Source organism: Eptatretus burgeri, chromosome 7 (assembly GCF_056783735.1).
Source record: "Eptatretus burgeri isolate ZD-2024b chromosome 7, Ebu_testis_v1, whole genome shotgun sequence".
In the NCBI taxonomy this organism is placed as follows: Eukaryota; Metazoa; Chordata; class Myxini; order Myxiniformes; family Myxinidae; genus Eptatretus; species Eptatretus burgeri.
This window is the reverse complement of record NC_140967.1, coordinates 20,959,381-21,031,469: the sequence shown is the minus strand read 5'-3', so window position 1 is coordinate 21,031,469 and position 72,089 is coordinate 20,959,381. Positions and strand designations below refer to the sequence as shown.

Here is a 72,089-nt window from a genome sequence, read left to right as displayed (position 1 = left end):
GATGGGAATAAGTAATTTGGCCGGGTACTGATGCACACTGCCCTGACCTTTTTCACCAGGTATTTTGTGATCTTTAAGTATAGGTTTTCCAAGTTTTTATTTTAATTTAATTTTTATCCTCAATTTTATTTTTATTTTTTTACTTTTAGGAGCTACATAACAATTGTTGATGAGACTCAGAACCGATAGCACTTTATGTATATTGTATGAAATGTTCATTTCAATTTCCGGACCAGTGTTGCACGTCTGTGTTTGTTGGCAATACTATGAACATGATCAGTAATCTGGACTGCTCAAATAAGGAGGGGATGCAAGAACCGTCTCGTGATAAATACAAGCCAATTGATCTTCATCCTCCAAGATTGGACCTTTGTTGAACCGTATGTGATGTAATATGAGTTCCGATCCAGAAACCTATACGCTCGGAGAGAACGGTTTTCAAAACATGACACTCCAGATGAACGGCTTCATGCTGTGCAGCTACTTGTTCCTGCACTACGGCACCACAAAGCAAGCCAACACTGCATATCTCATTTTCCTTGTATAATTGCAATCAAGTAACCTTGGTTAAAATGATTTTTGAACAGAAGCAAACTTGCACACTAGAATATGATATTTACAATTGTTGGATACACTCATCAAGAACGTGTGATTTGATGTCCATCAATTTGGAGGAAAGTCTCATTCCAACTGGGCCAACTGGGCCAACTGGGCCAAATGGAGTCGATGGAGGTGTTGCAAGTAAATTTAGACGCTGCAAAAGCAGAATTGTGGAATACTTGTTAATTATGCTAACGAAGCAACGAGAGAGGTTGATAAGAAACGAAATCGGAGACAGACAGACATGCACACAGGTTTTTGTTTGTTGTTTATTTATTTATTTTTCTTTATCTGCAGGCCACAGCTGAAGCAAACAACTTGGCAGCGGTGGCAGCATCCAAGGATGGTTACTCCAACGCCATGGAGCAGGTGTGTTGTATGTTGGGTAGCTTCACGGAACGGTGTACATTTTGCTAAGCTCGCACCATATCTATAGTGTTTGAGTTCCAGAACATGCAGATTGTTTTTTCTCTACTCTGATGCTCTTACTCGCATCCATTTGGCTGATTTTGAAGCACAGACACTGAGCATCATGTATGCTGTAGGTAATCTCTGTTTTGCTCGTGGAAGTGTTGCATTTCCATAATATTCTCCCAGCATGGAGTGTATGGATGGATATATATATATATATATATATATATATATATATATATATATATATATATATATATATATATATATATATATATATTTTTTTTTTCAGCTTTTGTGTTCATCAGCCTCATTAAAATTTTGCTTTTTGAATGCAACACAGGAAATTGATTTTTCAAAGCACTGCGAGGATTTGCGAAGCTTTTGCGTGATCAGTTGTCTAACGTTTGAACGATTTAAAGTTGAGTGTATTTCCGATTTTGCAGGAAGGATCTTGAATCTGCCACCATGTTCTCTCTGAGCAGCCCATTTGCATGTTGCTAATCCTACAGATTTGAAATGGTTGCCTTGAGATGTTTCCATGCACTTGTCATTCATCTGATCACATCAACTGGAAGATGTGTACAGGGTATATTTGAGATCGAGAATGGCGGCGTGAGTGTTTCGCTTTCAATGCTTCACTGCGATGTTTCCCACGTTTCGATCAACACCCTACTAGAACCAGTCTAACAGAACTTGCCACCGACTCATGTCATCTCCCAAATGCCCTCCAGACATCCTTCTTATTCCACGCATCTTTCAAGAATCCTTGAGACGTGAAGAAATCGATTCGAATGAACTTCAGATCAGTTGCTTGTGCTTCTCCTCCATCCTGGTGCCAAATGCTTCTGCACCTTGTCGCATGTAAACATCCTTTGATTGGCCAAGAGCCTGGTGTTGTTTTCATTCACATAGAAGGGAACAATCACCCCCTGTAAGCGATCGTAACAATAGCTAATTGTTCAAGCCAATTGTTACGGTTATCATATATACTCACTGAAATTATTTCTTGCCTCCGCTACCGAAGGTGGGTGGACGTTATGGCTTCACCCCTGTCTGTCTGTTTGTTTGTGAACAAAATATCTCAAAAAGTTGTGGATGGATCCGGATTAAATTTTGTGGACAGGTTGGATGTATGACGAGGACGAATCTGGATCTGAGAATTTTTTTTACGTGATTCTTCACCATTTGGAGATAGGGCCAAAAACGATATATATCACGACATCTCAAAATGTGGTGGACGGATTCGGACGAAACTTGGTGGGTGAGTTGGTTAGGTGATGAGAACAAGTCGATTAAATTTCAGTTCAGCTCTCAATCCAGATCCGGCCTAGCAGTGGATACAAAAATGTAAACTAATCGGCCTGGCGGAGGTATGCACTCTACTGAGTGCCCTTCTCATTCTCATGTTGATTGCGATCGTTGCCTCTCTCGGTGTGACCTAGATTTAAAAGACAAGCTTCTGGTTTTGCTCATTACTCTGCAAACCTACCCTGACATTTTGATTTGTAATGTAGACGATGCAATGATATTGGTCGGTAGATGGTACCTTTGGCCGGTAGATGGTACCTTTGGCCGGTAGATGGTACCTTAGGCCAGTTAAATTTAGTTTTTATTGATTGGGTCACCATTTCCACCGTAAACACAAGAGATAGTGGGCATTTTGTGATTTCACTTCCATCGCTGATTTTCATCATTGGATCGTGGGAGTAATCGGAAATCAGCCCACACTGTTCAGCCTTTCTTGAACTAAAATCCTGATGACAACTTCTCACTTCATGAGGAGCCACATCATTGCAGTTGTCAGCCATTGTGGAGGTTGTCTGTGTACCGGCACGATGGCTGATTGCTGATTGCTGTCCACTTGGACTCCTTTTACTGGGGGAAATTGCAAAAAATAAAATAAAATTTCACAAGAGAAACATACCCGAACCCTCGTGCCCACAATAGAACCGACGGATTATGTGATAATGTTTTGCACCACATGACCACCGATGGTGAAATCGGCAGTTACTATTCCAGAATGTTGATGTCATCCCTTGCAATGAGATCAATTTGTTTCCAGTATTTTTTTTTTGTATGCAGAGTCAAGGCTTGTGGAGAGCTCGTACTTATACACTGAATGGATCAGGACAAAATTAAGAGCAGATAGAGAGAGAGGGTTGGGGGGGGGGGACACACCAACAGCAGAGTTGAAGGCCAAGCTTGAGGCAGACATGGACAAACAATGGATATCGGGGACAGGGAGGATGCATGGGATGGACAAAATGGATACAGAAGGAAACTCTTCGGAGGGAAAATGTGAAATTTGGTAGGAGGAGGGTTTGGGGTGGGGTCTGGTTTGGATTTGGGTGAGTTGGGGGTAAGGAGGGTAGAAAAGATCATGATTTTTGATGGTGCATGATCTGTGATCGTAGTGAACAGCTGTCTTGAAGGATAAGGGGGTGATCAGTAATGCTGGATTTAAGTAGCTTCACCAGAAAAGGGTTGATGGTAGTCCATGTGCCTCCTGCAGAAATTTGGAGGGAAAAGGCACAGAAAGAGCAGAGGGTGCAAGATGACAAAAGAGGCGGTAGAAGATGGAGAGACCAACGACCTGTCTGTGATGATTAAGTGATGGACCCAAAGACTCTGCTTCATCATGGGAGATTACAATAATCTTGAAGGCCATGATTTCCACGGCATCGATATGAGCAAGATGTGAGGCAGGGGAGCCAGCCCAGAGGGGAGAGCAGTACTCCATCAAGCTACGGATATGATTCGTCCGGATAGGCCTTAATAGGCCTTGGTATATGGATAGGCCTTGCGGTTCGATAGGATTTGTCCACTTATTGGGATAACCACATGGTTATTATGCATGAATGTCGAACAGAATTCCTGATGTCAGCTTTCGGGCGACGTGTGGCACGTGGAAGCTGAGCACGTGAACCGAGTGAAATGCAATCATTCTCTCGGTTGCTTTTCGGGAACCCTTTGTGTGTTTTTTCATGAGTCATCTCTCGTAAACTATGTAAATAAATATCTATGAAGATGTAGAGTAATAAAACACACACACACACACACACACACACACACACACACACACACACACACACACACACACACACACACACACACACACACACACACACACACACACACACACACACACACACACACACACACACACACACACACACACACACACACACACATTGTCAGTGGAGGAGTTTCTTATTGTTGTTTTGATGGAAAACTCGTTGTGCCAACAATCAATATTATGCTCTATTGTTCTTTCCGGAGTTGTAGGTCGGTAGGAAGCATTTGAATTGCTTTCAGCCAGTTGAGAGAAGAATAGAAGTCGTTTTGCCACCTGGAACATTGTATTCAATAGATCTGAGTCTCGTATTCTTCATTTCTTCATCCAGCAGGTCCATCTTCATCTTCCATCCACATCGTTTTTGTGGCACTATTGTCGCTTTGAGCTTCCTGTACTTTTCTGAGCAAATCATCTTTTTCAAGCTCACCTTCAGAAGCCGCACTCCAGTTTTCTTCGTTCGACCAAGTCGTTCTTTGCTCCACCTGAATTTCTTATTGGGTAGGGCATGCAGAAGTATCGCTCTCAACCACAGATCAAAGCTACCCCGTCCGAAACTGCACTCCTGAACGAAGCGGAAATCAAATTTCTTTGTTATTGGTAATGGAGCCTTGTGTTGGCTTCGTGGTTAGGGTGGTGGGCTTGGGATCTTAGGGTCCTGAGTTTAATCCCCGTCAGTCACTGAATTACAACCAGGTTGGGTTGACTCAGCATGTCATCCTTCTGAGGTCGGCAAAACGAGTACCAGTGTACTGGTAATCAGGGCATTTCATCAGTGGTGCCCCCATACTCAGTAGCAGTGGCGATGCACCGTTGATCATGGCCAGTTGAAAGCATGAAATCATGTCACCACAACCAGCGTAAGAATAAAAAAATTTAAAAAACGATTGGCAATACCCTTTGAGATGCAGAGGCACAGAGCATACTCCTCTCCCAATCCAGGCAGGTTGGTAAACTTTTGATCTTTAACAAATTCTTACCTGCCATTGCATCTTCTGCATTCTCCATGATCTGCTAACCTCCAGCCTCACTGAGTATCTGGTGTTCACCGACAACTTCTGTCAACCTCTCCTGAAGGAAGATTTCCATTAATCTGCGCTCCTTTGTCCCCTTTTTTGCGGTATCGGTGAAATCGCTTCCCTTTGCCAATGTAATTTAGTTAATTGGTCCACTTCGTAACAGATCACCACCATTTCATGTTGCCCAAGCATGTCTCGTCATCTTTTCCATTCTCGCTCTCCTCATTTGTTCATACCTCCTGTTATCTACCACGCTCGTCAGCATACCAACCTTTTCATCCTGCATCATTTCTCTCTTTCATGAGCCTTGATTTCTGTGTGCAAAAGTTTCCCATTGCTGATTGAAGAAAGTGAATGATAAACTTCCTGGATCGATGTTTGTGCGGTTGATTTCTCCAGGTATGTGGGGGAGACAAACCGTTCCTGGCTCCGGCAGATCTTGCCCGGCACCACCAGGTGCTTCGTCAAAAGGCCGTTGACCAATTCCGCAGCATCAAAAAGATGGGTGGTGAAGAGTTCAGTAAGCGCTTCCTGGAACAGCTAAAGCGGGAGCTTGAGGAGATGTTCTGCAACTTTGTGAAGCACAACGATGGCAAGAATATCTTCCATACGGCGCGGACACCGGCCACACTGTTCGTTGTAATGCTCATCTTCTATGTGCTCTCGGGAATCACAGGCTTCATTGGTTTGGAGCCTGCTGCATCTGTATGCAACCTTGTCGTGGGTCTGGCTCTGCTTGCCCTTTGCGCCTGGGCCTACGTCCGGTACTCGGGCTCCTTGCGGGAGGTCGGTGTTGGCATTGACTGCATGGCTGAGATTATCTGGAATCAGGTTGGTTGAGTATGTTTACTTTTAACTTTTTTTCTATTGTTGGTGTCCATTGTTGTTTGAGATGCTGTTTTAATTATTTTTTTTCTGAGATTTCATCATATCCTCAGCATTAGGAAGAGCTATGGCCATACATTTCATATTCCACAGTTGTCTTTCATTCCTCACTAGCATAACCCGTGCTCTGCGCGACATGTTGGGGTGGGTGTGTTTGAGAAAGGAACTGATGCAGAGTATCAGTAGTAATTTTACTTTAATGCAGTAAGTGAAATACGATTTCACTGTTTCTGAACCATTTTATTTACTTTTTTTTTTGTACCATGCACCTCATGTGGTCTTTGAGATAATGTAAGCCGAGTATCACGTTACTCGAGCGCAGAACAAAGTCGAAGATAGCGCGACACGAAACCACAAACTCGGAAATAATATATAAGATGCCGCGGCCATAGGCCAAGCACGTGAGTATTGCAAGTGTCCTGCCTAGCTACCTCCTCCACCGAAGGTGGACGAAGTTACGTTTTCACCAAGCTGTTTATCTGTCTGTCTGTGAGTTGGATATCTCGTGGACTTACGGACGGATTCGGACGAAACTTGGTGGACAGGTTGGGTGTGCGACAAGGATGAACTGATTAGATTTTGGTGAAGATTTGGAGCCGGATCTGAGAATTTTTAAAGTGATTGCTCACCATTGAAAGATCAGGCCAAAAACGATATGCAGTGGTCCCATAAGTCGATACCCCCCCCCCTTTTGCCGAGCTTTAATTTGGGTAATATTTGATGAAAACGCACGTTTCTGGGGTCCAAATTCAGCTTCTGGATCAGAATAGAGATGGTGCTGCTAACTCTGTGCATTTGGCCCTTTAAAAAAAAAAAAAAAACAATAAATAAAATAACTGAAGACGTGCTGATTTCCCAGGCAAAAGAGAAACGTGCCTTAAAGTTTGTTGACCCCGCTGGCTCCGTCTTCAATAATGGTTTTTAATTAATTATTTTTTTAAGGGGCACATGCACAGGGTTAGCAGCGCCATCTCTATTCTGATCCAGAAGATGAATTTGGACCCCAGAAACGTGCGTTTTCATCAAATGTTCCACGACCTACAGCTCTGCAAAAGTAGGTTATCGACCTTTGGGACACCACCCCGTACAGCACGATATCTCCAAGAAGTTGTGGATGAGTTGGGTAGATTACAAGAACAAGCCAATTGGATTCTGGTTCATGTTCAGACCCAGTTCCGGCCTCTCGGCGGGATACAAAACGTAAACTGTTCAGCTTGGCGAGTGTTGTTGGACTTTGTTTTGTTTTTGTCTGTTTATCAGAAGAATAACGAAACGAGGGCGGCTGGAATCGCCAAGTTTGACACTGTGCAAATGTTTCAGACGAGTTCAACGTTAAGCTCACGAGGAAAAAAATATAACATATGAATTGATACAGGAATACATTTACTCACCGTGGCCTTAGGTGAACCTGCAGTCGACTTGTTTTTATTCACATCTACGTAGTAAATGAATTGGTGTATTTTAAAAAAAATTTTACTGTGATGATTTTTCACTGCCAGTTCGTCTTGATACAGGACGTACTATTTTTTTTTTTTTTTTTTTTTCTAAACAGAAGTGAAGGTTTTTAAAAACCTACCAATAACCAACAAAGCTAAACAAATATTAATGTACAGCCGAAGGTAGGCATCGTCGGCCCATCCTCGATTACATCAAATTACAAAACGACCTTGAACAAAATAACAAAGAAGAGCATAACGACGCAAGTCAGCACCTCCCTCGGTGCATTCTCGTCGTTTCTGCCTGAAGTAATGTCGGTTTGTTTTTCACGTCATTGTTTTCATTGATAGACTGTTTGGGGTGTTTTTACTTGACTTTCAATAAAAATAAAATCAAAACCTTGCGCTTCTCCCCCCCACCGCCCTCCCAAATCTGGCACATCGAAACACTCCTTGTGCTTTAACTTTGCTGTGTGTCCGGTGGGTTTGGGAAATACTGTTATTGTAAAAGGGTGTGCGTGTGCGCGTGCGTGTGCGTGCGTGTGTAATGCTAATTTCTGCTTCTGATGATCACCTAATTGTTACTGTGGGGGAGGTGGGGTGCAGGTGTCCACCTTTTTGCGGTTGCGTGTTACAGCCCAACATTGCCATTAATTGTCCACGTGGTGCACAGGTAGGTTCGGGTTACTTTGTGAGATCGAGACTGAGAGACGGATCGCGATGCAGTTTTCGTGATTTATGTTGTGCCACAGAAAGTTACACCCAGTTGTCTTGCGAATGTTTTAAACCAATAAAAACCTCACGATGCATGTGAAATTACCACTTACCGATGTCCAGAAAGGAGAGGTTAATTATATTTTGCTGCTCTGAAATTGAGACCATTCTTTGAGCATTAAAAATCATTTTAAAATCCGAAGAGATTTCTCCATTGGAAACTTTGCATGCCCTCTTATATTTATTGAAGGTTTCATTGTAGTAGATTACTAACAGCACCTGCACTGCCATTGTACGACTGGCCATGATCTTAGGGACTGGGTAAGCCCCCTTCCTGTCTTTGTATGCCAGGGCAGGGCGGGCCAGTTGAGCATTCCCATCGAAGCAGTTAGCTCATGACGATAGAGGCTCAGATAAAAATACCACTTGTGATGTATTGTTGGTTTGTCCATCGTCGCGTGACGTCCTCATTCGGTCGGCCTGTTCTGCATTCCCATCTGAACCCCTGGCTCGTGACCTGGGGAACCCAGATGCCGTACGTGTTTGTCCGTCGTCTCCTAATGTCCCTCCGTGTAAAAGTACACCGAAGTCTGCTAATGACTATACCCGCATGTGATTAAAGTACAAGCTCTTCCTCGAGAATTTGTTCACCAAAAGAAGAGAAAAATTGCTCGCTAGGTTTTGCCAGGCATCCAATTCACCGATGATTGCTATGTTGGCAGAACCGTTCCGGTATGTTTTATTGATGAGACTTTTTTGGGCCCGAGACTCATTGTGCTGCCTCCCGATCCTCAGATTCTGAGCCCACTTTCTGCTAAACTTGCGGGCCATGTAGCCTTAGAGGCTGCTCTGCTACCTCCTGCAACAAACCCTCACCAAGCCAAGAAGACAAACTGAGAACTATGGTGTGCGAAGCAGTCCTGGGTGCTTCATTCTGGTCATGCCACGGTGTTTGTCCCGTTTCTGAGCTTTTCCAACTTGTGTTACTTAGAAAATGTTTCTGGGTTACACGAGCAGCTTTGGGGACTGTGAAACTGATCCTCATGTTGTTTTGTTTTTGCAAATTCTGAAGGAAGAGAAAATATCAACTTTTGCAATGCTCGATCTCATTGTTCACCGGCCTTTAGTTCACGTGACTACGTTTCTATTTCTCTGCACCTGTAAAGCCCCCTCTTAAGATTCCTGACCAAGTGAAGATTATTCTTCCTCCCATGCCAGACGGAGTCTGTGGGTGCGATTATATACTCTACTCTTCCCCCCCAGTTTCCATATTGGTCAAGGAAACACAATGCTAATCCTCCGAGTCCACAGGCTTCACCGATGTGTCTTCCAGGCTTCCTTTTCAATCGGGAGGGTAGTGGAGGGAGACTATTTAGCTTTTTTTTTTCTTTAAAAAAAAATTCATATCATGATTATTATTATTATTATTATTATTCCAAGAGAATTTCACAGCCATGTTTGTTGTTCATTTTGAGTGACTTGTACAATCGTGTGCTTTAGTCGAGTCCGATTTAATATCGCGTGTCAGGGAGCCAAGTCTGTGAATCATCGATTACCAACATGCTTCACTCTGTGCAAACATCTTATTTCTGAAAAGAAAATATTTGATCTTCTGCCGTCGTGCCATGTTCTTCCTAACGAACTCTTATTGTCTCCCACTTCCCCTTGTTGTTTGGTGGTTTCATCCCCCCCCCCTCATTTTTCTTTGACGATTATTGCATTGTTTTGCCTGCCTTTGCATCGCTTCTTTTTGCCTTTCCTTCCCTTTTACCCTCGCCCATCCCACCCACCCCCCTCCCTTCCAACCATTGTTTGCACTTTTTATTCAATCGTTCACGGCATTCCATCAAAATCCTTCCCGGTTAATGTAAATTGCATCGTTGCTTCTTTGTGTGCCATCTTGTTTGCACGCCACTGCTCTGGTTCCCCATCATCCTTCCCGCCTTTTGTTGTCATCGTCGTTTGTACCAGGTTTTGGAACCCACAGTTGGCCGCTTGCTCTGGGGCAGCGTCCGCCAGTCCCTTTCTATATCCCCGGCATCTTGGAAGAATCATCAGAAAAACCAGTGCGGGTTGGTGAAGCAGCTTGCCCACGTTCCTAAATTGAAGGCAGTTTAGCCCGCACACAAGCTCGTGCAAAACCCACACACTACGACAATTTTTATTTCTTTAAAAATTTTTTTTTTTTTCCTGAACCACGTCGTACCTCCGCCATCTTGGTGACTACCGTCGTACTGCAATTTGGCTGTGCTCTGCACTGTGCTGCTTGAAGTTGTTTTGCTTGCACAAAACCTGCTTTATCTGGCTTGGGAGATGAGATCGACGACACGGTGTGCTGGTTTCCAGGGAGCACTGGATTTACCTCCTGTGGGTGGTCACGTTTTATTTGCAGAAGCAACGTCGCTTCTCCCTGATGGCGTATGAAAAACACCAAGTGTATTCATTCTTTCAAATTACGTAACACAATAAACCTTAATGGTTACAATTTACCTGTAAATTGCATCATGTTGGCCTTTTCATATCATTGAACATTCCAGCGAAAGCTGTCGGTACTTTGAGAACCAATGGGCGTGAGCGAGCGCATTAGAATGTAATTCCGCATCGAACACTAATCCTTTTGCTTGGATTTGTAATTACGGTTTATATTGCACAATCAATGTGGCATTTGGTTGTACCAAAGGGATCAAAAGCAAGACCTTTGTGTAGGCTCACGTCAGGTGGTTTACTTGTGCCGAGCACAAGGAAGACGTAACCACCCGGCAGTTCTGTTCGTACCTGTCCATCAGTTCCGTTGCGGTTGAACTTCCGACTGGAAAGATTCCAAATGTTCCAAGTGCCGAATGCATTTGTGATTTATCGAGGTTCGTGAGCCCTGGGAGAACTGGCATGGCTTTCAGGGACCAGGGAGCAGTTCAGCGTGGCACCAGCGGAGACTGATAAACAGTGTTGTTGGGAATGGATAGAGTCTTACCCCCCCTTCCCTCCTTCTCTGGTCTTCAGCCACCTTCCCCCCCATTTCCAAACCCAAAACAACTACGGTTTAAAAAAAAAAAAAATTCCAATTGTTTTTGTTGATTATCTTCTTTTTTTTTGGTGACAACACAGAAATATTTCCATGTATATAAAGTACTTGTAAAATGCTTCTTTGTTTTTATTTTATTTTATTATTATTTCTAAAATACTGCAAAGCTCTGCATTTCCGTTTCCTTCGATCTGTGAGACACAACTCGTGCTTCCGATTTTATTGGCCTTATGTTCAGTTTGGTTATTTTATTTTATTTTTTTTTTTAAGTCGACAAAATGTTCAAAACGACGATCCTGACTTCGTGTTTGCATATTTTGAGTTACCTTTTCAACAGACCTGTGTACCTACTCACTTGTTTATTAAAATACACAATTACCATGCTTGTTCTGAATAAAATTATTTTCATTTTCTCTCATTTATTGTATTGGCATTTTTACCTCCGTCACCGAAGATGGACGGACGGAGGTTGTTTTCACCCGTCTGTCTGTCCGTCAACAGGATATCTCAGAAATAACGCTATGGAGGATTTGGACAAAATTTGGTGGATAAGGTTGAGTGTGACAAGAACGAAATGATTCGATTTTGGTGAAGATCTGGATCCGGCTACGATAATTTTTTTTTAAAGTGATTCTTCACCATTGAGGGATTATAGGGTCAAAAATGATATTGAGCATGATATATCCCAAGGTCATCGACTGGTTAACAAAACGAGGCGGATGAGTTGGTTGTGTGACGAGAACAAGCTGATGAGATTTTGGTTCAGGTCCAGATCCAGATCTGGCCTATTAGTTAGATACAAAATGTAAACTGTTCAGTCTGGCAGAGGTGTGCGCTCTACCGAGTGTCCTTCTGTTTATTATTATAGATATATATATATTTTTTTTTAATAATGGTCAGCAAACCCAGCCCATTGCAGGGACGATCGCCTCCCTCGACTCGCGTCGAGTAGCTCTCCGCATACTCGACATGTTCGCAGAGTGTGGGTTGGCTCAGGAGTCGAGGCTGTAACTTGGAATGTAATTTGTTCAGGGTGACGGTGATAACTCGTCTACTCTTCGTCAAAAGTCAATGGGGAATAGTTGAGGTACACCAACCGATGCAGCGTCCCGTCTGCTGGTGGACGTTTAAACATCCCACGTTGTCCTTTGCGAGCAGTGAGTGAGTTGTTGGCGGCACCTTGAGCAAATTACAAATTCTTCCTTTCACTGAAGGGAGGCACAGCGGCACCTGCAGGAAAGGGGTGCGACATACGAAAACAGAAGACCAACCAATGCTGGCATATAGGATGCCCAGCTTTTCCATCCGAGGGAGAGATGGCGCATTTTGGTGTGGCGCAGGCAAGCCGTTATGTCACACTCGAACAGTTTGTAGTTGTGCCGGGAATCGAACCACACGCGCGGCAGCTCGGAGGTGAGTGTACGTACCTGTTGTCTCGACCATCTTGCCAGTCCTAATGAAGAAATGAATTCCATTAGGCCGTAGACTCTAAAACAATTTAAATTTCACAAGAGGTAACATTCATTGTTTTGCCACTCCTGTAATATTGATTGAGTGAGTTATTCACCTGTTCAGCAAACGACAGTGACTTGGTTCCTCATCTTATCAAAACCATAACCATCTCAACAGAGGCTGTCAAGTTGTCATTGATTGACACATTGGAAACTGCCAGACGTTGCATGGAAGAATAAAGAAATAAAACTACTGAGTTGGAGCCCCTGAAAAGCAAACTCGGCTGTCCTACATCCAGAGGATCCAAAGTCTTAAGGTCAGTAGTTGATGGTAGTTTTGAAGAAAATGTTTGAGGCTCTTGTTGGGAAGTTTAATGGGATTTCCAAATGGGAATCTGATTTATGGGTCCCTCTTTATAAAAATTTGGGGGTTTTTTTGGGTAGTTTAGCCCACTTTTACTTCTCAAGGACTCAGTTTCTCTTTACCTTGGTCTATCACGTTGTGTGTAAACTACTTGGAAATTGCTCATTTTGAGTTTCCTGCTCCACACATATGTTTACATCATGTTTGCGGTGAGAACCTACTCCAAAGCTCTGAACTCATTACCTTTTCCTTCCATGACAAAGGCTCGACTATTGCCTGGATCTTTATCACATCCTGACAAAGCCATAATTGTGTTTGCAGCCTTGACCACAAGGTGTGGTCGTTCTATTAATGGAGTAAAAAAAAACAACCTTTTAAACGTCGGTTCCATATGCTCTCTGTTAAAACGAACTCGAGAACACACGTTTTGATATTGCGAGGTACGAGGTAGTAAGTACTCTCTTGTGAAACTTCCAGCGGTTTCTGAACCGTTACCTCGAAGCCTGTTTTGGATTGATGAATACAAACCTTAAATATGTACTGGAGAACCACAGCAGCACAACTAGTGATTCAGAAGCTTCATATTAGGCTTGGGGGGATTGGGGGGGGGGTAATAAATAAGTTTGGTTCCAGATTCCAATGAGGAAAACAAAAACTTCAGGAATGACCAGTTAGTGATGAACCATTCTGGAAAAAATAAAATAGGACCACTGGATCTGTCGCTCGTCTGGGCACTGGCCTAATGTTGGAACCCAAATTTGGTGGCATTCTGACTCGTGCGTCTGGAGAAGAAGATTTTCAAAGAAATTTACTAAATCGGCCATTTTTACCTACTTGAAGTCACGTGAATGGAACGAGTTTTGCAATCTTCGTTACCAGTCAGGAGCGGAACGTTTCTGCCAAATGGACGGATGGACGGTGCACGATGACGACACCTTATCTGGAATTCCAATTCCAGAGAAGCTATAAATTCAAAAATCCAAGGCTGGTATCTGGAGCTTCTGGGAGATTATTACCCCAGGCATGTGAACTGAAAAGCGGTGTTAACCAATTGGCTCACTTCTGTCTGTCTGCCTTACAAATGTCATTTCACGGTCGAGGAACAACTTGATATCGGTTGATTGTCAGACTTTAACACGAATTGGAAATCGAGCCTGCAGTTTAACAGTACTTTGGCTCTGTATTCTTCCTGATCGTTAACTTGGGATTTATCGTCCTATGTTACCTACTTTCCAGTTTACCATTACATCAACGAAGAATTTGTAAACTGGTGTGAAGTAGCCAAAACCCAAACTTGTATTAGTCCAGAAGCCATCAAAAGGAAAACCCAATCACCTTCATTGGTCAATCTATGTTTTAATAAGGTTACTAGTATTACTAACACGAGGCTTGATTCACATTATATGATATTGGATTCTTAATTTAAAAAAAAGAAAAAGTACAAAAAAAAAATTACATAAATGATTGGATGAGACAATGTCAACCTTGTATTTTCACAGTTGGTGAAAGAAGGTCTCTCTCCAAGAAAGCAATTTGATCCGAAACGTGAAATGGTTGTTTTCTTTCCCAGCAGGGCCATTCAAAAGGGGAACTAGAGCAGCTCTGTGGTGAAAGTACAGCCGATGCCTCCATCAGGAGCAAGGGAGGCTTGCGGGCCCACCGGTCCGGACACGCTGACGGAGTTCCGTGAGTACAGCCTGGCGGTATACCTCGTAGCGTCGTACAACCAACTCGAGCTCCTTCATGAAGAGCACCTTGAGCATGGCCTGGTAGGTATCCAGTGCAGTCATTTGGAAAAGGCTCCATTTCAGGATGTGGTCGTACCTGTGAGAAAAGCAAGCAGTCATATTGTTCACTTGTATTATTACAGAGGCAGTCGTTCAACCACACGGAAAGCTTAAACGGTAGAGATCAATGTACAGAATACCGCTTGAACAAGAACGTATGACGATGATAGGAATTCTATTTTTTTCTCTTTATGTAGCGTAGTCAACTGACGTTAACCTGGGTGTCTCATCCACAGGCATTGGTTGGTGGACGTCAAAGATCCCAGGGTGTCCTTTGCAAAGAGTAGGTGAGCTATCATCGCCAGCACCATGAGCAAATTACAAATTATTGCCCTGACTTCCAGATTGGCAACCCATCCAGCATTGTAGAACACAACGGTTCTTTGGATCCCTCTTTATCAAAAGTGTGAAACGAGGCTCCAAAACCCTCGATCGCAGGCAGGGCGATCCATACCTCGTATGGTACCTGTTTCGGGAGCTCCAATGCTCTGGATGGGGTATGGCATATGATGATGATGATGATGTAGTACAGGTACTTGATTCAGGTACCCGTCAGTTGCAAGTTTAGACCCTCCCGTTATTCTAACAGCTTGGTGGACAACTCTGCAGGACTCGCAGGTATTCCTCTCGAGGAAGTTGGAGACAACTTTGAAGTTCGAACACCGGTCAGCAACAGTTGCTCACAAGAGATGGGGGTTTTTTTTCCACCTGGGAAGCACATTCCACGCCGGTGCCAAAGCACACTTTGCTATGTAGGCGTACACATCTCACAGAGGGTAGAACAAACTCTGTTGTCGTGACGCTGTGGCGAGAAGCGCAAAGATTCTTTTTCACAAAAATCGATTCTTGTCTTTGAACTCTTGAAATCTTCGAAGTTTTGTTTGTGCTGACTCAGGTCATACCCGCAAGTCATATCCGCAATCATGTTTCAAGCGGAAGAAAACTCCTTTTCTATCCTCGAAAGGAATAGTTGATAAAGAATTGTGACTTTCCCCTTTATTTTTTCGCCGTCCCTCGGTAAGAGAGAAACAAGTTAGAAGTTTGGGTATTGGTTAGGGATGGGGGAAGACATCAGGTGGTGGTGGTGGTGGTGCACCGCTTGCTTAACGCCCTGGAGGGAACAGTGGGATGAAACAGACTCGGTTTCATTCATCAGAACTGCTTCTCATCAATTTCAGATCCGCAGAGAGTGAGTGATGCAGCTGTGGTTGCCTGTCAGTGAGATGGGAGTAATAACTACTAAGTGTAACCCAATGTGGAGTCGTCTTCCAAAAGTATTTTCCAGACCATTTGAGAGGTCGTTTATGTAGATGAGGAAAAGAATGGGGCCTAATACTCTGCCTTGGGCCCATCAGGAGCATTCAACACGGGTTGTAATCTTGCCCACCTTGGGGAACTCCAGCCACCACTGGGAGAGGATGGGAGGAGAGAGAGTAGAGGGTTCCCTTGAGAGCCATGCGTTGACTGCGATAATGGAGAAAAATCAAAGGCAGGAATGAAGGCGGCCTTGTACACTGCAGTGAGAGAACTTGGCAAGTCGAGCAGGATACCAGACTATTGAATGCTCGAGATATATCCAGGGAGTCGGTCCTGACCTCATTCATGTCTGAGATGGATTCCATGAGAGTGCTTATGATTTGGAAGTGAGCGTTTTGGCCTGCAGTCACGAGGATCTGTTTTTGCACCCTTCTTGCAGACATGAGTGATGTTTGCTCACTTCCAGGCAGGTGGGAGGTGGCCAAAGGAGAAAGACAGACTCGAGAGAAGCAAGCGCAGCAGAGGAAGATAGGAGAAGCAGAACAATGATTTGTAAATAGAAACACTCCAACAGCAGCAACCTTGTTACTACACATCACAAAATTGTTTGGGCTGATAAGAAGTTGCAGCCATTTGATTTTGATACACCGTACTCTTTAGCGCGTTGGTGCTGCCAAAGTAGTTTCTTGATGAGGGTTATCCTGGGTAGCTTTCCATTGCCTTCCCAACATGCATGTCCATGCTCTTTACTATTCAAATTCTGAGCATCAAGCAAGCAGCACATACCACATACCATTTTTCAAGTCTTTGGCATGACTTGGATGGGGTTTGAACCACCGACCGCCCAGACTCAGAGCAGATGCTCTAACAATTACGCCACCAAGTCTGGTGGAGTATGAAATGAGGCTCCAAACCACCTGACATTTATTATATATATATATTTATTTATTTCCCCCCAGTAAAAAATGCTTGAAGCAATCTCAATGATTGTCACTCAAAAAAAGGGCTGAATTAAGATCCTGAGTGATTTCTATTTGATTTTTAAACAAGGCTTTGGTTGTGTCGATAATGTTCAGTCTGGAGGATTCACATTCCTCAATTTAAATTTTTTGTTCTTTCCTCCACCGTCTGAATACTTTTGGTAATGTCGCATGGAATTGACTCATCAAGTGGAATTACTGCCCTGAAAAACCTCAAAATTTCAAACATTGAAACCTCCTGCTCGGGAGAGCTGGAACCATGCCCACGATTTGAAAACTTCACCCAGCCAGAACACCATAATCGTGTTTGCAGACATCAGGTCCGTTTTGTGAAGTTTGAAACGTAAAAAGGACACACATTGCTTCGATGGAATCAAGCTGTTTTTAAAGCTCCTTATGAAATGTCCGAATTTCGACCCAGTTATAAACCGTCATGCTGGTGCTTCGCGGGCAGGGCGATCCATCAATGTGTGCGCCGTCCCTCGGATGCACGTTAAGCCGGAGGACCCATCTGCCGGCACTGGTCTTTGGTGGACTTCAAACATCCTACGGTGACGTTCGTGAAGAGTCGGCAAGTTATCGCCAGAACCATGGGGGAAATGACAAATTCCTGCTCTCACCGAAAGGGGGCACTGCATCAGCGGCACAGCTGCACCTCCAGGAAATGATGCCACTCTGTCATGTGCTGCATATGAAAGAAGAAAAAGAAGACCAACTAATGCTAGCAGACGGGACGCCCCAGCTTATCATCCATCCGAGGGAGGGACAGCGAACTTTGGTGCTTCACGGGTAAACCGTTGCATCACAATCCCATAATTTATTTACATCATTTAAATTACAAATTCCTTCCTGAGTCACCCTCAGTTGAACGCCAGCCCCTGCCTGGCAAAACTGGCTCATGAAAGATGAAGCATCGGGCCAAAAACGACTCTACAAGAAGGTGGGAATGATTGGGGCTCTGAAAGAAGTTACCACTAGTCATAAAAGCCAACTAGGACTAGTCGTAGTTGGCTTTTTGAAAACAAAAACCAAGGAACTGCTTTTTGTCACCAACAGAAGAACTACAAACCTTTGAACTCATTTGTAAATCAATTTGCATTAAATACAAAACTAATTCCATGGGGAAAGGCAGAGTAAGAAAAAAAAAATAAAACTCAGGATTTCTCAAAATTTGGAATCAAGTGTTTCTATAATTTCATAAAAAGATAAAACTCTGTGTAGTTTACTTATGCGGAATTTAAAGTTTAAAAACGTTCAGAACTGCTTTTCTTTCCCCACTCTGAAGGTAAATACACAGGTTAACTAGAGGGGGAGCACTCGGTGGAGCGCATACCTCCGCCGCGCAATGCCTGATCCACGAGAACATATCGGGCCCAATACATTTTTGAGATATGATGTTATATATCGTTTTTGGCCCCATCTCTCAATGGTGAAGAATCACTTTTAGAATTCCAGTAGCCGGATCTGGATCCGAATCTTCACCGAAATCTAATCAGTTTGTCCTTGTCACACACCGAACCTGTCCACCAAATTTAATCCAGATCCGTCCACAACTTTTTGAGATATCCTGTACACAAACAAACAGACAGACAAACAAACAGACATAAAGGGATGAAAACATAACCTCCACCTTTGGTGGCAGAGGGAATAAAAAACATTTAAAAAAATATAAAACGATGTTGTTGATGGTACGCACAAAAGTACGTAAACAAGAAATGATCATGTGTGAAACCCTCCATACATCTTTCTTTGAATAACGGTTGTGCCTGCAAATGGCATCATACATCTCTCTCAAGTGTGTGTGTGTGTGTGTGTGTGTGTGTGTGTGTGTGTGTGTGTGTGTGTGTGTGTGTGTGTGTGTGCGTGCGTGCGTGAGTGCGTATACCGTTTTATATTTCACTGGTCAAATTCATAAATGGAAACAATCAACATATTGCAAATAGATGCAGGGATGCACAACGAACAACCATTAATCAAAGAAAGATGTACGGATGATTTCACATGATCATTTCTTGTGACCATCCCTACCTTGTTTGCATAGTTTTTGACAAATCATCCCTCCATCCTCTTACATTTTCACCCCGTGCACGCGAAGCGAAATGCAGGGTTAAGCAATTGGTTCATGTCCGTCTGTTTGTCTTTTCAGTCTATGATTTATCAACTTATTTAAATCGAATGTTGTAAATTTGTAAATATAGTCGAAAACGACACGTCATCCATTATTATTACAAAGGTTATTGGGCTTTAAGAAGAGAGTTGATTTGTTTGTCACTGGTGCAATGTATACTTTGTGTTAGAAAACGGAAAACTAAAATTATAACATTTCTAGATTCGCTGCACATCCATGTGCTCAAGCACACTGCACTTTCAGTATGACCACCACGGTAAAAGTCTAAAGGTCTCAAGCTTTAATGGTCTGAAAGGTCGTAAGATCAAATTGAAATGTCTAGACATAGTCACGGTGCAATAATACATAATTAAAAGATGTGCTCACAGTCCAATACAATGTAATTAATAAGTTTATAGAAGTACAGTGCAGTGCAGTACTCACGTTCAATCGGTACGTAATTAATACACACACTCACATGGGTCGACCGAGGTGTCACTGTATTTTTCAGTTTTATATACCAGAAAACCCTTCAATATCACGGGGGTTACATTCCTGGACAATGCCGCAATATTAAAAACTGCGATAGTTAAAACCAAGGGCCCATGGGAAAAAGAGGATTACGTTCCTGGGCTTTGAGAAAATACAGAGGAAGATGGGCGACACCCCAAAATAAACACGTCACAATTGGAATAAACATGTAAAATAAATATAAATCGGCTTTCCGATGAAGTCTCCCGCTGCGATAAAGCAGATTAAATGTGGCCGCTCCCATCTGTAATGTGTCTAAAGTCCCCACCATTCCGCCCCTATGATTCTTTTAAATCGTTTTCCTTTGTAATCTGTCGATGTGTTACTTTTATAAATCTTTCTGTAATTCCATAAACCAGCGAATATATATATATATACATATATATATATATATATACATATATATATATATATATATATATATATATATATATATATATATATATATATATATATATATATATATATATATATATTGTTGTGGTTACCAAATTCGCAAACCACCATTCAGGTCCCTTAGGTGAGATATCTCCGTAAGTATATGTGTAGTTAGGCCCAAACCCGTTGTCTAGTGGGAATACATGTCATTTATGCGTGCTGCGACTCTTCAGGATAGCCGTTTTTCTTTTACTATCTTTATTTTGGACCAACCGCCATTGTTACCACCACCAACCACAACATCAACCACCCACCGCGGCGCCGCTTCATGTCACACCTCGCAACCGTCGCATCGCCACCGTTCTTGCGCCGCTTGTGGGTACCGGTGTTGGACTCGTGCAGGGCGCGCGCCGAACAACGTGTACAAAACCACGGATTTTCCACTTCAAAAACGACACACGCCCACTTTTGTTCCGTCCAATCGGTGAGCGAGGGGCGATTTGGCCCCGCCTCCAGGGCGTTGGAGGGCGATCGCTATATGCAAATTTATGGATCAAAAAGCATTCACGCCCACTTTTTCTCGGGCCAATGGGGAGCGAGGTGAAAGGTCGAAGGCAGGGGGTCAAAGATGAGAGAGCGAAGCCACGGGGCTTATATAAGCGACCGCGTTCGTCAGTCAAGAATAGAGAGTTAAGACTTCGCAGTCGGTGGAGTTGGGAAAATGCAGAATAAAGAGTTAAGACTTCGCGGGCGGTGGAGTTGGGAAGAAGAAGCAAGAAGGAGTTGGTCGTCGTCGTGTGCGTTGGAGTCGGAGCGGAGGGGACGGAGCTGTGGAGAGGCGGCGAGGGCAGACGAGGGGGTGCTCACGTCGTGCAGGGAGCTGCACACCAGGGAGGCCGACGGCGCGACCTGGCCGAGGTGGAGACGCTCGTCGCGGGACTCGAGGCAGAGTAGGAATCCTCTATACCCCGAGCATCAGCAACCCCCTCCTGTTTCCCCCCGCGCTGAGATAGTGCGACCAAGGGGGCCCCTTTCCCACCCCCTACCAGACACTGCCCGCGAGGCCCGCGGAGTTGAGGCACCATCGCCGCTCCGCGTCTCATCACCAGACGGGTAGGCCCGACCCGGTCTCGGCCTCAGGCCCGCCTCATCCTTGAGGGTATTCTTTTTCTTGGTTTTGGGTATGTGTTGTCGGCGCCGTCTGTGAAGTAAAATTGTATAAGTGTTGCCGTGTGCTCGCGTAATCGGTATTAGATCTGCATTGTCGCATTTGCTTTTTGTGTAAAATTGCATTGTGTTTCTTTTCCTTTTCTATGTGCTTTTGGTGGAATTGTATATGTGTGCTTTCCGTTCATCGCGAATAAATGTGCTTTGTGTTGAACTGTTTCCCGCTTCGCTTCGTCATTTCTTTCATTGAATCCTCATCTTGCTTCACGTAAAGGGTTGGTAGTGGGCTGGATACGCCCGATAATTAATCGAACCGTCGAGGTCGACGAATAACACCGCTCGGTTATCCCGATAGTACGGAACGGGTCGCTTAAGTGGCCCGTGTCCGAAGTCGACCTGCGGCGAGGTGCGACCGCCCGGTCTACCCTCCGTGTGGGTACTTAGGTAGGTCGAATTTGGCGAGCAACCCTATCCCACGCGGGGGCTGATTGGCTCGATCGCGGTGAGACCGAAAGGTCCACCCGTGACTGGTTCCCGGCGTTAGTCCGAGAGGGTCACGACTGGATTGTCCGTCCGGTGGGCGACGTGCCGCGATTCGAGTTACGTGGCCGTCAGCACGCCGGCGGGCGCGAATCCGTAACAATATATATATATATATATATATATATATATATATATATATATATATATATATATATATATATATATATATATATATTGTTGTAGATTCAGCGGTGTCAGGATTCGGACGAGTGATGTCAATCACTGTCCATAACCAGTTTGGGTTTCCGCACCCTACTCTCGACAGCCAAATGTTGAATATTCGGCGTCACTTAACCACCGCCGTCTCTGGGGTTATAATGCCGGCTGGTTCGGCACAGGCCTCAGGTCACGCGCCTCGAATCGTGATACCAACGTACCCCTGGACCTTACCAGTTGGGGAAATAGACCCCGGTTACAGACTGGTTTTGTCAGAGACCGAGCGAATTCTGCCAGTCGGTAACCATTTTGGTTTTATATCCAAATCGAGCGGATTGTTTCTCGGCGCGGCATGAATTAATTCAAAACGGCAACTTCATACGAATACAACAGATTTATTGGGGACACGTCGGGGAACACAACACAGGCAAAGCATTCACGACAATGTTATAATTAATCTATAACCCGTTCTTAACTAGGGAGCTACGGAATAAGGGTTTCAAAGGGGACCCTAACGAGATAAAAACTTAGACAACATGCAGACAAGACATGGACAGCATGCAGACAAGACAGAGTACTTGGTGATGCTTCATGGACGAGAGAAAAAGTGTCGGAGGCACGAATGTGGCTCGTGACAAGCCGATGCCTACGGATTCGAGCGCCCAAGCTCAAACACGCCGCGTGTCAAAATGGCGTCGTCCTTTTTCTTCTCCCGGCACCGCTTGCGCACGCAGCCTCAGTGCGTTCTGACCCCGCGTAATGTTGATGGCACAAGACTGTCAGATCGATGGTGGGTTTCAGCTGGTTTCTCACAAGGTCCAGTATACAAGTCCAGACCAGGCCAAATCAAGGTGTTGCGCTCCGCAGGCTGGGTCCGTGGCAGAGGAGGCACCGCCGGCCAAAACCACTCCTCCACAAAGTCGATCGCCCCACTTGACGTGCAGGCGGCCTCTCCCACTGCCAAAATGGCAGACTCGGCACGCAGGCAGTTTCTCTTACTACCAAAATGGCAGATTCGGCGCGCTCAGGTTCACCACCGCCTTCCTGGCGCTCGTTCGCCTCTCGGCCCACTGCCGTTTTTTCCTTCAGTTTCACTTCCTTCTCTCGGCCACTCCCCCTCTCAGAGCGCCGCGCGGAGTCTATTGTCCGGAGAGAGGAAAGAAGAAGAAGAACTTATCGGTCCACCACCACTGTACGAACAATGAACAGCCTCCTACATCTCCCGACACATGTAATGTCCATTTACCGAACAACCTGGCTAAACATGCATTTAATGGGGGATATGGGCTAATCCTATATTTAATAACACACTAAGGGCCATTTCCGCAACAATATATTTAAAATCACTTTTGTCTGACGTGTTCTTTGGTGCCATTATTAATGGTGCATGAGAAACAGCAGGTCGGTGGTGCGAGAACTTTCACAACTCAGCTCAAAAACCACGATTGGTCAAAATTAAATCCCATGATAGCTAAATCAGTGCACAAAGACGTTGCCCGCGATTGGTCAAAACTGGGGATATTTAAGCAGTTATTTTATACATAATAATAGTACATCTGACTACAGCGATTATTGGACTATTTCATATTCCACCATTAACCACACCTGTTTTTAAAAGTGGCTTTCTGTTGTCGCTACTGTCAGACTGCACATAATATTACTCCATTAGCCGCACCCATTTATTTATGTGTGATCGATCCTTGGACAATTGTAACACCAGGGACACACCCCCACCAGGCTCATTGACAGGCATGGTCCCACCCACCCCTTATTTCCCTTCATATTCCGATGCGAAGTTAAACAGTTATGCCTACTTTTTGTGGAATCCTTTCAAGTTATGAAAATTTTGAGTCGTCATGGACCTTTTCACGACATGCAGTAGATTCATGTTTAAATCATGTCCTTAGCTTCAACCAATTTTGAGTTAGGCGAGTTACGAATGACAATCAGGCTCTTTTGAGTCAGTCAGTGTTGTAGTTCAGCAATGTTGTCCAAAGTTTTAATGAGTGTTATTGGATGTGAAATCCTCCACAGATGACCTGATAGGTTGATAAGTTTATATCTAGGTACCATAGCTTTTTAGAGGATTTGTCTTGTATTAAACCTATGGAATGTCTGTGCCATCCCGACATAGGAAGTCTCGTGACTTCCAAACATTTCTAACTTCAATAATCGAGGTTAGTTTTATTTACACAGCTCTTTGAATCTCCCACCAGGCAGATCCCTATCGCTAATCACACTTCCTGTTGTGTAAACACAAACTGCTTCCCTGGAAAACCTTCACTCAGGTTTAGTCTATTCTTCACAAAGAACTACATTCCACAAGTTGTACAATTTTCTTTTGCAGATGTGTTTTAAAATTTGAGCACAATTGAAGGAAAGACAAGGATTTGATATTTGACAAGTATTTCACATAAATTACAATGATATTATTTCACAATGTGTACTTTTACATAAATTAGAATGATATTATTAAACATCGGTGTACTTTCACATAAATTAGAATGATATTGTTGTGGTTACCAAATTCGCAAACCACCATTCAGGTCCCTTAGGTGAGATATCTCGGTAAGTACATGTGTAGTTAGGCCCAAACCCGTTGTCTAGTGGGAATACATGTCATTTATGCGTGCTGCGACTCTTCAGGATAGCCGTTTTTCTTTTACTATCTTTATTTTGGACCAACCGCCATTGTTACCACCACCAGTCACAACATCAACCACCAACCACAACGCCGCTTCACCACAACCGCCACGACCTTCACGTCACACCTCGCAACCGTCGCATCGCCACCGTTCTTGCGCCGCTTGTGGGTACCGGTGTTGGACTCGTGCAGGGCGCGCGCCGAACAGCGTGTACAAAATCACGGATTTTGTGCTTCAAAAACGACACACGCCCACTTTTTGCCGTCCAATCGGTGAGTGAGGGGCGAATTGGCCCCGCCCCCAGGGCGTTGGAGGGTGATCGATATATGCAAATTTATGGATCAAAAAGCATTCACGCCCACTTTTTCTCGGGCCAATGGGGAGCGAGGTGAAAGGTCGAAGGGAGGGGGTCAAAGATGAGAGGGCGAAGCCACGGGGCTGATATAAGCGACCGTGTTCGTCAGTCCAGTGAGTAGTAGAGTCGAGAGAAGAACAGAGAGTTAAGACTTCGCGGGTGGTGGAGTTGGCAAGAAGGAGCTGGTCGTCGTGTGCGTTGGAGTCGGAGCGGAGGGGACGGAGCTGTGGAGAGGCGGCGAGGGCAGACGAGGGGGTGCTCGCGTCGTGCAGGGAGCTGCACCCCAGGGAGGCCGACAGCGCGACCTGGCCGAGGTGGAGACGCTCGTCGCGGGACAATAAAAATCCTCTATACCCCGAGCATCAGCAACCCCCTCCTGTTTCCCCCCGCGCTGAGATAGTGCGACCAAGGGGGCCCCTTTCCCACCCCCTACCAGACACTGCCCGCGAGGCCCGCGGAGTTGAGGCACCATCGCCGCTCCGCGTCTCATCACCAGACGGGTAGGCCCGACCCGGTCTCGGCCTCAGGCCCGCCTCATCCTTGAGGGTATTCTTTTCCTTGGTTTTGGGTATGTGTTGTCGGCGCCGTCTGTGAAGTAAAATTGTATAAGTGTTGCCGTGTGCTCGGTAGTCGGTATTAGCTCTGCATTGTGTCCTCGCTTTTACATTTGTTTTTTGTGTAAATTGAATTGTGTTTTTTTCTTTTCTGTGTGCTTTTGGTGGAATTGAATATGTGTGCTGTCCGTTCGTCGCGAATAAATGTGCTTTGTGTTGAACTGTTTCCCGCTTCGCTTCGTCATTTCTTTCATTGAATCCTCATCTTGCTTCACGTAAAGGGTTGGTAGTGGGCTGAATACGCCCGATAATTAATCGAACCGTCGAGGCCGACGATAACACCGCTCGGTTATCCCGATAGTACGGAACGGGTCGCTTAAGTGGCCCGTGTCGGAAGTCGACCTGCGGCGAGGTGCGATCGCCCGGTCTACCCTCCGCGTGGGTACTTAGGTAGGTCGAATTTGGCGAGCAACCCTATCCCACGCGGGGGCTGATTGGCTCGATCGCGGTGAGACCGAAAGGTCCACCCGTGACTGGTTCCCGGCGTTAGTCCGAGAGGGTCACGACTGGATTGTCCGTCCGGCGGGCGACGTGCCGCGATTCGAGTTACGTGGCCGTCAGCACGCCGGCGGGCGCGAATACCGCAACAATATTATTAAACATCAGTGGACTTTTACATAAATTAGCATGATCTTAAACATCGTGAACTTTAACATAAATTACAATGATATTATTTCACAGTGTGTACTTTTACATAAATTAGAATGATATTATTAAACATCGGTGTACTTTAACATAAATTAGAATGATATTATTTCACAATGTGTACTTTTACATAAATTAGAATGATATTATTAAACATCGGTGTACTTTCACATAAATTAGAATGATATTATTATACATCAGTGGACTTTTACATAAATTACAATGATATTATTAACCATCGTGTACTTTCACATAAATTAGCATGATCTTAAACATCGTGTACTTTAACATAAATTACAATGATATTATTTCACAGTGTGTACTTTTACATAAATTACAATGATATTATTAAACATTGGTGTACTTTAACATAAATTACAATGATATTATTAAACATTGGTGTATTTTTAGATAAATTACAATGATATTATAAAACATCCGTGTACTTTAACATAAATTACAATGATATTATTAAACATTGGTGTACTTTTCGATAAATTACAATGAATTATATAACATCGGTGTACTTTAACATAAATTACAATGATATTATTTTACAGTGTGTCCTTTTACATAAATTACAATGATATTATTAAACATTGGTGTACTTTTACTTAAATTACAATGCTATTATTAAACATTGGTGTACTTTAACATAAATTACAATGATATTATTAAACATTGGTGTACTTTTAGATAAATTACAATGATATTATAAAACATCGGTGGACTTTAACATAAATTACAATGATATTATTTTACAGTGTGACCTTTTACATAAATTACAATGATATTATTAAACATTGGTGTACTTTTACATAAATTACAATGATATTATTAAACATTGGTGTACTTTTACGTAAATTACAATGATATTATTAAACATCGGTGTACTTTAACATAAATTGCAATGATATTATTTTACAGTGTGTACTTTTACATAAATTATAATATTATTAAACATCGGTGTACTTTCACATCAATTAGAATGATACTATTAAACATCGGTGTACTTTCACATAAATTAGCATGATCTTAAACATCGTGTACTTTAACATAAATTACAATGATATTATTTCACAGAGTGTGCTTTTACATAAAGTATAATGATATTAAACATCGGTGTACTTTTACATAAATTACAATGATATTAAACATCGGTGTACTTTTAAGTAAATTAGAGTAATATTAAACATCGGTGTACTTTTACATAAATTGGAATGATATCTTTAAACATCGGTGTACTTTTTACATATATTACAATGATATTAAACATCGGTGTACTTTTACATAAATTACAATGACATTATTAACCATCAGTGTATTTTACATAAATTAGAATGATATTAAACATCGGTGTACTTTTAGATAAATTAGAATGATGTTATGAAATACCGGTGCACTTTTACATAAATTGGAATGATATTAAACATCGGTGTACTTTCACATCAATTAGAATGATACTATTAAACATCGGTGTACTTTCACGTAAATTAGCATGATCTTAAACATCGTGTACTTTAACATAAATTACAATGATATTATTTCACAGAGTGTGCTTTTACATAAAGTATAATGATATTAAACATCGGTGTACTTTTACATAAATTACAATGATATTAAACATCGGTGTACTTTTACATAAATTGGAATGATATCTTTAGACATCGGTGTACTTTTTACATATATTACAATGATATTAAACATCGGTGTACTTTTACATAAATTACAATGATATTATTAACCATCAGTGTATTTTACATAAATTAGAATGATATTAAACATCGGTGTACTTTTAGATAAATTAGAATGGTGTTATGAAATACCGGTGCACTTTTACATAAATTGGAATGATATTAAACATCGGTGTACTTTCACATCAATTAAAATGATACTCTTAAACATCGGTGTACTTTCACGTAAATTAGCATGATCTTAAACATCGTGTACTTTAACATAAATTACAATGATATTATTTCACAGAGTGTGCTTTTACATAAAGTATAATGATATTAAACATCGGTGTACTTTTACATAAATTACAATGATATTAAACATCGGTGTACTTTTAAGTAAATTAGAGTAATATTAAACATCGGTGTACTTTTACATAAATTGGAATGATATCTTTAAACATCGGTGTACTTTTTACATATATTACAATGATATTAAACATCGGTGTACTTTTACATAAATTACAATGATATTATTAACCATCAGTGTATTTTACATAAATTAGAATGATATTAAACATCGGTGTACTTTTAGATAAATTAGAATGATGTTATGAAATACCGGTGCACTTTTACAGAAATTGGAATGATATTAAACATCGGTGTACTTTCACATAAATTGGAATGATATTAAACATCGGTGTACTTTAACATAAATTAGAATGATATTATTAAACACTGGTGCACTTTAACATAAATTACAATGATATTAAACATCAGTGTACTTTCACATAAATTAGAATGATCTTAAACATCGTGTACTTTAACATAAATTACAATGATATGATAAAACATCGGTGTACTTTCACATAAATTAGAATGATCTGAAACATCGTGTACTTTTACATAAATTACAAGGACATTATGAGACATCGTGTGCTTTAACATAAATTACAAAGACAGTAGTAAACATCAGGATACTTTTACATAAATTACAATGATATTATTAAACATTGTGTGCTTTTACATAAATTACAAGGACATTAGTAAACATCAGCATACTTTTACATCAATTACAATCATATTATTAAATTTCAGGGTACTTTTACATAAATTACAAGGACATTATGAGACATTGGTGTACTTTTACATAAACTGCATTTGAAATTGGATTTGAACTTGGTTTCTCTGATATCATGAGCAAGGCTGATATCATAAGCAAGGGCTTTAGATGGGAGCACAAACAAGCCAACTCGTTACCTTGACCACCGAAGGTGGAAGTATGTTATGTTTTCACCTCTGTCTGTCTGTCTGTTTGTGTGCATGATATCTCAAAAAGTTGTGGACGGATTCAGATGAAACTTTGTGGTCAGTTTGGGTGTGTGAAAGGACAAATTGATTCGATTTTGGTGAGGATCCAAATCTGGATCCGGAGATGAGAATTATTTAATTTTTTCAGTGATTCTTCACCACAGAGAACTCAGGCCAAAAACGATATATAGCATGACATTTCAAAAATGTATTGGGCTCGATATGTTCTCGTGGATCAGGCATTGCATGGTGGAGGTATGTGCTCTACCAAGTGAGGTCAGGTCAGGAATGGGAGCATGCGCCGGAGCAGCGCATCGCTGTGTCCTCTTTCCACCTCCAGGGGCTTACATCTGGCCATCCCCCAGGCAGATGCCTGGCCCATCCCCATCTCCTTGAGATGCCGATTAACCTGCTGCAACCACTCGGCACGTGGCCAGCTCAATGGCTTCCTCCACTCATGAGGGTCCCTTGCTGAGAGAATCTGGTGAGCAGGATCAGCATCAGGAAAATGAGCCACATGTCCATACAGCTACAGCTAACACTCACGGACTATGCAGGTAACAAATCTCATTTGAGCCTCTCTTAGCAACCGCTCGTTGGACACAAAGTCTGACCAGTGATAGCCAAGGACTCTCTGAAGAGATCTAATTCCAAAGGAATGTGGTCTCCATCTCAGATCCCTGGTCAGAGTCCAAGTTTCACATCCATAGAGCAAGACTGGAAGCACCAAGGACCTGAAGACTCAGACCTTCGTCCTCTTGCACAGGTACCGACTGTACCACACCTCCATGATACAGTGAATCCATGACTCCCCAGGCATGACGTAGACGTCTATTGACCTCTGGCTCACAGCCAGCAGAGACGTGAATATCACTGCCAAGGTAAGTGAATCTCTCCGTGACCTCAACATCCTCACCACAAACAGGTAAAAACAAAATAGCAGCATCCAAGATGTCATTGAAAGCCTGGATATTAGTTTTGACCCAGGAAACCCGTAATCCCAGTGGTTCCGACTCCTCGTTCAGCACCTCGAGGGGCCCCAAAAGGATATGCAGAGTCTCTGCAAAGATCACTGCATCATCTGCGAAATCAAGATCAGAGATCTTGACAATCTCAAATGATGCACCACAGCTTGATTTCTCCGACATCCTCCCCAGAATCCAGTCCATACAAGTGCTGAAAAGTGTGGGGGCCAGTACACACCACTGATGAACTCAAGTAACAACTGGAAATAAGTCGGAGATGGTATCACCACATCTCACAGAACTTTCAGTACCAGAGTATTGTTCAGACATCACATTGATCAGTTTTGGTGGCACCCTACGAAGATCAAGAATCTTCCAGAGGGCATCCCGATTCACTGAATGGAACGCTTTGCAGATATCAACATAGCAGCCCCTGCCAAAACTTTTGTCTGCATTCGGTGAGGACCCGAAGGGCAAGGATACGATCAATCGTTGACCTCTTTGGTGTAAAGCCTGACTGCTCTTGGCACTGGTGCTCAAGCAGATTGTGGCGAACCCAAACAAGAATTATCCAAGCAAAGACCTTGCCCAGCACTGAGAGCAGCATCACCCCTCGGTAGTTGTTGCAGTCCTGGTGATCACCCTTCCCTTTCGGGATAGTAACACCTCGATAGCTGGCAGCTGGTGGATAGCTCGATCAGCCAGGTAAAGCCGCTCAAAGTAACCAGCCCAGCGGATCTTCACTTTAGACTTCTCTGTCAACAGTCCACCACTGCAGCACACCGAGGGATGGGCTTGGAGGAATGCAATGCATGAATTCCCCTGTAAGCAGGATGAGAATCACTTGACTACAGGTGATGCTGTACCCCTTCGCAGATTCCTCACACAAAGGCCTCTTTCTACACCCTCAGTGCACGTATAGTTTTACGCCTCAACTCCCTGACCAGCTCAGCTCTGCCATTAAGCCTGTCCCTGAGACTCTGTACAATGGTATCCAGTGTCCCTCGAGACAAAACAATTCTTCTTCACCCAATGGTGAGTTCCAAGAAATCCACTGGCAACATCAAGGATGGTGGTCTTGAAGGCACTCCACAACTCTTCAAGATTCCCAAAAGCACCCAGACCCCTCCAAATCCCTGCTCAGCCTGTTCACAAACTCCTCAGCTACCCTCTCATCCTTGAGCTTGCCAACATCCAGCCTAGGCTGGGATGGTACCATTCTCTCAGATTTAAGCTGCAACTTCAGAGTTACTGCCTGTGGTCAGTATTGAGGAACTGAGTACTCCAGTAGACCCTGCACTTCTGGATCATCGTCCAACGACCTTCAACGAGCACATGGTCAGTCTGCTTTGCTACACCACCAGCATTGCAATACCAAGTCCAGCGATGAGCTTGTGGGCGCTGAAACCATGAAGCAGCCACCCTAAGTCCATGACTTCTTGCAAAGTCAAGGAACTTAGTGCTATTCTGGTTCACAGTTTGACCCATGGAGACCAACACATACCTCATAACCATCATTAGCACTTCCACTTCCATCCATCCATCCAGGTCAGGTCAGGTATGGGAGCATGTGCCAGAACAGCGCGTCGCAGCGTCCACTTTCCGCCGGTACTCCAGGGGCCTCCGTCTGGCCATCCCCCAGGCAGATGCCAGGCCCATCCCCATCTCCTTGAGATGATGGTCAACCTGCTGCAACCATGAGGCACGTGGTCGGCCCACTGGCCTCCTCCACTCATGAGACTCCCTCGCTGAGAGAATCTGGTGAGCAGGATCAGCGTCAGGAAAACGAGCCACATGTCCATACAGCCGCAACTGACGCTCACGGACTATGCAGGTAACAAATCTCATCCGCGTCTCTCAGCAACCGCTCGTTGGACACAAAATCCGACCAGCGATAGCCAAGGATTCTCCGAAGAGCTCTGGTACCAAAGGAATTAAGTCTCCGTCTCAGATCCTTGGTCAGAGTCCAAGTCTCACACCCATAGAGCAAGACTGGAAGTACCAAGGACCTGAAGACTCGGACTTTCGTCCTCCCGCACAGGTACCGGCAGCGCCACACCCCATGATCCAGTGAATCCATGACTCCCCAGGCCCGACCCAGACGTCTATTGACCTCTGATTCGCAGCCAGCAGAGACATGAATATCACTGCCAAGGTAAGTGAATCTCTCCACGACCTCAACATCCTCACCACAAACAGACACAGACAGGACAGCAGCATCCAAGATGTCACCGAAAGCCTGGATCTTAGTTTTGACCCAAGAAACCCATAATCCCAACGGCTCCGACTCCTCATTCAGCACCTCGAGGGCCCCCAAGAGGATGTCTAAAGTCTCCGCAAAGATGACTGCATCATCTGCAAAATCGAGGTCCGAGATCTTGACATTCCCAAACGATGCACCGCAACTTGATCTCTCCGACATCCTCCCTAAAATCCAGTCCATACAAGTGCTGAAAAGTGTGGGGGCAAGTACACATCCCTGACGAACTCCAGTAACAACTGGAAATAAGTCAGAGATGGTACCACCACACTTCACAGCACTCTCAGTACCAGAGTAGAGTTCAGACATCAGATCGATCAGTTTTGGTGGCACCCCACGAAGACCAAGAATCCTCCAGAGGACATCCCGATTCACTGAATCGAACGCTTTACAGAGATCAACATAGGCTGCAAGCAGCCCCTGCCGAAACTCTCGTCTGCGTTCGGTGAGGACACGAAGGGCAAGGATACGGTCAATCGTTGACCTCTTTGGTGTAAAGCCTGACTGCTCTGGACGCTGGTGCTCAAGCAGATGGTGGCGAACCCTATCAAGAATTATCCGAGCAAAGACCTTGCCTGGCACTGAGAGCAGCGTCACCCCTCGGTAGTTGTTGCAGTCTTGGCGATCACCCTTCCCTTTCCAGAGAGGGACAACAAGGCCCCTCTTCCAGTCAGTTGGGATGATGCCTGTGTTCCAGGCAGAGCACAAAACTGCATGCAACGACACGAGTGCAGCATTTCCACCAGCCTTGAGAAGTTCAGCATGGATGCCACAGATCCCTGGAGCTTTGCCCCGTTTCAACTGGTTCACCACAGCCCGTGTTTCCACAAGCGAAGGTGGACCACAGTTGATTCGAGGGTCAGCAACAGGGATTGTAACACCCTTGACGTCCAACTCGACAGCTGGGGGATCAGCCTGGTACAACCGCTCAAAGTAACCGGCCCAGCGGGCCTTCACTTCAGACTCCTCTGTCAAGAGCTTACCACTATCTGCTCGAACTGCAGTGCTCCGAGGGATGGGCTTGGATGAACGTAATGCGCGAATTCCCCTGTAAGCGGGACGAGAATCACCTGTCCACAGGTGATGCTCTACCCCCTCACAGATTCCTCGCACATAGGCCTCCTTGTCCACCCTCAGTGCACGTACAGTTTTACGCCTCAGCTCCCTGAACAGCTCAGCTCTGCCATTCAGCCTGGCCCTGCGACTCTGGTCAATGGTATCCAGTGTCCCTTGAGAGACAAAATTCTTCTTTGCCCTGCGGTGAGCTCCAAGGCATCCACCGGCAACATCAAGGACGGTGGTCTTGAAGGCGCTCCACAACTCTTCAGGCTCCCTGCTGACGTTCTCAAAGCTAAGTTTCCGGTTGTTATTTGTCCCGTTTTAACTGTTTAATTTTCTCACCTACATGTTACTGTGTTGCTAGTTCGGTTTTGTTTCAAAAATCGTGTTATTTTGTGAGTATTTTTGTCGACGTTCTTACTTGTGCTTGAGGCCTAGGCCTAGGCTTGAGGCCTACCGGTACCACTCTGTGTTCGATCGTTTTTTTTTTTGTTTGTTTTTTTTTTTTTTTTTTTCTCCCCATTACCTTCAATTTCTATCCTCCCCATTACCTTCAATTTTGATCCTCCCCACTTTCCAAACATCCCCCATTCTCCCAACTAATCTCTTTCTTATCTCAAAAAAAAAAATAATAATAAAAAAAAAAAATAAAATAAAAATAAAAATAAAAATAAAAATAAAAATAAAAATACCCTACAACAACAACAACACGCTCACCTTCTCCCGATTCTGCTTCTTCTTCTTCTTCTTCCTATTATCTTCCTCCTCGTCTTCTTCCTCGATTTTTTTTTTTTTTTTTTTTACACTTCCATGTAAATCTGTTGAACTCTCTCATATATTAATATTAACAAAAAAATATATATATATATATATATATATATATATATATATATATATATATATATATACCCAACAACAACACGCTCACCTTCTCCCCGATTCTGCTTCTTCTTCTTCCTCTTAACCTCCTCCTCGTCTTCTTCCTCGATTTATTTTTTTTTTTTTTTTTTTTTTACACTTCCATGACCTAATCTGTTGAACTCTCTCATACATTATTTTTAACTACAAAAACGATCTTATAATGCTTCATCTTCCTCTCTCACACATGTGGTACTCTTTACTGTTTCACAATGCACTACTCTTCTGCTATTTTAACAGACTGCTCTCATTTCGACCTCTCCTTCATTCCTTGCCTAAAAAATCCAACTATTACAGCGCTTCTTCTCTCCATGCTCTGAATTCGCCTTCATTGCATCCATCAAGAATTGTGTTAAATCGCATCTCTGACCTAAAACTTTTAAAAACCACTGTTTGCCATGGATGCTCGCTTTCCATAAACCATTCTTTTTTTCCAACTTCAGTGCCAACTCACCCCCCTCACCCCTCACTCTCACTCTCAAAGCAACCATCCCACTCTTCTCCCTCCAAGCCTCCCTCTCACCTCTCTCAAAAACCCCCCCCTCACCTTTCTCCCACCTTTCATCCCCCTCACTCTTCCTTCTCAAAGTTGCCCCCCTCTCATCCACCAACCTGCCTCCCTCCACTGCCCTCTCACCTCCATCTCTTCACTCCACCTCCTCAAATCCTCAACTGCCTTCTTCCTTGTCTCTTGTCCCCCCTCTCCCCCAGCACCACAGAGCCTTTTCTCCTCCTCATTCGGCCCCCTCCCCTCGCTGTTCTGCAATACCCCACACTCCTTCAGCAACCCTCCTTACCTGCCCCCTCGTCCCTTGTCCTACCCTCCCCTCCCCCTCCACCTCCTGCACCCAAAGCCTCCTCCCCTTCCTCTTCATTAAAAGTGTGGACCTCAAATATCCGGGGCCTTCGCTCAAACCTTTCAGATCTTTCCATACAGGTTGCCACTGACAAACCAGACATTATCTGCCCAACAGAAACTTTCCTCTCCCAAGACGTGTCTGACTCCCAAGTATCTCTCCCTGGTTACTCCCTCTTACGGTATGACAGACCTGAGCCTCGTCCTGGTGGAGGTGTTGCTCTCTTCATCAAAGACTCTATTCCTCACTCTCCATGCACTGCTCTCACTCCCCCACACCCCCAGGAATACCTCTGGCTTCGGCTTCCCCTCCACTCCCACCTCATGTTTATATGTGTACTGTACCGTCCACCGAACAGTGATGACTCCATGTACACCTCACTGTCCAAAAACATGGACCAACTTCTATCTTTTCATCCAAACTCTCTCTTCCTCATATGTGGCGACTTTAATTATCATCATGCCAGTTGGCTCGGTGTGGGTACCTCTCTCACCTGCCATGGCACCTCAGCAAAAGCTTTCTGCGACTCATTGGGACTGACTCAATCGGTCAACTTCCCGACCCGGATCTCAACCAATGGTACTCCATCTCTTCTGGATCTGATTTTGACAAATTTCCCTGACAATATCTGCTGCTCTTCCTTCGCTCCAATTGGTTCTTCTGACCACGTCCTTGTCAAAGTGGACATCTCTCTGGCTGTTATCAGAGAACCACCTCACCGCCGTCGAGTCTGGCATTTCACTCAAGCCGACTGGCAGGGTCTCCGAGCAGCCATCAAACTGACAGACTGGTCTCCTATCACTACTTTCTCAAACATCAACTCATCCTGGGAATTCTTTCAAAGAAACTTGCTCTCCCTCATGCACAGATTTATCCCCTCTCGTGTTCAGTTGTCTTACCCTTCCTCCCGCCCTTGGTTTACTGAAGCTTGTGGCGAGGCAGTTGTCCTGAAACAACTTTCCTTTGCCTCATGGAAAGCAAACCCAACTGAGGGCAATCTCAGTTCTTTCCATAAAGCTCGGAACAAGTGTGTAGCTACCCTCAGGAGAGCCAGAAAACAACATCTTTCTCATCTCAAGTCTGAACTCTCAAACCTCTCTCCCTCCTCAAAATCCTGGTGGCGTTGAATCAAATCTGTTTCTGGTGTATGTTCCCCCTCCATCCCCTCCCTTACCTCAAATGGCCGCACTGCTGATTCCACACATGATAAAGCTGAATGTCTAAACTCGGTGTTTGCAGCTAAATCTTGTGTCCTAAACCCATCACTATCTCTACCCACTTTACCCAGTCGCACCCAACTGTCCCTGGACTCTGTATCCTTTTCTCCTGACAAGGTGGAGAGCTTGCTTTCAAACCTCGAGTCAGATTCTGCAACCGGTCCAGACGGCATCAGCCCACGTGTCCTCAAAGCCTGCTCTTCTGCTCTTGCTCACTCTCTCTCTGTTCTATTCACCCTCTCATTTGCCCAAGGTCATCTGCCATCTGCTTGGAAATCTGCTAACATCACTGCCCTGCATAAAAAAGGTGCAAAAACAGATCCCTATAACTACAGACCAATCAGCCTTCTCCCAATCATCAGCAAGGTGATGGAATCCATCATCGCTTCAGACATGAAATCCTTCCTCTTCTCCAATGGCTTGATTTCCAATCATCAATTTGGTTTCAGACCAGGTCACTCTACCCTGGATATGCTGCTTCTCCTCTCCCATCAATGGATGGAGGTCCTCAATGCCAGACAGGAAATCCGAGCTGTATCCCTGGACATATCACGTGCTTTTGACACAGTCTGGCACCCTGCACCACTCACCAAACTCTCTTCCCATGGTATTTAAGGCCATCTCCACTCATGGCTCGCAGACTTCCTCTCCTGTCGCAGTCAACGTGTGGCCCTAAATGGAGTTCTTTCATCCCCTCTTCCTGTGCAGGCTGGAGTTCCTCAAGGTAGCGTTCTGGGCCCTGTTCTTTTTCTGGTTTTCATCAATGATCTCTCGGACTCTCTGGAAAATCCTCTATTTCTCTTTGCCGACGACTCCACCCTCTGCCGTACCATCTGTCATCCCTCAGACCGGCAAGCAGCAGCTTCTTCACTCACTGCAGATCTGGATAAAATCACAAACTGGTCCAACACGTGGAACATGTCTTTCAATCCGGACAAATCTCACACTCTCACTATGTCTCTTCGAAAGGACCGTTTACAAAACCCCCCCATCCACGTTCTCAACAATCCTCTGGAAGAAGTCTTTTCTTTCAAGCTTCTAGGTCTCACTATCTGCCATGACCTTTCCTGGGAAAGTCACATTTCCAACCTCGCCTCAAAAGCCAGTCGCCGACTGGGAATCCTCCATCGTGCTAAGTCCTTCCTCGGCCCTCTTGAGCTCCTGACCACTTACAAAGCTTTTGTCCGTAGCCTGATGGAGTACTGCTCTCCCCTCTAGGCTGGTGCTCCTGCCTCCCACCTTTCTCGGCTTCACGCTGTCAAAACCAGGGCATTTAAGATCATCGGCATCTCCCGCAATGAAGCTGAGTCTTTGGGCCTCTTACTCAATCATCGCAGGTTGGTCGGTGGTCTTTCTGTCTTCTACCGACTCCTCTCCAGCCTTGCCCCCCCTGCTCTCTCTGCGATTTGTCCCCACCACATTTCCACAGGGCGCTCAAGGTCCGCCAACAACCCCCTTCTGGTAAAACTACCAAATTCACGAATCACTGCTCATCTTCACTCTTTCATTCCTCTTTTTTCCCGCCTTTGAAATAAACTTCCTCACTCTATTCTTTCCCATTCTTCCCTCCAGGCTTTCAAAACAGCTGTTCACCACCACCTCTTATCTTCCCCCATCCAAATCCTCGATCTTTTCTACCCCCGATAATCCACCCAAGCCCTCTTCCTTCATTTCTCCTGCTTTCCTTCCTGAAAGTCCCTGAAATGTCCATCTTCTCTTCGCCATGTTCCCCGTCCCATCCCCATCCCTCTCCCTTCCACAGTTCACCTAATGTGTCTGTTCCCCACTGTTTTGTCCCTTCCACTCCCGCCCCTCTTGTCTCATGCCTCCTTGCTGTGAGTTGTGTGTTAGCTCTCATACGAGCCTCGACCAAGGTATACAAAAAAAAAAAAAAAAAAGGACCCCCCAAAGCACCCAGACCCCCCAAGTGTCCACTCAGCCTGTTCGCAAACTCCTCAGCTACTCTCTCATCCCTGAGCTTGCCAACATCCAGGCTGGGATGGTACCATTCTCCAGGATTTAAGGTGCAGCTTTAGAGTTGCTACAACAAGCCTGTGGTCAGTATTGAGGAACTGAGCACTCCGGTGGACCCTGCAGTTCTGGATCATCCTCCAACGACCGTCAATGAGGACATGGTCAATCTCCTTTGCCACACCGCCAGCGTTGGAATACCAAGTCCAGCGATGAGCTTATGGGCGTTGAAGCCATGTACCAGCCATGTACCTAAGTCCATGACTTCTTGCAAAGTCAAGGAACTTAGTGCTATTCTGGTTCATAGTTCCTGACCCGTGGGGACCAACACACACCTCATAACCGTCCCTATCAGTTCCAGTCGATGCATTGAAATCCCCCAAGACTAGAAGTGTATCTCGTCTGGGGCACTGATCAACCACAGACTCGAGTGTGGCGTAGAATGCATCCTTCACGGTGAGATCACTCGCCTCAGTCGGAGCATAAACAGAGACCAGGGAAATGACACCTAAGGAGTGACGAATCCTTAATCTCATAATACGCTCGTTGACCGGTGTTACCTCAATTATCATTGGGGTCAGCTTATTGGACACAGCTACAGCAACTCCTTGGGTATGGTAACCATCAGAGCGACCAGACCAATAGTAGGTGTAACCATCCACCATTATCTCGCCGCAATCCGGTCTCCGAACCTCAGAGAGAGCTGCAATCCCGATGTTCAAACGCTTGAGCTCAGATGATAACAGAGACAGGTGATCATCCTCTCTTAGGGATAGGACATTCCAGGCACCCACCCGAAGGGACCGCCTCAGGTTAACCCAAGGAGACCGCCGTCTGGTGGACGACACCTCAGCACCACTCCGACACACTCTCCCGCAATCTGACCCAGGGATGTTACCCCGTGGTTTCCCTCCTATCATCAAAGATTGGGGGTCCCGAAGGCTTTTCCCCAATCCCGTCATCCGGTGAGCTGCCCTGCGAAGGGAAGCTGCACAGGAGGTACTCCCACGGAGTGGGTTTTCAGATTTTTTTGCGTTTTTGCGTTTTGCGGAATGAAGGGTTTTACGTTGGCCGGAGTGCAAATCCTGCCACCAACCTCCTGATAAAAAGTAACCTAACTGCAGGAGGACGTCCGCAGACACAGTTGGGCACTAGATATGGATGGTCGTTGGCTCACAAGGAGCTCCTCCGCCCTTTGACAGGTTTTGTTTTTAATCCTGCTGGGTGTCCATATCCAAACACCCCTCACCAGAAAACCTGGTGGGGGAGACGGTTTAGTCACCGCCAACCCGACCATGAAACAAGTTAGTACAGGTTAACATGGTACCTGTAGGAAGTCACAGATCTAATCTGGCATACCGAGTGCCCTTCTTGTTTTTTTCCTTTTGTTATTCCAAGCTGATGATCTCTTAAAAGAAAAGAAAATTAGAACGTGATTTGGAGGAATTCCAAAGGGAGTGATAGGTCTATTATTTGCAGGGTTTGAATCCTGATGGAGTTGACTGACCAATGACCATCATCCTGGTGCACGATTCCTCTTGGGGAGCTTGCATTCATGATTATTCCGAGTTGCCTTGTAATTTATTGTGGACGTCATATCATGGTTGATAGTTATCCATCGCATTATGGCATTGGTCTTGGATTTATAAAGTTTGCAGGTTTGAATCCGACATTTGAGTTGCTAAAGAATTGATACTCCGTGATTAACAGGGACCAGTTATGCAATTTTGACGCGGTGTCGGCTCACGATGAAAGGAGTGGCGGGCTCCTCAATGTCCACATCTAAATGTGAGCAGATAAAATACGGTCATCTAATGTCCGATCTGAAACCATGACACTATATGACATCACATCCTTCCTGCAATGTTTTTCAGTTTCTTCACATTCTTTGGAATATAATGCGAAAACAAGAAAATGGGTGATAGAGGAAAAGGCCAATGAGAAGTTTGAAACACCGGAGCATGTGCAAGGCGATGAGGACAGCAACTCACTTGGTTGGAGCTCGAGCATACATGCGTAGCCACTCAGGCATGTCAGCACAGCGGTACGGGTTAGCCGGCACCAGGATGGAGCGCTTCTGTTCAACCACGTGAGAACGCTCCTCACTTTGTGCAGTACTGCAGGAAGAACACATGCGGTTATGGTCAGCAAGACCGATGGAGGCCTGCTGTTGTAAGTTTTGTTTTTCAACTGATGAACTCCTTGGTGGGCAATGAAGACTGACAAAATGCTTCACACTGGATTTCAGATAAACTGCTGGGCTTAATCGAGGCCATCGAGACAAACCACCGCATTACAGTGGCAGTGCGGTGTCTTCCCAAAATTGGCATCACGTGAAAGAGCATGTCAAATCATAGTTCACCACCTCCTACTCCAAACAGAAGCAAGTTTGGTTAAATGACTTCACATTGCTTATTTACATCAAAAGAACACCTGTTCTTTTGCTGTTTACCTTGCAACTGATCTGGTTGGTAGGATAGCCAAGCTAGAGGTATGCACACTCACCTCTGAGCTGTCTAGCCTGGATTCGAATCTCCACCCAACTACAAACTGCGATTCATCAAGGTGTGTGCCATCCCTCGGATGGACGTTAAACTGACTGTCCCACCTGCCTGAGTACATCGCTAATTCCTTAAGAACATTCATTCGATGTTTTTAGATCCTCGTGGAGGATCTCCAAGTCTTACTCACGTTGTTGTTCTTGTGGACTTTTTTTGTTTCACAGCCTATAGTTTTCATCGAAACTTCCTGAAACTTGGCGTATATATGTAAAAATACCCTGCGCAGACAGGAACCATCTCCGATTTTGAAAATTCCTCCTAGAAAAAAAGTTATGACGTCAAAATATCTCCGCGAATAGAAATCACCTAAAAAATCATCTCCAAAACTAGGCAAGCTTTTTGAATTCTGTTTGCGGGAATTGAACAGAGCATTAGCAGAGATGAATTACCGCGCATATGATACATCACTATGACGTCATATCAATTTTTATGATGTCATTCCTATTTTTTGTTTCACAACCCTGAGTTTCCATCGGATCTTCGTGAAACTTGCCAACTACATGCAGAAAGCCCACGCGCAGGCAGCAACCATCTCCGACTTTGGAAATTCTTCCTAGAAAAAAAATTGACGTCATAATATCGCCGCAAATGGAAATCGCCGATACCATTATCTCCGAAACTAGGCAAGCTGTTTGAATTTTGTTTGTGGTGAATCAAGCCGGGCATTAGCACAGATAATTTATCGCAAACCTGATACATCACAATGACGTCATATTCGTTTTTATGACGTCATCATTGAGAAGACGAGGATCTTAGCTCATTTGAGCCTGTTTGTGCAGCATGGACATGCTTTTTCCCAGGTTGGAACATCGAATTCGGACATCCCTGGCAGCACAGTGTGGCTTCCCTTCGCATAGGTTTCAGTGATAATAATTTATTGTGGTTCATGATACGTGGATCTGAGATGGTCACAGAGAAACTGCTTAGAACGCTCTGGAATTGCAGGATCTGCCAGCTAACAATGTCTACCTTCGTTAATTATGATTTTCCTTCGTACACGTGACATAGGCAGAGTCATAGCCAAATATAATTAAGCCGGACAGCCAAGCTATATCGTTCCTGGATGTACTATTAGTTCGTTTACATGAAAGGAGAAGAGTGTTTGAGACCAATGACCTGTTGATGCATTGTTTGTGGCTTGAAACGAAACAAAACGATGTAAGCTTGTATCCATTCCCCAAAAAGGAGGAAATGTTCCAAATTCGAGAGATGATTTCAAAAGAGAAAATCGACTGCAGACATGGTGATCCTTGTAAAAGTGCGCTTTACTGTCTTTGTCTTGGAATGTGCGATACGTATCCGTTTCTCCATGAGCCTTAGACCAATGTTTGAAAAGCCTTGATGAACACCGAAACATTATGTATACCTTTGTGACGACATGGACTACTTCCACCCTCTTACTCGTCCACATTTTTATCCCACATTTTTATCCCCAATTGCTCATTACCGAAGGTGGACAGAGTTTATGTTTTCACCCCTGTCTGTCTGTCTGTCTGTAAGTCTGTGAGCTGGATATCTCAAAAGGTTAAGGACAGATTTTGATGAAACTTGGTGGACAGGTTGGGTGTGTGTCAAGGACGAATTGATTCAATTTTGGTGAAGATCCGGGAATTTAAAAAAGCGATTCTTCACCATTTTGAGATAGGGCCAAAACCAATATGTGGCACAATATTTCAAACAGTTGTGAACCAGTTATGACAAAACTTGGTGGATAATTATTGAGGTATTCATATGCAGCCTGTGGCTGCTTGGCTACATCATTTAATGGGGGCACAGCTGTGCCACTGATGCCATGGCCCTGTTACCAGTAAGCTGGTACTCATTTTGCCGACCTCAGAAGGATGATAGGCTGAGTCAACCCACCTACTGTTAATTCAATGGTGAAAAAAAACAGGGGCTTGACACTCAAGACCCAAATATTTTAAGCCGGTCACCTTAACCGTTAAACCAACACCAAGCTTACGAGGTGAATGAGTTGGGTAGGTGACAAGACCAAGCCAATTAGATTTTGGTTTAGGTACAGATCCAGATCCGGCCCATCAGTGGGATACAAACCGTAAACTGTTTAGCCCTGTGGAGGTGTGCGCTCTACCGAGTACCCGTTCTTGTTTGCATTGTGTATCCATTCGTTTCTGTGTGCCCATTCCCCTTTTCCCCGTTGTCTGTAAAAATGTTGCCCTCTGTCATTTAGTTCCTCCCTGAGCCCAGACTTCAATATTAATAAAAACAAGGAATGTCGGCCTCACCCATGAGGCCGCTGCTGCTGATGTTGCAAATGACAGGTTATGTGATCCACGTGATAGGCTCCGTTGCTGGGATCCGCAGGGTGACGCCAGTTGTCAGTTGGCCGGCTGAAGTCCACCGGGTGGTTCCAGGAGCAGGTGCCATTAATTTTGTGATCTTCATCACAATGGTTTTCTGTCCTGAGTGGCCATTGCACCAACCAGCCTGAGGGCAAGGAGGCCTCACTTTCCTCGATATACTCTGTCTGCGTTTCTGACTCTGTATCAGAGAAAACGGGGTTAAGGAAGATTTCAAAAATACAATTTTAGGTCAATACATTTGTCTTGAAATCTTGTTGAAAATGTCACTTGTTGTGGGCGGTTTATTTGACAAAGACTTGACCATCTTAACGGCCTGCCTTTCAGGAATATTTACAGGATCTTTATGGGATGACAGGATAGCTCAGAGGCAATCATAGCCGTCTGAGCCGTCTTGTGTCTAGTCTGGGTTAAACATTCCTGGCCGAACTATAAACTGTCACCCTTGGTGCTTTGCAGGCAGGGCATTGCTCTCAAGGGACATTAAGCAGGCTGTCTGATCTGTCAGCTGCTCTAACCTACAGGAGGGCACTGCATCAGCAGCATAGCCAGGCCCCCAGCAAATGATGCTACCCGCAGCCTTTTAATCTTCATCACAATGGTTACAAAAGAATTATATATATATATATATATATTTAATCTAATATATAAAACTCTTTCTAACCACTGATTGATATTAAAGATCGGAACCTTCCGGGTGACGGAGGAGGCTGAAATGTTGCATGCTGATGGACATCGAAGCCGGTATGCCAACAAAAATCACAAAATCGTCGGAGATCATCCTCAAATGAAAATATAAATAAATGAAAAATCAAATGCAGGTGAGTGACCCGAGACAATGGGAAAGCACGGTTCGTATGCTTAAACAATGTATTAACACACCCTGCTAGTAAATATATATACATTCCTTGAGGAGTACTTCATTATGGCAGCTGGACACGGTTTCATGAAACATGACAGCAAAATAGTGTTTTACACGTTTTTGTGCTTTGGATGATTGGTCATTTATGATGTTTTTTTTGTTTTTTTTAAACAAATCCCTCCACAGGCCTTCTCACCACATGCTGCGACGCACTGTGATCTGTGGGAACACACAAGGGTGGGAAACACATCCGTTGAACGCAGCACGACAGGCCGCTTGCCATTCCAGTCGAGGACCATGGTAGCCAGGCAGTCGGAATTCCGCTTCGTTGCCAGAGTGCGCACAGGATGCGAAGCGGCGAGGCTGAAGTGGAAAGGTCAGGGTCCTTGAAGTCCGAGGTGGAACTCACATGGAGGGGTAACTTCTGCTAACTGAGCCACGGCTTGTCTCGGAACCTCGCACCCTCGGGCAAGTTGTCAGCTCAAATAATATTTATGGTATTCATTGCTTTTATAAGGAAAACATTCCGATGAATAGTGCACACCCCTAAGGCGAGCATTGACTTGGAGGGGAGCTCAAGGTTGAAGTGATCTTTTGATTCTGAGAAGGAAATCAAAAAGTAAATGTGGAGTTGATGAAACTTCATCCATTTCTCAAGGTTTTCCCCTGTTGCGCAGACACACTTGTCCTCCCGATATAGTATTGCCTCAGTTCCCCTTATATAGAAATCTTTGGTGCGGCAGTACTTCACCACTTCAGGATATGTGTGTGCTTCGACGTCTTCATCACTCACAAACTTAATGCCAAACAGATGTCATTTGAGTGGTTCAAAGAGAATGAATACAAGGTGAATCTGGACTGTATCAGGGTGAGTTAGAACTTCCCAAATCATCTCAGACAGATTGCGAGGTTCTAACTCGTCCGCCAAACAGTCCAGAAGTACCCAGGTGTAATCTCTCAAAACTGGGCTAGACCCCCCAAAACTAGTCCCCAAATTTCTCAAAATGAGTCCCAAGAGTACCCAAGTTTAGTCCCCCAAAATTAGCCCCCAAGTTCTAACTCATCCACCATGCAATCCAAGAGTACCAAGGTGTAGTCTCCCAAAACTCGGCTACACCCCCAAATTTCTAAAAACTAGTCCCAAGAATACCCAAGTGTTGTCCCCCAAAACTAGCCCACAAGTTCTAACTAATCTCCCAAACAGCCCAGGGGTACCCAGATACTCCAGTTAGATTACCCTGGTCTCTCGAGGTCTCAGAGAACAGGGCCTTTGGTAACCACCATGTGTTACATTAAATTGAAAAAGGGAGATCCAATGATCGTTTTCACACTTCCAACGATTACCTCCAATTGTTCTGGAATTTCCCAAAGAGTGATCTGAGGATTCTCCAAAACGAGATGTTCAACATGTTTAATGGTTGCCTCGGTGACAGTTGGTTGCATCATTTGCATTCTTACTCCACAAAATTCCCAAAGGGGTGTGGGGGAAAAATTTATATTAATGTATTTTAAATTGCAACAAATGGAGTTTCAGAAATGTAACTTTTATGCTGCAAGTTGAATTGGCTGTCATTTCTGGCCAAAAGACTTTTGCCCTAAATGATAAGAAATGTGTTGTCCTGGAGCAGAGTGACCGAGCTGATAAATGAACCTTTGCTTAGAAAATGTACGAAGTGGCTTTTCGTCTAAAGGACACGTCTACAGTCTGGGTGAATATCCCCCAACCTCTCTCTCATGGAAGTATAAAATGCTTTGAAATCTAAAAGTTTTGAGTGCAAGCACGTGAGGAAGTATAGTTTCTCAGTGGCTTGTACTCCTTGGAACTGACCAAGTACCAAGTTAGAATAAAACTCTCTGATGTAATGTAGAAGTGAGTTGAATCGGGTTGGTCTAACTGTTAACTAAAGTAAGAATAAATGAAATAGAACCAAATAATATTTGCAATCAAATGGGGATTCTTAAGTTCATTGTACAAGGGTGAGAAGTGTATGGTGGATAATTAGAAAATAAATTATTTAACAAGGAAGGACTTGTGTGGACATCAGTTTTATCAGTGTCGATAGGGTTTTTGTAGGTTTTTATAATCAAATCAGACAAACGTTAAACTCTGTCTGAAGTCAAATAGGATTCCACAATCGGCCAGTTAGAATCCTTCAGGAGGACAACGATCACAACAAGGTGGGTTTTAAAAAAAATCCACATCAGGGGTTTAGTGTGGGTTTTGACCCATTGGGAATTCCTTCCCCGATGGGAATTGAGAAAATAAAAAACGAAATCCCACGAGTAGTGGTGGCGAGTTGAGACTGGACCCATCGTAGCGCAATCCTGGACACCACACAACCCTCAATTCTTATTGGAGGACCTGCCTTGCATGACAACCCTGCTATTTGATGCATGAATAAATTGTTTATCTAAATGATAGGAAGGGGAATCTTTCATTTTCATTTACTTTCCATTGAGGGACGGATTTTGTGCAGCACTGCTTATTCACAGGTGGTATTTTTGTGCCTATTCACAGGGGGTGTTTTTGTGCCTATTCACAGGGGATATTTTTGTGCCGATTCACAGGGGGTATTTTTGTGCCTATTCACAGGTGGCATTTTTGTGCCTATTCACAGGTGGCATTTTTGTGCCTATTCACAGGTGGTATTTTTGTGCCTATTCACAGGGGGTATTTTTGTGCCTATTCACAGGTGGCATTTTTGTGCCTATTCACAGGTGGCATTTTTGTGCCTATTCACAGGTGGCATTTTTGTGCCTATTCACAGGTGGCATTTTTTGCCTATTCACAGGGGGTATTTTTGTGCCTATTCACAGGCGGTATTTTTGTGCCTATTCACAGGCGGTATTTTTGTGCCTATTCACAGGGGGTATTTTTGTGCCTATTCACAGGCGGTATTTTTGTGCCTATTCACAGGTGGTATTTTTGTGCCTATTCACAGGCGGTATTTTTGTGCCTATTCACTGGGGGTATTTTTGTGCCTATTCACAGGGGGTATTTTTGTGCCTATTCACAGGCGGTATTTTTGTGCCTATTCACAGGCGGTATTTTTGTGCCTATTCACTGGGGGTATTTTTGTGCCTATTCACAGGGGGTATTTTTGTGCCTATTCACAGGCGGTATTTTTGTGCCTATTCACAGGGGGTGTTTTTGTGCCTATTCACAGGGGGTATTTTTGTGCCTATTCACAGGCGGTATTTTTGTGCCTATTCACAGGTGGTATTTTTGTGCCTATTCACAGGTGGCATTTTTGTGCCTATTCACAGGTGGTATTTTTGTGCCTATTCACAGGTGGCATTTTTTGCCTATTCACAGGGTGGATTTTTGTGCCTATTCACAGGTGGCATTTTTTGCCTATTCACAGGTGGCATTTTTGTGCCTATTCACAGGTGGTATATTTGTGCCAATTCACAGGGGGTGTTTTGTGCCTATTCACAGGTGGTATTTTTGTGCCTATTCACAGGGGGTGTTTTTGTGCCTATTCACAGGTGGTATTTTTGTGCCTATTCACAGGCGGTATTTTTGTGCCTATTCACTGGCGGTATTTTTGTGCCTATTCACAGGTGGTATTTTTTGCCTATTCACAGGGGGTATTTTTGTGCCTATTCACAGGCGGTGTTTTTGTACCTATTCACAGGTGGTATTTTTGTGCCTATTCACAGGCGGTATTTTTGTGCCTATTCACAGGTGGTATTTTTGTGCCTATTCACAGGCGGTATTTTTGTGCCTATTCACAGGGGGTATTTTTGTGCCTATTCACAGGCGGTATTTTTGTGCCTATTCACAGGTGGTATTTTTGTGCCTATTCACAGGCGGTATTTTTGTGCCTATTCACTGGGGGTATTTTTATGCCTATTCACAGGGGGTATTTTTGTGCCTATTCACAGGCGGTATTTTTGTGCCTATTCACAGGCGGTATTTTTGTGCCTATTCACTGGGGGTATTTTTGTGCCTATTCACAGGGGGTATTTTTGTGCCTATTCACAGGCGGTATTTTTGTGCCTATTCACAGGGGGTGTTTTTGTGCCTATTCACAGGGGGTATTTTTGTGCCTATTCACAGGCGGTATTTTTGTGCCTATTCACAGGAGGTATTTTTGTGCCTATTCACAGGCGGTATTTTTGTGCCTATTCACTGGGGGTATTTTTGTGCCTATTCACAGGTGGCATTTTTGTGCCTATTCACAGGTGGCATTTTTGTGCCTATTCACAGGTGGCATTTTTGTGCCTATTCACAGGTGGCATTTTTGTGCCTATTCACAGGCGGTATTTTTGTGCCTATTCACTGGGGGTATTTTTGTGCCTATTCACAGGTGGCATTTTTGTGCCTATTCACAGGTGGCATTTTTGTGCCTATTCACAGGTGGCATTTTTGTGCCTATTCACAGGTGGCATTTTTGTGCCTATTCACAGGTGGTATATTTGTGCCTATTCACAGGGGGTGTTTTTGTGCCTATTCACAGGCGGTATTTTTGTGCCTATTCACAGGCGGTATTTTTGTGCCTATTCACTGGCGGTATTTTTGTGCCTTTTCACAGGTGGTATTTTTTGCCTATTCACAGGGGGTATTTTTGTGCCTATTCACAGGCGGTGTTTTTGTGCCTATTCACAGGTGGTATTTTTGTGCCTATTCACAGGTGGTATTTTTGTGCCTATTCACAGGGGGTATTTTTGTGCCGATTCACAGGTGGCATTTTTGTGCCTATTCACAGGTGGCATTTTTGTGCCTATTCACAGGTGGTATTTTTGTGCCTATTCACAGGGGGTATTTTTGTGCCTATTCACAGGGGGTATTTTTGTGCCGATTCACAGGTGGCATTTTTGTGCCTATTCACAGGTGGCATTTTTATACCTATTCACAGGTGGCATTTTTGTGCCTATTCACAGGTGGCATTTTTTGCCTATTCACAGGGGGTATTTTTGTGCCTATTCACAGGCGGTATTTTTGTGCCTATTCACAGGCGGTATTTTTGTGCCTATTCACAGGGGGTATTTTTGTGCCTATTCACAGGCGATATTTTTGTGCCTATTCACAGGCGGTATTTTTGTGCCTATTCACAGGCGGTATTTTTGTGCCTATTCACTGGGGGTATTTTTGTGCCTATTCACAGGGGGTAGTTTTGTGCCTATTCACAGGCGGTATTTTTGTGCCTATTCACAGGTGGTATTTTTGTGCCTATTCACAGGCGGTATTTTTGTGCCTATTCACTGGGGGTATTTTTGTGCCTATTCACAGGGGGTATTTTTGTGCCTATTCACAGGGGGTGTTTTTGTGCCTATTCACAGGGGGTATTTTTGTGCCTATTCACAGGCGGTATTTTTGTGCCTATTCACAGGTGGTATTTTTGTGCCTATTCACAGGCGGTATTTTTGTGCCTATTCACTGGGGGTATTTTTGTGCCTATTCACAGGTGGCATTTTTGTGCCTATTCACAGGTGGCATTTTTGTGCCTATTCACAGGTGGCATTTTTGTGCCTATTCACAGGTGGCATTTTTGTGCCTATTCACAGGTGGCATTTTTGTGCCTATTCACAGGTGGTATATTTGTGCCTATTCACAGGGGGTGTTTTTGTGCCTATTCACAGGTGGTATTTTTGTGCCTATTCACAGGGGGTGTTTTTGTGCCTATTCACAGGCGGTATTTTTGTGCCTATTCACAGGCGGTATTTTTGTGCCTATTCACTGGCGGTATTTTTGTGCCTATTCACAGGTGGTATTTTTGTGCCTATTCACAGGGGGTATTTTTGTGCCTATTCACAGGGGGCATTTTTGTGCCTATTCACAGGTGGCATTTTTTGCCTATTCACAGGGGGTATTTTGTGCCTATTCACAGGTGGTATTTTTGTGCCTATTCACAGGTGGCATTTTTTGCCTATTCACAGGTGGTATTTTTGTGCCTATTCACAGGTTGGCATTTTTTGCCTATTCACAGGGGGTATTTTTGTGCCTATTCACAGGTGGCATTTTTTGCCTATTCACAGGTGGTATTTTTTGCCTATTCACAGGTGGTATTTTTGTGCCTATTCACAGGTGGTATTTTTGTGCCGATTCACAGAGGGTGTTTTTGTGCCTATTCACAGGTGGTATTTTTTGCCTATTCACAGGTGGTATTTTTTGCCTATTCACAGGTGGTATTTTTTGCCTATTCACAGGTGGTATTTTTGTGCCTATTCACAGGTGGCATTTTTGTGCCTATTCACAGAGGGTGTTTTTGTGCCTATTCACAGGTGGTATTTTTTGCCTATTCACAGGTGGTATTTTTTGCCTATTCACAGGGGGTATTTTTGTGCCTATTCACAGGTGGTATTTTTGTGCCTATTCACAGGTGGTATTTTTGTGCCTATTCACAGGGGGTGTTTTTGTGCCTATTCACAGGTGGTATTTTTGTGCCCATCACAGGTGGTATTTTTGTGCCTATTCACAGGTGGTATTTTTGTGCCTATTCACAGGGGGTGTTTTTGTGCCTATTCACAGGCGGTATTTTTGTGCCTATTCACTGGCGGTATTTTTGTGCCTATTCACAGGTGGCATTTTTTGCCTATTCACAGGGGGTATTTTTGTGCCTATTCACAGGTGGTATTTTTGTGCCTATTCACAGGTGGCATTTTTTGCCTATTCACAGGTGGTATTTTTGTGCCTATTCACAGGTGGCATTTTTTGCCTATTCACAGGGGGGATTTTTGTGCCTATTCACAGGTGGCATTTTTTGCCTATTCACAGGTGGTATTTTTTGCCTATTCACAGGGGGTATTTTTGTGCCTATTCACAGGTGGTATTTTTGTGCCTATTCACAGGTGGTATTTTTGTGCCTATTCACAGGTGGCATTTTTGTGCCTATTCACAGGTGGTATATTTGTGCCTATTCACAGGGGGTGTTTTTGTGCCTATTCACAGGTGGTATTTTTGTGCCTATTCACAGGTGGTATTTTTGTGCCTATTCACAGGGGGTGTTTTTGTGCCTATTCACAGGCGGTATTTTTGTGCCTATTCACTGGCGGTATTTTTGTGCCTATTCACAGGTGGTATTTTTGTGCCTATTCACAGGTGGCATTTTTTGCCTATTCACAGGGGGTATTTTTGTGCCTATTCACAGGTGGTATTTTTGTGCCTATTCACAGGTGGCATTTTTTGCCTATTCACAGGTGGTATTTTTGTGCCTATTCACAGGTGGCATTTTTTGCCTATTCACAGGGGGTATTTTTGTGCCTATTCACAGGTGGCATTTTTTGCCTATTCACAGGTGGTATTTTTTGCCTATTCACAGGGGGTATTTTTGTGCCTATTCACAGGTGGTATTTTTGTGCCTATTCACAGGTGGTATTTTTGTGCCTATTCACAGGGGGTGTTTTTGTGCCTATTCACAGGTGGCATTTTTGTGCCTATTCACAGGTGGTATATTTGTGCCTATTCACAGGTGGTATTTTTGTGCCTATTCACAGGTGGTATTTTTTGCCTATTCACAGGTGGTATTTTTTGCCTATTCACAGGTGGTATTTTTTGCCTATTCACAGGGGGTATTTTTGTTCCTATTCACAGGTGGTATTTTTGTGCCTATTCACAGGTGGTGTTTTTGTGCCTATTCACAGGTGGTATTTTTGTGCCCATCACAGGTGGTATTTTTGTGCCTATTCACAGGTGGTATTTTTGTGCCTATTCACAGGGGGTGTTTTTGTGCCTATTCACAGGCGGTATTTTTGTGCCTATTCACTGGCGGTATTTTTGTGCCTATTCACAGGTGGCATTTTTTGCCTATTCACAGGGTGTATTTTTGTGCCTATTCACAGGTGGTATTTTTTGCCTATTCACAGGTGGTATTTTTGTGCCTATTCACAGGTGGCATTTTTTGCCTATTCACAGGGGGTATTTTTGTGCCTATTCACAGGTGGCATTTTTTGCCTATTCACAGGTGGTATTTTTTGCCTATTCACAGGGGGTATTTTTGTGCCTATTCACAGGTGGTATTTTTGTGCCTATTCACAGGTGGTATTTTTGTGCCTATTCACAGGGGGTGTTTTTGTGCCTATTCACAGGTGGTATTTTTGTGCCCATCACAGGTGGTATTTTTGTGCCTATTCACAGGTGGTATTTTTGTGCCCATCACAGGTTGTCCTTTGGGAATTACCAGACTCTGCGGCACAATAGGGAGCGCCTGCTCTGAGTCCGAGAGGTCGGTGGTTCGAACCCAACCATGGGCCGAGTCATACCAATGACTTCAGGGCCGGTACGTGCTGCTTTCTTGCTTGACACTCAGCGTTTAAAAATAAATAAAGCATCAGCAAACAACCTTAGGTTGGCAACCATTGCAGAGGCTTTGATGGGTCGAACAGCCTTTTGGGGTTGCAGTTCCTTTTAAGGGAACTTAAATTAAGTCAACCACAAAGAGTGGACTGGCATTACTCATATATGCAGAGCAGACCAGGAGTCACAGATCGAGTATACCCCATGAAGGTAATTTATGAGCTGGTTATTAATTTTTTTTAAAATTAACAACACCATACGGAAAGCGACTTGAAGAGTTTCCTGAGACGCGTATTGCTTCCAGAAGCTTCAAATTCAAATTCTTAATATGGTACGACTTGCATCAGGCAGACTTAAAACCACAACCTTTAGTGGAATATCTATCCATTTGGTCAGCACACGATGACCACCACCATCACCACAGCCATCAGTGGAACTATACTAGTACAAGGGAAGGTGAAATTTCAGAGAAAGCCATCGAACGAATGCTTTGATTGCCCTCGCATTACAGCACCACCACGCTAGTTATCGCACCCCATCGACTTGGTACTGGTCCCAGAAACGATTGGGTCTCATTGTGAGCGCGAAAACGAGCTGGGTACATTTACAACGAAGCAAATTTATTATAACCAGGCGAGGAAAAATATGTAGCATGGTAATTATGTACAGCAGGGGAAAGAAAGGAATTTGTGGGTGTGACAAATGACATACAAATATTTACACAAGAAGACACAGCGCAGAGTTCCCCGATAAACTTATACAGTCTTAAGTTATTCTGCACATGACAGGTGCCATCACACACACACACATTCCCAAGGAAATTGGAGTTAGCCCAGAATGAGTAGAGACGGTTGAAGTGTAGCGACCTCGTTGTACCTGACACGGTCGATGGATCAGCACAACCCAATTGCTTAGGAAGGGGGAGGAGAGGGGAAAACTGAGGGTGTTTACGGTGTCGGAGTGGGAGGTGCAAATGCAGTGCAGTGTGTCTTTTGGCATGATACACGAGGAAGGTGTGAGAGGTTCGAATCAGTCATGCTCTCTTAGCTTGTGCGTCCTCAGTGGACGAGACATAGGTGGGAGAAAAATATGCATCAGAGAAAGACTTAACGGAGATGTGTGAGAGGTCTGTAAGTGTGAATATTGGCTGCTGAATGCAGCTGAAACTGAGCGCCGATGACCCGGGGGTGATCCTGGCCCATCCTGCAAGAGCTCGCTCCACATGGCTTGCCTCGCTTGGCTGCTCCGCTTGTTTGCACTGGCTCGTGAAGAGATTCTGCCTAGACTCTGGATGGAGGAGAGATCCTGGACGATTGCCTCACAGAGTTTGGATAAAGGAGAGAGAGAGAACGAGCGAGCTGAATTTCTCCGTTTTATAGAGCCTGAGCAAGGGAGGGGGGCAAAAATTGGATCAAAAGACCGTGTAGGAATTCCTGAGCTTCCCCATTGGTGCATAGCAGTCACCCCGTGCCAAAGCCACGCCCCACCAGGCTCCATAATAAAAAATGGCTTCAGTCACCTTCGAGCCTGGCCATGCGATGGAGCTCCGTAATTAACATTGGCGCAGGGTATTCGGGAGCGCTCTCCGGCCCTGAGCATGCGCTGGACTCTCCTTGAGCATGGTTATTTGGAGAAACCCCGGAGCTACCCGCACATCCTTGAATGAACCCCAGCGCACGTTTACGCTTCGAGTTACATGCCAAAACACCCTGGCTCTTAATGTCTTCATTCCTCCGGCACCCTCAGACACTGTGGTGAGCATCCAGGGGGGTTGATGGCAGTTGCAATAGTTATAGAGGAGTGAGGGAAGCATTGTGGCGTCTGTGGTAAAAGTGTGGCAATTGTGATGATGAGGTTGATGTGGTTGGTTATGGTTCTGGCATTTGTGGTGAAGGTATCGGACATACGTACATTGTTGTGGGGATTTTTAGAAGGCATTTAGAGTAGTTGTGGTGAGCGTAGCAAGGGTCTGAGGTTAGGCATCAGTTGGGTTATGGCGCGCCGTTTGAACGGGAAAATGGCACGCATATGCAAATGAGCTTCCACCGTGTCCTCCCGACGCTCCTGGTATCATTACCAATCTGCATGTCTGATTGCGTGGTTTGTGCATGAGATAAAGGGAAGTGAAGAAATGAAGTAAACGAAAGAATAAAGGACTGAAGACATCACTAAATGCCCTACACAACGCATCTTGTCCCATTTACCCACGAGACATATGGAAAGGGCCAACTAAACAAATACTAATGAGATAACTGTCTTAAGATCACTATATGTTTGGGTGCCATTGTCTTGGAGGAGTGCCGGTTTTACAGAACCGCAACAATACATTAAGAAAAGCATGTGGCTGTGCTTGGATGGGCTTGAGGGTAGAGTAGCAGCAGCTGAAGCCCATATCCTATCCAGGTTCCTCATGATGACTATCTTTGCCTTTTGCTTATTCGGGTTCCTTCTGATGACTCCAATGCAGTTTTTGGTCTTTCATTTGATTTCAATGGGTCAAACGTTTCAATGAATCCGATGAGTTTAGTACAGTCTGTGAATATCTATCTATATATGATAGGCTAACGTTGTCGGTCGGTCTGAATGTCCCACCTTGAAACACGGAAACGTTTCTCGGAGAGAAAAAAATTAAAAAGTAAAAGTTGCTTCAAATCAATCCAAACCAAAGGGGAAATTATAATTTTTCAATGAACCAAAAAAATTGAACCCAGGTGGTAGTACAGGCATCATTGCCTCGATCACTCCACAAGATTTTTAAAAATTAATTTGCTGTTAAGAAATATATAACCTCCCATTTTTGAGCTCTTGCAAGACTAAAAGGTTTCTTTTTTATATCGTGGTATTTTTAATCACAGGCTTCTGCCTGCTTACACACACACTCGAGGGGTATGCTTACGCATTGTAAGCAATGATGAACCGTGCTTGCCATTGTCTCGGGTCGTTCACCTGCATGATTTTTCATTTATTTATTTTCATTTATTGTTTGTTTATTTATATTGTTGTGGTTGACCAAATTCGCAAACCACCATTCAGGTCCCTTAGGTGAGATATCTCGGTAAGTATATGTGTAGTTAGGCCCAAACCCGTTGTCTAGAGGGAATAAATGTCATTCATGCGTGCTGCGACTCTTCAGGATAGCCGTTTTTCTTTTACCATCTTTATTTTGGACCAACCGCCATTATCACCACCGCCAACCGCGTCTCAACAGTCATCACAACATCAACCACCCACCGCTTTACCACAGCAGCCACGACCTTTGCCGTCACACCTCGCAACCGTCGCATCGCCACCGTTCTTGCGCCGCTTGTGGGTACCGGTATTGGACTCGTGCAGGGCGCGCGCCGAACAGCGTGTACAAAACCATGGACTTTCCGCTCCAAAAACGGATCAAAAACGACTCACGCCCACTTTTGTTCCGTCCAATCGGTGAGCGAGGGGCGATTTGGCCCCGCCTCCAGGGCGTTGGAGGGCGGTCGCTATATGCAAATTCATGGATCAAAATGCATTCACGCCCACTTTTTCTCGGGCCAATGGGGAGCGAGGTAAAAGGTCGAAGGCAGGGGGTCAAAGGCGAAGCCACGGGGCTTATATAAGCGGCTGCGTTCGTCAGAAAAGTCGTCGTGTGCGTTGGAGTTGAGTGCAGTTGGGAAGTTCGCAGGAGGAAGAGTTCGGAGTTGGAGTCGGAGCGAAGAGGACGGAGCTGTGGAGAGGCGGCGGCGGCGAAGGCAGACGAGGGGGTGCTCGCGTCGGTGCCGGGAGCTGCACACCAGGGAGGCCGACGGCGCGACCTGGTCGAGGTGGAGACGCTCGTCGCGGGACCCGAGACAGAGTAAAAATCCTCCTTTCCCCGAGCATCAGCAACCCCCTCCTGTTTCCCCCCGCGCTGAGATAGTGCGACCAAGGGGCCCCCTTCCCACCCCCTACCAGACACTGTCCGCGAGGCCCGCGGAGTTGAGGCACCACCGCCACTCCGCGTCTCATCACCAGACGGGTAGGCCCGACACGGTCTCGGCCCCAGGCCCGCCTACCCCCTCATCCTGGAGGGTGGTTCTCTTTTCTTTTGCTTTGGGAATGTGTGTTGTCGGCGCCGTCTGTGAAGTAAAATTGTATAAGTGTTGCCGTGTGCTCGCGTAATCGGTATTAGATCTGCATTGTCGCATTTGCTTTTTGTCTTCTTTTCTATGTGCTTTTGGTGGAATTGTATATGTGTGCTTTCCGTTCATCGCGAATAAATGTGCTTTATGTTGAACTGCTTTCCCGCTTCGCTTCGTCATTTCTCTCATTGAATCCTCATCTTGCTTCACGTAAAGGGTTGGTGGTGGGCTGAATACGCCCGATAATTAATCGAACCGTCGAGGCCGACGATAACACCGCTCGGTTATCCCGATAGTACGGAACGGGTCGCTTAAGTGGCCCGTGTCCGAAGTCGACCTGCGGCGAGGTGCGATCGCCCGGTCTACCCTCCGTGTGGGTACTTAGGTAGGTCGAATTTGGCGAGCAACCCTATCCCACGCGGGGGCCGATTGGCTCGATCGCGGTGAGACCGAAAGGTCCACCCGTGACTGGTTCCCGGCGTTAGTCCGAGAGGGTCACGACTGGATTGTCCGTCCGGTGGGCGACGTGCCGCGATTCGAGTTACGTGGCCGTCAGCACGCCGGCGGGCGCGAATCCGTAACAATATTTTCATTCACTCATGTTTTCCGAATGTTCTGTGATTTTTCCCGGTGTATCGGCTTTGATGTCCATCGGCACACAAAATTTCATCTTTCTACATCACCCGGAAGGTACCGATCTTTAATGTCAGTCAGCGAGTCAGTGAGTCAGTGGTTCAAAAAGCTGTGTATATACACACAATATACATACATACATATATGACGAGTTTTTTCATCATTGTGTGTGCCGTCCCTCGGATGGACGTTAAACCTTGCATCCCGTCTGCACGAGCTGAATGGAGCAAGGAGAACTCACAGCAGTGAAACAGTGCTGTTTGAATGCGTCAAGTGAAGCCTCAAGGCAGATGACTGACTGCATTTGGACCATGTCGGCTTTGATTTAACGACTGCGACGTAACCATGAGAAGATGGGGTGGGAGGGTTGGCGGGCAGTAACCACGAAAAGATGCCGATTTGTCTCGAGACTGCTGTGCTTTGAGATTTGTAAACCCATTCCGTTGGAAACTAGAAGGGTACTCGGTGGAGCGCATTCCCTCTGCCATGTTATACCTGATCCACGAGAACATATCGGTCCCAATACATTTTTGAAATATAATGCTACAGGACTATATCGTTTTTGGCCCTATCTCTCAATGGTGAAGAATCACTTTTAAGATTAAATAATTATTTTCTCCAGATCCAGATTCAGATCTTCACCAAAATTTAATCGATTCTTCCTTGTCACACACCAAACCTGCCCATCAAGTTTCATCCGGATCCGTCTACAACGTTTTGAGATATCCTGCACAAAGTCAGACAAACAAACAGACAAGCCGGTAGGCGGCGATGGGTCGCCGAGCATGGAAACTATAAGATATAGAGAAAAATGGATGTCATATAGCGGATAGGGAATCACCTTAACATTATGCAAATCAAATCTCATCCAGTTCCTTCTACTGATAGCTACTCGGTATCCATTTGAATGAAAAGTACCGAAAAATGCGGTTTGAAATCGGAAATCCCCAAAGTTCGAGGGGGTGCTGTGGGTGAACAAAGATCTAAATCGAAAATCCGGCTCGACCGTTTGTGCAGAATGTATTCCAGACGATTAGTGTGAATTTTCATGACCATCCGACCATAACCCTAGGAGGAGTAGCATTTGGCGCGAAGGCACCTCCAGCTCTCGCATATTATCGATTTTTGCACTAATTGACCTTTGACCCCTGACCTAAGCGAAATCGGTCAATATGTCCTGAGGCAAAGTTGTAGTACTCATTGAGTACCATGAACCTGCAAAGTTTCATTTGTATCGATACACTCACGTGGTCGCTAGGGGGCCTTCAATTTTCGCGCATACCCTAATTGTAGGGGGCGCTGCGGTTAAAGTATTCCATATATTACAAAAACCGGAATATATATTTGATAGAGCATCACCTGTAGATCATTCGTGCCAAATTTCATAACCCTACGTGGGATAATGGCTTTCGGAATTGATTTCGCGTGAACGGTACCGATTTTGAAGGTTTTTCCGTTGTTGCTAGGAAACCAAAACGTCCCTAGCAACCATCACAATTTCCAAAGCACGAGGTCATACGATGTACCTCCCACCCGAGTTTGGTCAAAATCCGCCCACGTTTACTACCAATTATGCTGATGACAAACGAACAAACATCCAAACAAACAGACAGAATTACTGACAATAATGGTCACCTATTTCGGCGACCCAACAGAAAGGGATGAAAACATAACCTCCTTTACCTTCGGTGGAAGAGGTAACGACCAGAAAAGAAAAGAGCTTGTCCTCAATAATTGTGATTTGGCAAAACAGGCGACCACTATAGTTCCAGTACAACATCATCTTTTATCATTCCTGCTGATAATAACATGCAATATGAATGCGGTTCAAAATGTTGTCCAACAATAGAACTAGAAATACCAACTTTTTCTTTCTCGTTAAACAAGTAGGCTACGTGTAGTTAGTGAAGAAAACATTTTTCCTACCAGGTGGAGATAGATACCCATTAGTTGGAGAAAAAACAAACAAGAAAAGATATTATCATCTTTTGGACTGTTGTGAGTATCCCTTTCTGAGAACGTTTACAACTCCCCATGTACAAATACACGAGAGTTTGAGTGATGTGGTTGCAACTGCGCAAGGTGTGCACATTCACAAAACTGATCTTAGGTTATGTCTGGGATTCGTTCGTTCATCGTGGATGCAACCTGTGGCTGCTGGTTGCATCATTGCTGATGGGAGCAGAGCTGTGCCGCTGATGCAGTGCCCCCTGTAGGTTCAAACAAGAATTTACAATTTGTTCAGGGTACCGGCGAGAACTCGCCTACTCCTGACGAAAGGAACCGTGGGATTTTTAATGACCACCAACAGCTGGTTCTTGTAGACGGGTCCTCCGGCGGATTAATGTCCCTCTGATTTGATACTTCGCCCTGCATGCGAAACACGAGGGTGACAGTTTATAACTGGGTCGAGATTCAAACTCAGGGTCCGCACGCATCCCCCAAGGTAACAAGTGGCATGAGGATATCCAAAGGAGAGAATTCTGTTCTGATTTACAAGATCCGGCCTGGAACCTACATTCCATGAGAACACGAAATAAAGACTTTTGACATCAAAATGATAATATTTCCTTCCTGCAACCAGCAGCACCTTCCCATCATCATTTTCACGACTCATTCCCATGCTACCTTGGATTAATTAACTCGCCTGTGATTCTCCACGTTGTGGAACTACGTTTTCCTGTTGATGCTTTCAGGGATTTTAATTTTTTTTTATTTTTACAGAGATGACTAGTTTTGAAACAACTGCTTGGGGTGGGAGGGATGAAAAGCCTGCCATGTTTACCTACATCATGTTAATATAACACCTAATGCACAGCACATGATAATTTGTACCACTCTGGCTTCACACCTGTTTCTCCATAAACTGCTCAATCAACCCCGTGGGAACTGCTCCAGAATGATGCCCTCTGCTATCTGTGGGCATTTCAGTCAAAGGAAGCAATGTCTGAGAAGGAATGAGGGATAGCCAAGATACTAATCAAATTACTTGAACAGACCGGAATTTATCCGACACCAATGGAATTACTTGGACACTATGATCAAATTACTTGGTTGAGCCCACGTTCAAATGCCACCAAAGTATCCATGAGAGTTTTCAACTTTGTTCACGTTGCCCTCACAAGCGTACTGCGGGTGCTGCTGTGCCACGCTCAGTCGCTCAGTCAAACTGCAGTCGTCCAGCACAGATCAACTTTGGCCTCGTTTGTAATCATCGCAGTTAAGTCAAAGAATCATATCATTTTAAGTCGAACTTTTAAATAATGTATCATAACAGCCAATCATATCGCAGCTTACTGTCAAAAAAACTCATTAAGCTAAGCAATAGGACTGTGCTGCAGGAAACACCAACATTTTCAACTTCAATTTCATGAGCTGCAAATGATGTTTTACAAACACTGTATACAAGAAACGGTTCCACGCAAGGAACTAGGACCTTCAGTAATGACAAAAACGTTCCTAACAAGCAATTAGGACAGCAACTGCTGGGAGTTCAGGAAAGCTCTGTTTATGGAATCAACATTTTAAGCTGCTCAAAGATTAGATTATAAGCCACACATTCCAATCTTTTAATGTCCCCTTTCAAGGCTGGTGATTTTGTCTTACAGTGTAGGACAAGCAAACTACCCTGTTCCATTTGTTCATCGTGCAAAAGCTCCTGCGCAGACAGCAACCACATTCTCAGGTAGTAAAGCGGTGTAAGATGGTGTCAAGGAGCAGTCTAGGTAGGAGTATGTAATTTGTTCAAGGTGCTCTGAAAGCTTGCCTCGTCTTCTCGAAGGACATCCACTTCCTCTCCATTATTCCAATTTACACCCCGGCTCCTCTATGATGGACTAGAAGCCGAGTGGATCAACCGCTCTGATCACTGGCAACATCCGAATGAATCTCTATTGGCCGGAAGATACCTTGTAGGTGTTTCTCCCCCCCCCCCCACAACCCGTATCAAGTGTCTGGAAGTATGGATTTAAACAAATAATTCAGCAGTTCTCAGAGGTTGGTTCACTCATTACATCCGACGTTCATGGCACGATTCAGGGATGGGGGAGAGCATTCTTCAGATAATAAACACAACAATTTAGGACATAACTTCTTAATGATGTCATTGGTGACGGCTAAACGAGGACAACCGATTAGATATTTCAAACTCTTCCCAAAAACGTTTTTTTTCTTTTCTTAACAAAAATCCAGCTTTCTACGACTTTGCATTCTGGATATACACGGCATGTATTGGGTATTCATTCAAATGTTTCAATGTACCCAGAAATCATTCAAATATTTCAATGTACCCAGAAATCATTCAAATGTTTCAACGTGTCCAGAAATCATTCGAATGTTTCAACGTGTCCAGAAATCATTCAAATGTTTCAACGTGTCCAGAAATCATTCGAATGTTTCAATGTACCCAGAAATCATTCAAATGTTTCAACGTGTCCAAAAATCATTCAAATGTTTCAATGTACCCAGAAATCATTCAAATGTTTCAATGTCCCCAGAAATCATTCAAATGTTTCAATGTCCCCAAAAATCATTCAAATGTTTCAATGTCCCCAGAAATCATTCAAATATTTCAATGTCCCCAAAAATCATTCAAATTTTTCAATGTCTCCAAAAATCATTCAAATGTTTCAATGTACCCAGAAATCATTCAAATGTTTCAATGTACCTTTCAATCATTCAAATGTTTCAATGTCCCCAGCAATCATTCAAATGTTTCAATGTCCCCAGCAATCATTCAAATGTTTCAATGTACCCAGAAATCATTCAAATGTTTCAATGTACCCAGAAATCATTCAAATGTTTCAACGTGTCCAAAAATCATTCAAATGTTTCAATGTACCCAGAAATCATTCGAATGTTTCAATGTCCCCAGAAATAATTCAAATGTTTCAATGTACCCAGAAATCATTCAAATGTTTCAACATGTCCAAAAATCATTCAAATGTTTCAATGTACCCAGAAATCATTCGAATGTTTCAATGTCCCCAGAAATCATTCAAATGTTTCAATGTACCCAGAAATCATTCAAATGTTTCAATGTACCCAGAAATCATTTAAATGTTTCAACGTACCCAGAAATCATTCGAATGTTTCAATGTCCCCAGAAATAATTCAAATGTTTCAATGTACCCAGAAATCATTCAAATGTTTCAACATGTCCAAAAATCATTCAAATGTTTCAATGTACCCAGAAATCATTCGAATGTTTCAATGTCCCCAGAAATCATTCAAATGTTTCAATGTACCCAGAAATCATTCAAATGTTTCAATGTACCCAGAAATCATTCAAATGTTTCAACGTGTCCAAAAATCATTCAAATGTTTCAATGTACCCAGAAATCATTCAAATGTTTCAATGTCCCAAGGAATCATTCAAATGTTTCAATGTACCCAGAAATCATTCAAATGTTTCAACATGTCCAAAAATCATTCAAATGTTTCAATGTACCCAGAAATCATTCGAATGTTTCAATGTCCCCAGAAATCATTCAAATGTTTCAATGTACCCAGAAATCATTCAAATGTTTCAATGTCCCAAGGAATCATTCAAATGTTTCAATGTACCCAGAAATCATTCAAATGTTTCAATGTCCCAAGGAATCATTCAAATGTTTCAATGTACCCAGAAATCATTCAAATGTTTCAATGTCCCCAGAAATCATTCAAATATTTCAACGTGTCCAAAAATCATTCAAATGTTTCAACGTATAGTTTTGAATTTCCAGGTAGATAGCGTGGGTTTTAAATGCTCCCACACAGTTTTATATAGTACCTGGAGGTTAAAAATTTTTTTTGCTGTTTTCAGTGCATTTTATCGCACACCCCTTCCCTTCACACTGCCTTCCCTTCCCTTCCATTCATGCTGCTTTCCCTTTCCCTCACACTGCCTTCACCCCCTCGCACTGCCTCCACCCCCCTCGCGCTGCCTCCACCCCTCACGCTATGACCACCCCCTCACGCTGGCACCACCCTCCTCATGCTGCCTCCACCCCCTCATGCTTCCTCCACCCCCCTCATGCTGCCTCCACCCCCCTCACGCTGCCTCCACCCACTCGCGCTGCCTCCACCCCCCACGCTGCCTCCACCCCCGTCGTGCTGCCTCCACCCCCCCGCGCAGCCTCCACCCCCCTTGCGCTGCCTCCACCCTCACGCTGTCTCCATCCCCTCGCGCTGCCTCCACCCCCTCACGTTGCCTCCACCTCCGTCGTGCTGCCTCCACCCCCCCCCCGCGCAGCCTCCACCCCCCCTCGCGCTGCCTCCATCCCCCTCGCGCTGCCTCCACCCCTCACGCTGTCTCCATCCCCCTCGTGCTGCCACCACCCGCCTCCCGCTGCCTTCCCCTCCCCTCATGCTGCCTTCCCCTCCCCTGCCCACATGCTGCCTTCCTCTCCCCTAACGGCATGCAGCCTCCCCCTCTGCCCTCACCCTGTCTTCCCCTCCCCTGCCTTCTCTTCCCCTACCTCATGCTGCCTTCCCCTCCCCCTGCCTGCACACTGCATTCCCCTTCCCTGCCCACGCGCTGCATTCCCCTCCCCTGCCCACACGCTGCCTTCCCCTCCTCTGCCCTCACGCTGCATTCCCCTCCCCTGCCGACATGCTGCATTCCCCTCCCCTGCCCACACGCTGCATTCCCCTCCCCTGCCCACATGCTGCATTCCCTCCCCTGCCCACACACTGCCTTTCTCTCCCCTGCCCTCACGCTTTGCAGTACACCTTGATCTGAGAATCAAGGGATTCTCGTCCTGCTTACAGGGGAATTCACGTATTGCGTTCATCCAAGCCCATCCCTCGGTGTACTGCATTTGGAGCAGAGGGTGGAAGGCTCTTGACAGAGGAGTCCGAAGTGAAGGCCCGCTGGGCCGGTTACTTTGAGCGATTGTACCAGGCTGATCCAACAGCTGTGGAGCTGGACGTCAGGGGTGTTACAATTCCTGTTGCTGATCCTCCAATCAACTGTGGTCCACCTTCGCTTGTGGAAACAGGCTGCGGTGAACCGGTTGAAATGGGGTAAAGCTCCAGGGATCTGTGGCATCCATGCTGAACTTCTCAAGGCTGGTGGAAATGCTGCACTCGTGTCGTTGCATGCAGTTCTGTGCTTTGCCTGGAACACAGGCATCATCCCAACTTTCTGGAAGAGGGGCCTTGTTGTCCCTCTCTGGAAAGGGAAGGGTGATCGCCAAGACTGCAACAACGACCGAGGGGTGACACTGCTCTCAGTGCCGGGCAAGGTCTTTGCTTGGATAATTCTTGATGGGGTTCCCCACCATCTGCTTGAGCACCAGTGTCCAGAGCAGTCAGGCTTTACACCAAAGAGGTCATGATTGACCGTATCCTTCCTCTTCGGGTCCTCGCCGAACGCAGACGAGAGTTTAGGCAGGGGCTGCTTGGAGCCTATGTTGATCTCTGTAAAGCATTTGATTCAGTGAATTGGGATGCCTTCTGGAGGATTCTTGGTCTTCGTGGGGTGCCACCAAAACTGATCGATCTGATGTCTGAACTCTACTCTGGTACTGAGAGTGCTGTGAGATGTGGTGATACCATCTCTGACTTATTTCCAGTTGTTACTGGAGTTCCTCAGGGGTGTGTACTGACCCCCACACTTTTCAGTACTTGTATGGACTGGATTTTAGGGAGGATGTCAGAGAGATCAAGCTGCGGTGCATCGTTTGGGAATGTCATGATCTCTGACCTTGATTTCGCAGATGATGTAGTCATCTTTGCGGAGACTTTAGATATCCTTTTGGGGGCCCGCGAGGTGCTGAATGAGGAGTCGGAGCTGTTGTGATTACGGGTTCCCTGGGTCAAAACTAAGATTCAGGCTTTCAATGACATATTGGATGTTGCTGTCCTGTCTGTGCCTGTTTGTGGTGAGGATGCTGATGTAGGGGAGAGATTCACTTACCTTGGCAGTGATATTCATGTCTCTGCTGGCTGTGAGCCAGAGGTCAATAGACGTCTGGGTCGGGCCTGGGGAGTTATGGATTCACTGGATAATGGGGTGTGGCACTGCCGGTACCTGTGCGGGAGTACGGAAGTCCGAGTGTTCAGGTCCTTGGTGCTTCCGGTCTTGCTCTATGGATGCGAGACTTGGACTCTGACCAAGGATCTGAGACGGAGACTTAATTCCTTTGGTACCAGGTCTCTTCGGAGAATCCTTGGCGATCGCTGGTCGGACGTTGTGTCCAACGAGCGGTTGCTGAGAGAGACTCAAATGAGATTTGTTACCTGCATAATCCGTGAGCATCAGCTGCGGCTGTATGGATATGTGGCTCGTTTTCCTGACGCTGATCTTGCTCACCAGATTCTCTCAGCGAGGAAGTCTCGTGAGTGGAGGAGGCTAATGCGCTGACCATGTGCCTCCTGGTTGCAGCAGGTTGATCGGCATCTCAAGTAGATGGGGATGGGCCAGGCATCTGCCTGGGGGATGGCCAGACGGAGGCCCCTGGAGTACCAGCGGAAAGTGGACGCAGTGACGCGCTGCTCTGGCGCATGCTCCCATACCTGACCTGACCTCACGCTGCCTTCCCCTCCTCTGTCCTCACTCTGCCTTCCCCTCCTCTGCCCTCATTCTGCCTTCCCCTCCTCTGCCCTCACCCTGCCTTCCCCTCCTCTGCCCTCACCCTGCCGTCCCCACCTCTGCCCTCACCCTGCCTTCCCCTCCCCTGCATTCACGCTGCCTTCCCCTCTCTTGCCCTCACGCTGCCTTCCCCTCCCCTGCCCTCACGCTGCCTTCCCCTCCCCTGCCCTCACGCTGCCTTCCCCTCCCCTGCCCTCATGCTGCCTTCTCCTCCCTTGCCCTGACACTGCCTGCCCTTCCCTCCCCTCACGTTATGCTCCTGCCAAACGCCCTTCACCACCATACAACTATTGGGAGGTCGAGGAGAGTAAGGGCTGTCAAAGAATGTGTGAATTGGACAAATGAAAGCTTTTTTTTTTATCAGTCGGAACTGCTACTTGGATCAATTCGGTTTTTTTTTAAATCAATGAATCGCCAGATCACGGCAGGACAGCCAAGAGGTACGCACGCTTGCTTTAAGCTGTCTCGCCTGGGTTTGAATCCTGACCCAGCTATAAACTGTCATCCCAATGTTTCACAGGCAGGGCGATTCATCATTGTGTGTGCCGTCTCTCGGATGGATGTTAAACTGGGCGTCACATCTGCTGGAACTCCCCCTCTGCACTCTGCCCGTCTCTCTCTCACCCCTATCCCTGTCTCCCACCTCTCTCCCACTTTCTCCCCCCCCCTCTTTAAAATTCATGTCAGCGAAGAGACGGGTTGTATTTGCTCGTACTGTATATATACAGTCGATACACACATATTGTTGTAGAAATAATCCGAGTGGGGTAAAACTCTTCAGTATAATGTTAGTTATTTCTTAGTATAAGCATAACTTACTGTTCGTGCAATAGATATGTGTAGGTATCTAATATGTGTAGGTATGTAATAGGTAGACGATTTGTCTTGCCTGCCATCGTGTTTGTTTCTATCCCCACCAAATTTTTGGCTTTGTTCTATGTTCTTTTCCTGAAATCTGTCCCTTATGTTGTCTTTTAAAGTGCACACACCTTGCAGCACGAGACTGGCGGGAGGAAGAAATAGGTGCTGATTCTGTTGGAACTCGAGGAGCGATCATTTGAGTTTGTGACATTTCTCAGGTGGCCAATTAATCCCGCTGACCAGTCCGATCACCAACAATGGAAAAAGGAGAGGAGAGCATGAGCCAGAAGGGATAAAAGAGGAAGCGAGCGATCTGGGAAAGAAGGCTGGGTTTCACTTTGCAAACGGTCAGGCTGAGTTTCACTTTTCTCTCTGGCGAAGGACCTTGCCCCGCAGTGTGGTTGAACTGCCAACCGTCTGAGTCGCGCCACGGAGACGAGCACATTTCTTTCTTTCTCTCTCTCTCTCGCCCTGAAATGATTGCTCTGCAAGGGGATTGACCTGACACCAGACTCCTGCACAGCTGTACCTCTGGGTTTGCCTGACCAACTACCTTCAGTCTTGTCAAACCCTTTGTCTGTCTCCTGTGGTGTGCATAAAGGCCTTTATAAGCTTTATAAGCTAGTTAGATAAGATCTTCTGTTAGTTCGCTTGGTTTGTATTGAGGACGTGTATTCGGAAAAGGGTAAAGAGTTTCATGATCGATTCATTTTTAGCTCGCCTGTTCGAAGAACAAAGAGCTATAGCGATACCCCTGGCGTGAGCGTGAGCGTGAAAATGTTAAAGTTTTTGGTGCAAGTTATTTCCTTTCTAATGTTTTTATCTACCACACTATTTTTTTACTGATTACAATATACAAATACATATATTGCTTTAAAATTATTTGGATGAGACTTCACTGCAATGCTTTATAAAAAATATTATTAGACTAGTCTCGCGTCAGCGTGAGCATGAAAATGTTAAAGTTTTTGGTGCAAGTTATTTCCTTTCTAGTGTTTTTATCTACCACATTATTTTTTACTGATTACAATATACAAATACATATATTGCTTTAAAATTATTTGGATCAGACTTCACTGCAATGCTTTATAAAAAATATTATTAGACTAGTCTTTCTAAAAACGATAAATGTATAAACAGGCGAGCATTGTGTGGCTTTGACACCAACTCTCTGGTTTATTGTTATTGTGATTGCTTTATTCTTATTGCTTTGTGTAATCCTTTTCCTCAAAGCCATTTTCTCTTTATAAATGCACTTGGTCTCGTGGTGAATCCCACATATTTCTGGCTGCATGTTGATGGTAAAGTGGTTCAAACAGCATTAGACTGTGCTCGTGACCTAACGGTTTGCTCGGCCGAATTAGATGAATCACGGGCGCCTATTAGTGCTTCACCTGGTTAATTCCACTGTCCCACGAGCATTGTAATGTAGCAAACAGGCCCAGGACCATGGTCTTGGCATGATGCATAGGATTCGATTTGGGCAACCAGAATGGACGCACGGCTATTACAGTACATGTTTTGTCTTCATCCCTAAGATCAGCGTTTGAAAAGCTCTCGGAATTACTTGCTTAACAATATCCGAAAAAACAACTTTTCATTTTTTAATATGAATCTTGATATCTTTGATGAGGAAATATTTTTACATACCAATTATAAATATACATAGATGGAGAAATTAAGTATTCGTTGGTGTTCCTTGGACTATTAAATGTGAGTCTCTTTCTAAACGATAGCACATTTTGAATATGGGGTTCAAGTAATGTTCCTCTCTAATAATGTTCAACGGCCGTCAAACGGAAGGGCAGGTTATTTGTTTGAATTTGTTAATTAAAAGGAAAAACAAAAAGTAAACTTTTTCCCGAGGACGAACAATTGGTACAATATTTTTTCCGAGGACGAACAATTGGTACAACAATTGGCACGGGAGTTAATTGTTCAAATCTGCTGCAGGTTGTGGTTCACGTCATGGGAATAACAGTAAAGCGTCCAATTAAAACTTTTCTCATTCATTTCACATTCTATTTTTGATTTAGGAAAGATTATATTTCTGTTCCAAAGGCACAGCCGTTATATACAAGCAGATACAAGGTCAAAAAATCACATGGAACGACTCAAGAAGCCGTCGGTATGACGGTTCTACATTTCTTTTTCCATGCCTTCAAGGTAATTCCTCCCTCCGCACTTACTTGGCGGTACCGTGTTCCTGTGTGACCCCCTTGGTCCCATCGTCGAGCAGTGCGACCCCCGTACAGCCATCCCGCGCGCGAGCATCCCGTCGGTTGTGCCGTATCACGGCAGCTCAGCTCATATCATGCGCCACGCCCTTGTGTTTCCATCGGGGCCGTTATCGGATCGCCATTGGTCGAGAGCACCGAAGAACGTCTCACATGAAGTGGGCGGTACTATATAAGCAAAGTCGGTTGCCTCGGGACCGGCACGTGGATGTAGGTCTCGAGTTGAAGCGAAGTAATGGCGATGCACGTTACGTTCAGTCTGCTGACGGTTTTTATCTTCCCACGAGAGAGCCCTCCACTTGGAGGGAACGTCGATGTAAACAAGCGCGAATGTTTGTAAATACACTTGTGAAGTGAAAAGTGGGGGCAATCGGTCGCGTATGTAGGAAACCATTCAAAGGAGGAAATTTAAACTTTACCACATGTTACATGACCATTTTGATACTTGGCGCGTATTGAGCGGACATGGAAAACCGTTCGAAATTAGTATCATTAGCTCCGCCACCGAAGGTCAAGGAGGTTATGTTTTCATCCCTCTCTGTTTGTTTGTTTGTTTGTTTGTTTTTGACAAGTATGTTGATCGCCTCCATTTGTTTGTTGGGTGATCGCTAGACTACCCTTAGTCTCAGATATTCCGTCTGTCTGTATGTCTGTCTGTTTGTTTGTATGTAATGGACAGCTCTGGAGGCCAGAGGAGTCAACTGATTTTGATGAAACTTGACTGGTAGGTTCATACCAGGATCTAGTTCTATGCTTTTGAGCACCGTTGCTATGGATGCCACCGTTGCCCAGCAACGGGACTTTTAATTTTTTGAAAAAATCCGAATTTTTTTTTAGAAAATCAAAAATCAGCTTCCGCGCTTTTATGCGCACTATAATCAACCTCTTTGTCAAAAATTTTCAGCCCGATCCGTCAAAAACTGTATGACGAGTATGCAATTATATAGTGACCACCCATGTCGCCTACTGGCTTGTTTGTGTGTTTGTTTGTCTGTGCGCTCGCCTCCAGCACAAACCGCTCAACCGATCGCTCCAAAATTTTTCAGAGATTAACGTCACCGACCCTGCAATGGTCCCGCTTTGAAGTTTCGTAAAATCTGGTCGACCGAAAAGGTCGACATAGGCCAATAGGCCAATTTGAGCCAAATTTTCTAAAATCCTCAAATTTCATCTGATTGGTTTGAAATTTGAATAGAATTTGCCAATCTGGTCAGTGAATTCAATCGCCTATTACTTTTGAGGTTAACATTGGTCAAAAGGTCACATAGGCCATAAGGTCAACCCAAAATAGGCTAAATTTTTTAATTGTTTCTAAAAATTGTGAATTTTCATCCGATTGACTTGAAATTTGAAGACCATTTGCACATCAGGTCGCCGAACTCAACCACCCATTAATTTTGAGGTAAACTTTGGTCAAAAGGTCAAAAATAGGCCAAAAGGCCAATTTGGGCCAAATTTTCTAAAATCCTCAATTTTCATCCGATTGATTTGAAATTTGAATAGGATTTGCCAATCAGGTCAGTGAATTCAATCACCTATTACCTTTGAGGTTAACATAGGTCAAAAGGTCACATAGGCCATAAGGTCAACCCAAAATAGGCCCAAATTTTTTAATTGTTTCTAAAAATTGTGAATTTTCATCCGATTGACTTGAAATTTGAAGACCATTTTCACATCAGGTTGCCCAACTCAACCACCCATTAATTTTGAGGTAAACTTTGGTCAAAAGGTCAAAATAGGCCAAAAGGCCAATTTGGGCCAAATTTTATAAAATCCTCAATTTTCATCCGATTGATTTGAAATTTGAATAGGATTTGCCAATCAGGTCAGTGAATTCAATCACCTATTACTTTTGAGGTTAACATAGGTCAAAAGGTCACATAGGCCATAAGGTCAACCCAAAATAGGCCCAAATTTTTTTATTGTTTCTAAAAATTGTGAATTTTCATCCGATTGACTTGAAATTTCAAGACCATTTGCACATCAGGTCGCTGAACTCAACCACTTATTAATTTCGAGGTAAACATAGGTGAAAGGGTCAAAGATAGGCCAAAAGGCCAATTTGGGCCAAATTTTCTCAAATCCTCAATATTCATCCGAGTGACTTTAAATTTGTAGAGCATTTTCATGTCAGGTCGCTGAATTCAACTACCAATTGATTTTAAGATCAAAAGGTCAACACAGGCCTAATTCCTAAAATTGATAGATACGGCCAAAAACGAAATATATCACGATATCTCCAAAAAGCTGTGGACGAGTTATGACAAAACATGGTGGTTGAGTTGAATCGGTGACAAGAACAAGTGGATTGGATTTTGGTTCAGATCCAGCTCAATCGTGCACCGTTCCACCCGGCAGAGGTATGCGCTCGACTGAGTGCCATTCTACTTTGTGCTGTTTTGCCAAGTTGTCACTCTATGAGTGATTTTCCATTTTTCTGTCCGTCTGTCTGTCTGTGTGCAGGATATCTCAAAAAGTTGTGGACAGATTCGGATGAAACTTGGTGGACAGGTTGGGTGTGTGACAGCAACGAATGGATTCGATTTTTGGTGAAGATCTGAATCCGGATCTGGATATGTGCATTATTTAAATTTTTTACGCGATTCTTCACCATTGAAAGATAGGGCCAAAAACGATGTATAGCATGATATTTCAAAAATGTTATGGGCCCGATATGTTCTTGTGAATCAGGCATTAGGTGGTGAAGGTATGCGCTCTATCTAGTGCCCATCTAGTTGTAAACTATAATCGCTTCAGCCTTTATTGTGCTCAGCTGATTTTTTTTTTCTTTTTAAGCGAAGAAGAAGAAGCCGTACATTTTGGCGTTTTAACGATCTCCCGATTTATACTTTAGCGATCTATTCTGGCATCTTTATCAGTAGGGTTGGGTAAATGGTGAAGTTTTTTTTTCGGTTAAATGTCTTCGCATAGCATTTTCTATGGCCATTTTCGATGCTGAATCTGAATACGTTGGAATTTTTTTTACCTCCGATGACTTTTGACCCCCGGAACTTTAATTTATTCAAAATGGCGATCAAAAAATAATATTTTTTTATGAATTTCTGACCAACTGAGAGAAAATAAGGCTTTTAATATATCAATTTATAGGTTTTTCCGATCAGGAAATACGAAAATGACACTTATGCAACGATTTGATGATTTTTAAAACAATTTTTGAAAACCGCACAATATTTTGCTAAAATTTAACTGTTTTTGTCATTCTCAGATCAACATAAGACCGAGATCACACCGGCGCCGCCAACAAAAGTTCATCAATGTTATCCTGCACGGATTCATCGGGTTTGATAGCATTCTTTATAGAGTTGTGA

At 44.4% G+C, this 72,089-nt stretch overlaps 2 protein-coding genes across 3 annotated transcripts in view; one reads left to right on the top strand and one right to left on the bottom strand.

The window, feature by feature from the left end:
- The window catches only part of LOC147022797 (atlastin-2-like), an 85,568-nt gene extending 73,987 nt beyond the window's left edge, over nt 1–11,581 (top strand). The window contains exons 11-13 of one of the 2 annotated variants that reach the window (XM_085887604.1): nt 898–969; nt 5,506–5,937; nt 10,113–11,581. In XM_085887604.1, coding sequence (XP_085743730.1) covers nt 898–969; nt 5,506–5,937; nt 10,113–10,259 — 651 coding nt within the window. In that variant the 3' untranslated portion in view covers nt 10,260–11,581. Of the gene's footprint in view, nt 1–897; nt 970–5,505; nt 5,938–8,936 lie in introns of both variants that reach the window. The other variant, XM_085887605.1, reaches the window with a different exon arrangement.
- Nucleotides 11,582–14,314: 2,733 nt separating this feature from the next.
- Nucleotides 14,315–68,910, bottom strand: LOC147022796 (protein salvador homolog 1-like). Its single transcript, XM_085887603.1, has 4 exons — nt 68,713–68,910; nt 43,182–43,437; nt 40,366–40,491; nt 14,315–14,802 (listed from the first exon to the last, which is right to left on the bottom strand). Exons 1-4 carry the CDS (start codon nt 68,795–68,797, stop codon nt 14,610–14,612), a joined length of 660 nt encoding a protein of 219 aa, XP_085743729.1. The 5' UTR covers nt 68,798–68,910; the 3' UTR covers nt 14,315–14,609.
- Between the last annotated feature and the right edge of the window lie 3,179 nt (nt 68,911–72,089).

Coding starts and splice junctions, on each gene's coding strand:
- LOC147022796 (XM_085887603.1), bottom strand. CDS start 68,797: ATGCTCGCGCGCGGGATGGCTGTACGGGGGTCGCACTGCTCGACGATG. Junction 40,492..43,181: donor CAGCAGCAGCGGCCTCATGG/GTGAGGCCGACA, acceptor TTCTTCCTGCAG/TACTGCACAAAGTGAGGAGC. Junction 14,803..40,365: donor TATGCTCGAGCTCCAACCAA/GTGAGTTGCTGT, acceptor CTTTTCTCACAG/GTACGACCACATCCTGAAAT.